The sequence below is a fragment of the Rhinoderma darwinii genome, chromosome 2 (genome assembly GCF_050947455.1).
Source record: "Rhinoderma darwinii isolate aRhiDar2 chromosome 2, aRhiDar2.hap1, whole genome shotgun sequence".
Lineage (NCBI taxonomy): Eukaryota > Metazoa > Chordata > Amphibia > Anura > Rhinodermatidae > Rhinoderma > Rhinoderma darwinii.
This window is the reverse complement of record NC_134688.1, coordinates 91,168,010-91,240,098: the sequence shown is the minus strand read 5'-3', so window position 1 is coordinate 91,240,098 and position 72,089 is coordinate 91,168,010. Positions and strand designations below refer to the sequence as shown.

General features: G+C 44.0%; 1 pseudogene; it reads left to right on the top strand.

Moving 5' to 3' along the window:
• Positions 1-12,242: 12,242 nt before the first annotated feature.
• Positions 12,243-48,557, top strand: LOC142741726 (uncharacterized; annotated as a pseudogene).
• The last annotated feature ends 23,532 nt before the right edge of the window (positions 48,558-72,089 follow it).

Here is a 72,089-nt window from a genome sequence, read left to right as displayed (position 1 = left end):
CCTACAGCAGAAAAACATTTGTTAGCTTCCCCTTTTACCACACAGCTGTGGGAAAAAAAAAACTAACCTAATATTCTTTGACTGACCTCCATCTTCCTGGAAGGGGGTATAAGTGATGGTAGTGCCTTATCAGGGTGTTGCCGGCACATCTTGAGCATTGAAAGCGACCAGGCTTTACAAAGTACTAACTTCTATAGTTTGCTATCCGATACATTGTATAACATTCTATATGTTAAACACTCTGTTCTGGTCATCAACCAAGGCTTTTTGCGGAGCAGATTTTGTTTTTAACTTTTTGAATACCCATCTTGCTCTTGGCAGATGACAAAACATGTTTCTGCTAGAGGTCCGCTTTTAAATTGTAAATTCAGGTGTACAGCTCCAGCTAAACGTAGGTTGTGTGATAAGCCAAATCCCAGGGTACAAGGATTATAGAAGAAAAGCAAAGATTTTACCCTACACCACCCTGTAATTTACTTAGCGGAGCACCGACCCCGAAAGGGGCAACCTCACAATTAGGGATGCACGGTGCATCGAAACTTCAATACTGTTTCGATACTGTGCATCCCTAAACTGTTCGATACCGCTATTTCCTGTATTTCGATACTGAGCTGCGCAGCCGCACAGCTCAGTATAGTAATACATGAATGTATGGGAGCGCGGCTGCGGCTGTGTAATTCAGCCACAGCCCCGCTCCTGAGTCATGATAAGTGCGTGGGGTCAGGATGATGTGATTCGGCCGGCGCTGCACTAATGATCTGCGGCACTGGAGACAGAACATGTCGGGCGCACTACAAAACACCCCCATGTTCTGTCCTCAGTGCCTGAACTGCCGCTCATTAGTGCAGCGCCGGCCGCATCACCTCATGCTGACCGCGCGCGCACTTCCTGTCAGGAGCGGGGCAATGGCTGTATTACACAGCCGCAGCCCCGCTCTATAACGGCGGAGATCAGAGAAACCGCTCATCTCCGCCGCTATTCTCCTGAATGCTGCGATCACAGCTGACTGCAGCATTCAGGAGAAAATGAGCAGGGGGATGCCCCTGGATCGTGTCACAGGGAATTCCTGTGACGCGATCGAGGGCCATACCATATATGGGCAGACATCTCAGGGTCTATTGACGGACCCCAGGGCTGTTTTACCATATTTCATGTTGTTAGGACATACCCAAGTATGTCCTAACAACTGCCTGTGTGCTATCCGTCCACAGGCTAATGTACTGGCACATATCTGATATATGTCAGTACATTACATTAAAGTTTAAAAATAAAGTAAAAACAAAGTATTGTTAAAATTAAAAAAAAATACACATTCACCTTTTTTACAATAAACATTAAAATAAGTCTCAAACATAAAATATACACATTCAGTAATGGCGCGCACAACTATTTTTTTGCATCATTTATGATGTGTACGCTGTAAAAAAATGAAATAAACACTGCTTTCTATGACTTATTAATGTGAGTGCGATGAATTTACCCTCCATGTTCCTCACATTAATAGTAATTAACCCCATCATGTACCTCGCACATTAACCCATTATGACTGAGAAACATGATGGGATTAATTACTATTAATGTGAGGCGCGTTCAAAATTCATCACACGTCGCGCCTCACATCAGAAAAGAGAAGAATTTTTTTTATTACTGTTGGCAAAAGTATCGAAATTGGTATCGAAATCGCAATACTAAACGAAGTATCGGTATCGAAGTCCAAATTCTGGTATCGTGACATCCCTACTCACAATACTGTTGCTTCACAAACCCTAATAAACCCTAACAACATAAAAACCCACCACCATAAATAATAAAGTGAAACAAAGTGACTATATCAACAGGCCGCCACGTCCCCGCTCGTTTCCATCACCTATTGTTAATGACTTCCTCAGGGAACACACAAAAAAAGCGTATATGGATAATATATACAATGAGGTAGCGTGGCGGGTATGGCATGTTGCACGTTAGGATGCTACAAGTGTGGAGAAAGTGATAGGGTGGTGTAGGGTAAGACCTTGCCTAATCTGCTATAATTATGAGTGGTTGTCTTTCAGCAGGATAATGTGCCTGCCACATTGCAAATATTGTTCAGGAATGGTTTGAGGAACATGACCAGGAGTTCAAGGTGTTGACTTAGCCTCCAAATTTCCCAGATTTCAATCCGATCGAGCATCTGTGGGATATGCTGGAAAGTTGTCCCGTCCATGAAGGTCCCACCTCGCAACTTACAGGACTGAAAGTATCCGCTGCTAACGTCTTGTGACAAGATACCACAGGTCACCTTAAGAGGTATTGTGGAGTCCATGCCTCGACGGGTCAGAGCTGTTGTGGCGGCACGAGGGAAGACCTGCACAATATTAGGCAGGTGGTTTTAATCCCTTAAGTCTGGATTCCCACGGGTCCGATACGCCGCGTAAAAGTACGCAGCATATCCAACCTTGAACCTGCAGCAAATTCCGTATAAAAAACTGGACTAAATTTTGGTGCAGTTTTTCGTGCAGAAACCAGCGCTTTGAGAAAAACAAAAGTCTATACTTACCCCAGGCTGTTGTCATGGCAATGGGTCCCTCGGTTATCTGTGCAGTCCGGCCTCCTGGGATGACGCTCCAGCCCCTGTGACTGCAGCAGCCTGTGATTTGAAACGTCATCCCAGGATGCCGGCCTAGACAGATAACAGTAGAAAGTTTCGCTATGACAACTGCCTGGCTGCAAGTATTAACTTTACACAAAAAAAAAAAGGGTTTTATTTTTTTTTTCTTATTTGCAATTTTCGCAAGTAGGAGCCCAGCATAAGGACTTTTTTGGCCTGCAGGATGCATGACTTTAGGTTTTTTATCATCGTCCTGTTCCAAGAGTTAGAACTTTTTTCGTCTACATACCAGTATGAGGGCATGTGATTTTCACGGGCTAAGTTGTATTCTTTTAATAACACCATTTTGGGGTAGATATAATGTATTATGTAACATTTATTTTTATTTTTTAAGGGGGATTAGAAAAAAAAAAGTACTTGTGCCACTTTGTTTTTTGAATTTTGGTTTTAAGTCGTTCACTGTGCAATATAAATGATATGTTAACTTTATTCTGCGGGTCGGTACAATTGCGGTGATTCCAAATATTTAGAATTTTTTTGTGTCTTACTACTTTTGCACAATAAAAGCTGTGCGATATCTCTTGAGGTATGTGTTGACTTTTCATGGTACCATTTTGGGGTGCGTACGAATTTATTATTTTCGGTGGGATAAGCAAGCCGCAAATTTTTTTATTTATTTTTCTGATATTGTGTTTTGTTTTTTCTTTATTTGTTTTGACATAATAAGGCTGTGTCCTTTCCATTCCGCTGAGGGGTTCCGTCTGAGGTTTCCGTCGGGTTAACCCCTCAGTGGAAAGCAAACGGAAGCCTCATCTTCTGTTTCCCTCACCATTGAACTCAATGGTGACGGAAACTTATCTAATGGTTTCCATTTGTCACCGTTGTGACAGGTTTCCGTCGTTTTTGACGGAATCAATAGCGCAGTCGACTGTGTTATTGATTCCATCAAAACAACGGAACCCTGTCACGACGGTGACAAACGGAAACCTTTAGCAATGTTTCCGTCATCATTGATATCAAGGGTGAGGGAAACGGAAGCTTAGGTTTCCGTTTGCCTTTCCGTTGAGGGGTTAACCCGACGGAAACCTCAGACGGAACCCCTCAGCGGAAGGGAAACAGTGATGTGAACAGGCCTTAAAGCATTTTTATTGAGGAAAGAATTGGATTTTGTGTTCTATGTTTTTTTCTTTTTTATAATATTTTTAAAAAGGTGTGCTAAAGTGGCAGACCTGGCGCCTAAGAAGGCCCCTGACTTCCATAGCAACTCATCGGCACCCTGCAATCGTATCGCGGTGGGGCCGGTGGGTTGGCAGGGAACCCCTTTCCTCTCTAAAGAATGGGAGAATGGTTCGTAAAAGCAAAAAATAGGACGTCCTATCTTTTGCAGGGGCTTTCTACGGCCCGGACACCTTCCCGTAAATATATCGGAAGTTGTCCGTGGACAATAGAAGTGAGTGGGCCCGTAAGTATGGACCGTAATTACGGACAAATTCTACCATTATGTGCATGGGGCCTTAGAATAGATTCACCCACGTCAGATTTGTTTCAGAAATTTCTGCGACTGTTCCATTCATCTGAATGGGGCTTGCAGAAATCCGTGCACCAGAGATTTTTGTGTCGCAAAAATCTCTGCAACAAGTCTGTGGTGAATATACCAATATGATGATATTCTCATTTTAAAGCACTGCCTCACATAGGCACACAGGATACCCAGGGGATTGTAAGGTCTGTCATTCCATTCACTTTTGACTTTTACTTCATATTGTTGCCACAATGATCTCCATGTAAATAAAAGAAAAGAAATAATGATCGCAGTACATAGAGTATAGTATATATTTTCTAGAAACATTGCTGACAAAATTGTATTACAAGTAAGCAACCACAAGAGGGCGACGGTGTTGAGGGAAACAGAAGACAAGAAGATGGGACTTTGCCAGTTCACACCATGTTTCGAAGGCTGCGTGTTTTTCTTTAGTTTTTCTGCCAGACATTTAAATAAAGTATGCAATTGCATGTCATTAACATTTTTAATTTCGTGATGATGTTCCAGTTTTATAGCTTATTACTTATATATTACTATACTATTCAGCCCAAAAAACAAAGAAAGCGATGCAAAACACAATTGAAATGTATCAAATCTAAAACGTATATATGTTATTGAAAATACTAAAATAGAACATATAAAAAGGTCCACAGACACACTAAAAGAAAGACGAACATCAAATAAACTCCTGCACATGGAGTAATCAACAATGTATGCATGAGTCAGAAAATGGAGTGTAACATACAAAAACAAACCGTATCCAGACAACACATGTGCAAATTGGTATATACTTACATGTACAGCAATAGTCTGTATAAGGGGAAAATTCTGAGAAGAAAATAACCATACTGACCCATAAATTGCTGGAGTGATTGATGGACGTCCACCCGCGCACTTGCCTTCCTCTGGGAGTGGCGTCATACTAATACATTCTGCCTTTTAAGGATAGAACTAGCCAATTGAATTTGTAGGGAGACAGGTGTATGTCTTCAGTTATTAATAAGCGCACACTTACCGGTATAATTATCAGACGCACGAACGCAGCGCCATGTCCACCCACCAACCGGAAGTTGTGAGAGCAACACAACATGTGCACGGGGCACGTGAGCGCATGTTGACGTGGTCACGTGCGCCTTTACCATTGTGGGCTGCAAACATCAACCCGGAGGCGGAGAGGACATTACCCACTGCGCTTGCGTCACTGGAGGCGCATGTAGTAGTAAGAAGACACGAAGGATACAACACATAGAACACAGGCGAGTTTACAACCATGTAATTAGAAGACATTTATAATCAAATTCAAATTACTATGATATTCAAGGTAGTAATACATCCTAAATCAAATAATAATAAGAACAGAACCAAAAAGAGGGAGGAAGGAAAGAGGGAAGGGAAAGATACTATTGTTTATTGAATGGGGCTTTTAAAAATCATGCGTTTTTTTAATTCCACGTGCTCTGTAGGGTTTTTTTTTTTTTTTTTGTTTTGTTTTTTTAAGTTGCAGCATCACTTATCCATCACAGTTTTGTGGCATTTATGTAGCTTTTTTTTATTTTAATTATTCTATTATATATTTTCAAAAGTTTGTTTGAAGCCCGATTTTTCATTGGTTTAAAATGGATCACGTCATCTGTAAGCCATAACAACCAATCAGATCGCTGCATGGATTTTTAATACCTGCTTTGGAAATCATAAAATCTTACCTGATTGGCTGGTTGTAGGGATGTAACAACCAGAGTGATGTCTCACTGCTGCTGACATCATAATTTGTCTCCTGGTACATTATTCAGAGACCAGACACACATCTAATACACCGCCTGCTGCCACCAGACTCCACATCCAGGAGAGGACGCACAATATTACTCACAAGACCGTATTCCATCTCCTGCTACAAGGAGAAGCCATCTCTGCTGTGTTTTCCTGGGACATGATCAGAACAACTTCCTACATGTAACATGGGAGACATCACAGTCATACCTCCCAACCTCACCGCTGTCCCGCCATCCCGGGCGGTCTGCAAAATGTCCCGCTGGACGCTGCAGCTGTATCAAAACAGCTGATCGCTGCTGACAGGCGCCCTGCATGCCAGACGTCTGCAGCAGTGATCAGAAGAAGGCAGGAGTCTTACGGCGGTGTTTTGACTGGGATCGATGCCTGCCCGGGAGAGGACCAGTCCAGTCACCTGACCTGTCATCTGACCTCACCGGTCAGGTGACTGGACTGACACCAGTGAGAACGCCGCTGCAAGACTCCTGCCTTCTTCTGACGGTGAGTGACATCAAATTAGAGCGGAGAGTGGCAGCAGTAGGGCCGGCTAACTCTACCGCTCTCCGCTCTGGCGGCATTGTGGCACAAAGTATAAGAGGGTTGTGTGGCACTAAGTATAAGGGGGAGGGGGGTTGTGTGGCACTATGATTAAGGGGGAGGGGGTTGTGTGACACTATGTATATGGGGGAGTGGGGTTGTGTGGCACTATGTACAAAGGGGGAGGGGGGTTGTGTGGCACTATGTACTAGATGCAAGGGGGTTGTGTGACAACATTATGTACAAAAGGGGGGCTGTGTGCGGCGCTATCTACAGGGGAGCTGTGTGCGGCGCTATCTACAGGGGGGCTGCGTGCGGAGCTATCTACAGAGGGGGCTGTGTGCGGCACTATCTACAGGGGGGCTGTGTGCGGAGCTATCTACAGGGAGGCTGTATGTGGAGATATCTACAGGGGGGCTGTGTGTGGAGCTATCTACAGGAGGCTGTGTGTGGAGCTATCTACAGGGGGGCTGTGTGTGGCACTATCTACAGGGGGGCTGTGTGTGGCGCTATCTACAGGGGGGCTGTGTGTGTAGCTATCTACAGGGGGGCTGTGTGTGGAGCTATCTATAGGGGGGCTGTGTGTGGAGCTATCTGCAGGGGGGCTGTGTCTGGAGCTATCTACAAGGGGGCTGTGTGTGGCGCTATCTACAGGGAGGCTGTGTGTGGCGCTATCTACAGGGGGCTGTGTGTGGAGCTATCTACAGGGGCGCTGTGTTTGGCGCTATCTACAGGGGGCTGTGTGTGGCACTATCTACAGGGGGCTGTGTGTGGCGCTATCTACAGGGGGCTGTGTGTGGAGCTATCTACAGGGGGGCTGTGTGTGGAGCTATCTACAGGGGGGCTGTGTGTGGAGCTATCTACAGGGGGGCTGTGTGTGGAGCTATCTACAAGGGGGCTGTGTGTAGAACTATCTACAAGGGGCTGTGTGTGGAGCTATCTACAAGGGGCTGTGTGTGGAGCTATCTACAAGGGGCTGTGTGTGGAGCTATCTACAGGGGGGCTGTGTGTGGAGCTATCTACAGGGGGGCTGTGTGTGGAGCTATCTACAGGGGGGCTATGTCTGGAGCTATCTACAGGGGGGCTGTGTGTGGCGCTATCTACAGGGGGCTGTGTGTGGCACTATCTACAGGGGGGCTGTGTTTGGAGCGATCTACAGGGGGGCTGTGTGTGGAGCGATCTACAAGGGAGCTCATGTGGATGATTTTTTCATTGACCGGTAGCAGAGTTACACAACTGGGAAAAAAATGGGGGCTGTGTGCGGCGCTATCTACAGGGGGGCTGTGTGTGGCGCTATCTACAGTGGGGCTGTGTGCGGCGCTACCTACAGGGGACTGTGTGCGGTGCTATCTACAGGGGGCTGCGTGCGGCGCTATCTACAGGGGGTGCTGCGTGAGGCGCTATCTACAGGGGGGCTGTGTGCGCCGCTATCTACAGGGAGGCTGTATGTGGAGATATCTACAGGGGGGGCTGTGTGTGGAGCTATCTACAGGGGGGGCTGTGTGTGGAGCTATCTACAGGGGGGGCTGTGTGTGGCACTATCTACAGGGGGGCTGTGTGTGGCGCTATCTACAGGGGGGCTGTGTGTGGAGCTATCTACAGGGGGCTGTGTGTGGAGCTATCTACAAGGGGGCTGTGTGTGGAGCTATCTACAGGGGGGTGGTGTGTGGCGCTATCTACAGGGGGGCTGTGTGTGGAGCTATTTACAAGGGGGCTGTGTGTGGAGCTATCTACAGGGGGGCTGTGTGTGGAGCTATCTACAAGGGGGCAGTGTGTGGAGCTATCTACTGGGGGGCTGTGTTTGGAGCGATCTGCAGGGGGGCTCATGTGGATGATTTTTTTTCATTGACCGGTAGCAGAGTTACACAACTGGAAAAAAAAAAACCCCCATCATGTAACTCTGCTACCTGTCAATTGAAAAGTCATCCACCACAGGGTCTCCCTCTTGACTTTCATCGTTCTCAGCCTTTTGGTTTGTCCTGCAGCTGCTGCCGTGATGAGAAAATGTTATACCCAAGATAGGAAAAGTAACACAAAGACGATATAACCTGATCCATAATATCTGTGATATCCAGACAGTCTAGAGATCCACAGTGAGAATAAGCTCTTGTTATTTGAAGAAGGATCTGGCAGTAATTTGATGTGTTTATGCGGGATATTGGGCGTGGTTAGGGGCGTGGCTTAAAATGTCCCTCTTTTCCGAATTCAAAAGTTGGGAGGTATGATCACAGTCCTTCTACTACAATGGATAAAGGTTAGTGTATATACAGTGAAGGAAATAAGTATTTGATCCCTTGCTGATTTTGTAAGTTTTCCCACTGTCAAAGACATGAACAGTCTAGAATTTTTAGGCTAGGTTAATTTTACCAGTGGGAGATAGATTATATTTAAAAAAAAAACAGAAAATCACATTGTCAAAATATATATATTTATTTGCATTGTGCACAGAGAAATAAGTATTTGATCCCTTTGGCAAACAAGACTTAATACTTGGTGGCAAAACCCTTGTTGGCAAGCATGACAGTCAGACGTTTTTTGTAGTTGATGATGAGGTTTGCACACATGTTAGATGGAATTTTGGCCCACTCCTCTTTGCAGATCATCTGTAAATCATTAAGATTTCGAGGCTGTCGCTTGGCAACTCGGATCTTCAGCTCCCTACATAAGTTTTCGATGGGATTAAGGTCTGGAGACAGGCTAGGCCACTCCATGACCTTAATGTGCTTCTTTTTGAGCCACTCCTTTGTTGCCTTGGCTGTATGTTTTGGGTCATTGTCGTGCTGGAAGACCCAGCCACGAGCCATTTTTAATGTCCTGGTGGAGGGAAGGAGGTTGTCACTCAGGATTTGACAGTACATGGCTCCATCCATTCTCCCATTGATGCGGTGAAGTAGTCCTGTGCCCTTAGCAGATAAATACACCCAAAACATAATGTTTCCACCTCCATGCTTGACAGTGGGGACGGTGTTCTTTGGGTCATAGGCAGCATTTCTCTTCCTCCAAACACGGCGAGTTGAGTTAATGCCAAAGAGCTCAATTTTAGTCTCCTCTGACCACAGCACCTTCTCCCAATCACTCTCAGAATCATCCAGATGTTCATTTGCAAACTTCAGACGGGCCTGTACATGTGCCTTCTTGAGCAGGGGGACCTTGCGGGCACTGCAGGATTTTAATCCATTACGGCGTAATGTGTTACCAATTGTTTTCTTGGTGACTGTGGTCCCAGCTGCCTTGAGATCATTAACAAGTTCCCCCCGTGTAGTTTTCTGCTGAGCTCTCACCTTCCTCAGGATCAAGGATACCCCACGAGTTGAGATTTTGCATGGAGCCCCAGATCGATGTCGATTGACAGTCATTTTGTATGTCTCCATTTTCTTACTATTGCACCAACAGTTGTCTCCTTCTCACCCAGCATCTTACTTATGGTTTTGTAGCCCATTCCAGCCTTGTGCAGGTCTATGATCTTGTCCCTGACATACTTAGAAAGCTCTTTGGTCTTGCCCATGTTGTAGAGGTTAGAGTCAGACTGATTCATTGAGTCTGTGGACAGGAGTCTTTTATACAGGTGACCATTTAAGACAGCTGTCTTTAATGCAGGCACCAAGTTGATTTGGAGCGTGTAACTGGTCTGGAGGAGGCTGAACTCTTAATGGTTGGTAGGGGGTCAAATACTTATTTCTCTGTGCACAATGCAAATAAATATATATAATTTTGACTATGTGATTTTCTTTTTTTTTTTTTTATATAATCTATCTCTCACTGGTAAAATTAACCTAGCCTAAAAATTCTAGACTGTTCATGTCTTTGACAGTGGGCAAACTTACAAAATCAGCAAGGGATCAAATACTTATTTCCTTCACTGTATAGGCAGGTTGTGTATTTTGGTATATTTGCCAACAACCCCGTTTTGTGGGAGACAGTCCAGCAAGCCGGGTTAGGAAAGGTGGTGTCTATGCAAATTTGTGTTTTCAGGCAGAAAGGGGGTGAGTCATCAATGCTTTGCTACTATGGATTTGGGTTGATTGTTAATGATAAATAGTACGGGGGAGGGGTATGAGTGAGATTATAACCTATTTGTTCATCCACACACTAACACTCTGTGCAGTAACAGGACGTCTCTGTAATGGAAATGTCTCCAGATTTATTAGGGACACAATCCATTGTAACATTCATTTTTATATCCATGTTACAGACAATTGTTTTGGTTATTGATATAAATTAGACTTTCAATGTTAGTGTTTACTGAAAATGACAATGTTATATATGTCTGATAATGAGAGCCACTGTAGTTTATATGATGAGAATGTGTTGTGCTGGTTATTATGGTGATAGCAGGCATCTTGGGGCTTATGTCAGAAGAATGCATTGTGCTGGTTGCTATGGTGATAGCAGCCATCTTGTGCCTTATATGAGAACAATGTGTTGTGCAGGTTGCAATGGCAGACATCTTAGAACTTATGGGAGAAGATTGAACCTCATTTAACACAACTGTCTAATAGAAAAACTGGATTTGTTGACCATAGTAACCAATCACAGTGCAGCTTTCCTTATCCAGCGCACTGGAAAAAAAAAATGAAAGCTGAGGTTTGATTCGTTGCTATGGGCCACAGGATATGTTTTTCTATTAAACAGTCTTGATAAATGCGGCTCAATGTGCTGTGCTTGTTGCTATGGTGACGGCAGCCATCTTGTTAAAGTCAAAGGCAGTTGGTGTGAGCAGCCTGATACTGGATATAACTATATAAAATTTGTTTGAAGCCCGATCAGGGAATAGCTCTTTTTGATTGGACATTGAACAAAGTTTGCCTCCTTTTGCGATTTTTGATTGGATTAAAAATAGCTTTTACTGAAAATCACTTTTACTGAAATTTACTTTTCACTGCCATTCACTTTACAATTTGCATTGAAGTACACACTTGCCTGATCGTGATTTTTGATTGGTTGAAAAACAAACCAACACGATTTTTGATTGGTTGTAAAACAAACCAGTAGTGATTTTTGATTGGATTGGACATTTCACAAAGTTGCCTCCTTTTGCAGATTTTGATTGGTTTAAAAGTCACTTTGATTGGTTGAAAAACAAACCACTAGCGATTTGTGGTTGCATTGGACATCGAACAAAGTTTGCCTCCTTTTGCCACTTTTACTGAAATTGACTTTTCACTGACCATGGCTCCCAAAAGAAAATCTCCTGAACAAAGAGAAGGTCGACACTTCGAGCAGCAGAAACGTCAGAAATTACCAATGCTCGGCTTGAAGATCAAAGAATGCGACAAGCGACCGCAAGAGCTGAAGAAACACCTCAAGCGACTGATCGTTGGTTCGAGCACAAGGAGCAAGAAATATTGTTTCTCGACGAACATCTTGGGATTGCATGAACAAAGCTGCTATGCAATACGACCCAACAATTGAATATGATCTGCACGACTTGGTCAATATTGGAAACATGGACATGACCCATAAACATTGTGAAGCCCAGAAATGGGAGTCAGAGCCACCTGGCATGTGCTGCTCTGCTGGCAAGGTTCAACTACCCCCACTTACTGCACCACCAGAACCACTCAAGTCACTGATGGCTGCGAACACTCCCCAAACTAAGCACTTTCTGGGAAATTTGAGGCGCTACAACTCTTGCTTTCAGATGACTTTGTTTGGTGTGAATGAAATTCGAGGGAGAGGCTTCATGCCCACCTTCAAAATTCAGGGACAAGTTTGCCATCGACTTGGATCGCTCCTGCCATTGCCCAATGAACCACCAAAGTTTCTGCAGATTTATTTCATGAGCGATGAAAAGCTTAAAGTTCAGCAATGACAGAGCAACGTCCCTGGAACTCATCCCTGGAACTGCAGCAGATGCTTCACGAACATGACTGTTATGTCGAGATATTCAAGAGCTCTTTGGAAATGATGACTTCGGATAACTACAAAGTGGTCATCAAGGCTGACCGAAGGCCAAGAGGAGAGCATGAGCGGTGATACAACGCATCAACTCTCAATGAAGTTGCTGTCGTCATCGTTGGGGAATTTGAAAATCGGGATATTGTGCTGCAGAAGCGTGATAATCAACTGCAGAGAGTTTCTGAAACCCATCGATCATATGACGCCCTTCAGTACCCACTAATCTTTTGGCAAGGCGAAGACGGATACGATATTCAAATCTTCCAAACAAATCCAAGTACCGGAAATGTTACCGCTGGGAAAAAAGTTTTGTGCATGGCCTTCTACGCCTATCGAATTATGATGCGGGCGAGCCATTCAAATCACCTCTTGATGTGCCAAATTCTTTTCCATCAGTTTTTGGTTGATATGTATGCCAAAATCGAAACGGAGTGAGTTTGCTTCGTCCGTTTTAATCAGAAGGCACTTCGCACTGAAAGCTATATCCACCTTCAAGATGCTGTCGTCAACGATGGAAACACGAGCAATGCAATGTTGGTCAGATGGTTATCTTGCCTTTTAGCTTCACAGGGAGCCCTCGACATATGCACGAATACACTCAAGACTCCATGACATATGTGTGAAAATACGGAAGGCCTGACCTGTTTATTACTTTTACGTGCAACCCAACATGGAAAGAAATTTGCCAAGAGCTCTTGCCAGAACAATCGGCGACTGATAGACACGATCTGGTAGCCCAAGTCTTTCAAAAAAAGGTTATCAAGTTCATGAATGTCCTCACGAAGGGCAAGGTATTTGGAGAAACTCAATGCTTCATGTGTACAATCGAATGGCAAAAACGAGGTTTGCCTCACGCACATATACTGATCTGGCTGAAGGAGAAGATCCGACCAAATCAGATCGATTCTGTCATTAGTGCAGAGATCCCAAATGCACAAGAAGATCAAAAGCTATTCGACATCATCATGAAGAACATGGTCCATGGACCATGTGGAATACTGAATCCAAGCTCCCCATGCATGAAAGATGGCTTCTGTACAAAGAGATTCCCAAGACAGCTGATCCATGAAACTCAGTCTGGAGATGATGGTTATCCACTTTATCGCAGAAGAAAAGTGGGAGAAGGCGGGTTCACTGCATTGATGAAGATGAAGATTGGCAATAGTTACCAGCACATCGAGGTCGAAAATAGACGTATTGTACCCTACTCGCCATTTCTTTCCAAGACCTTTCAATCTTACGTCAATGTTGAATATTGCAACTCAGTTAAGGCGATCAAGTACATCTGCAAATATGTCAACAAAGGATCGGATCAAGCAGCATTTGGCTTGGAAAGACAAGAAAGAACAACTTATCAAATCAATCGCCAAGAAAGACAAGAAAGTACAATTGATGAAATCGATCGCTTCCAAACTGGACGTTGTTACGTCTATGGCCGGAGGTCGTCGTTCTGACTTACCCCTTGACAATCTCAGCCATGGACGTCTCTCTTCTCGGCATTCACTCCCTCCAGGGAGATGCCGACACTCTCTTCTGGGTCCTCGGACTTTGTTCCGCAGGGCGCGTGCACGGCCTTAAAGGTCCAGTACGTGTCCAGCTGCCTAACATCAATTATCAGCCCAAATGGCTGCTGGACTATAATAAGGGGCCATGCCCACTGGTTGCTTGCCGGAGCGTTGTTGTATACCCTAGTTAGTCTTGCTAAAGGTCTCCCAGTGTTTTCCATGTTCCCAGTGTTACCCGTTCCTGCTGCTTATACCCTATATCCCGTGCTATCGTTACCTGCTGTGAAAGTCAAGTCGTGTCTTCCCACTGCATCCGCGGCATCACCTGCTGTGAAAGTCAAGTCGTGCTCCTGCCACTGTCTACCTTGCCTCAGGTACCCGTTCAGAACTATAGACATTGTTTTGTACCTTGTTGGCCAGCTGCTATAGGCTCTCCCACTCCTAAGCCTGCCATCCTGAGTGGTGGAAGATGGAGTCAGTCTCACAGACATAGAAGCAGATGCAGACTGATTACCTATGGGCGTTGACACAGAAGCTGTGTCTGGCAGATCCTTTACAGTACCCCCCCTTTTATGAGGGGCCACCGGACCCTTTCTAGATGGACCTGGTTTATTGGGGAAACGAAGGTGGAACCTCCTGACCAATATCCCAGCGTGAACATCCCGGGCGGGTACCCAAGTCCTCTCCTCAGGCCCGTATCCTCTCCAATGGACCAGGTACTGGAGGGAGCCTTGGACCATCCTGCTGTTCACAATCTTGGCCACCTCGAATTCTACCCCCTCAGGGGTGAGAACAGGGACCGGAGGTTTCCTCGAGGGAGCCAAGGACGGGGAGCAGCGTTTAAGGAGGGAGGCATGAAACACGTTGTGTACTCGAAAAGACGGGGGCAACTCCAGTCGGAAGGAGACAGGGTTGAGGACTTCAATGACCTTGTACGGCCCTATAAACCGGGGAGCAAACTTCTTGGACGGGACTTTAAGGCGCAAATCTTTTGACGATAGCCACACCAGATCCCCGACCACAAACAAGGGGTTAGCAGAACGTCTTCTATCTACCTGAGTCTTTTGTATGCTCTGGGACGCCTCTAGGTTCTTCTGAACCTGGGCCCAGACTGTGCGTAGTTCCTGATCAACGACCTCTACCTCGGGATTGTTGGAACTACCAGGTGAAACGGAGGAGAACCGTGGATTAAACCCAAAATTACAGAAAAAGGGGGAAACCCCTGACGAGTTACTGACCCGGTTATTAAGGGAAAATTCGGCGAGGGGAATGAATGAGACCCAATCATATTGACAGTCAGAGATAAAACACCTTAAATATTGTTCTAGAGACTGATTAGTCCTCTCAGTTTGGCCATTAGTTTCAGGATGGAAGGCAGAGGAAAAGGACAGATCAATCTCCAACTTTTTACAGAAGGCTCTCCAAAACAATGAAACAAATTGTACCCCTCTGTCAGAAACAATATTGACAGGGACCCCATGGAGACGCAGGATGTGTATGACAAACAAGGTAGCTAACGTCTTAGCATTGGGTAGTTTCTTGAGGGGCACAAAGTGGCACATCTTACTGAAGCGGTTTACTACAACCCACACCACCGACTTGCCTTGAGATGGAGGCAAATCGATGATAAAATCCATGGAGATATGGGTCCAAGGTCTCTGGGGAATGGGCAAAGAACATAGTAAGCCCGCTGGTCGGGACCTGGGAGTCTTGGACATAGCACAAACTTCACAAGCGGCAACGTAGGCCTTAACGTCTTTAGGCAACCCAGGCCACCAATAGTTTCTGCCAATGTGGTGCTTGCTACCCAGGATGCCTGGATGACCAGATAGTGCGGAGTCATGATTTTCCCTAAGTACCCTTAGCCGGAATTGCAGGGGAACAAACAGCTTGTTCTCAGAAAGGTTCCCGGGAGCTGAACCTTGATCAGCCGCAATTTCAGAGACTAAATCAGAATCAATAGAGCAAATGATTATACCTGGAGGCAAAACACAAGCAGGATCTTCCTCCGAAGGAGGGCTGGCCATGAAGCTACGCGACAGTGCATCAGCCTTAATATTTTTAGACCCAGCCCTACCCTTAGGGAGCTTAGCTCCTGGTACCAAATCAATTGCGCAATCGTATTCTCTATGAGGAGGTAACACTTCGGAGGCCTCTTTAGAGAAAACATCAGTGAAGTCCTGAACAAACTCAGGTAGAGTGTTCACCTCCTCAGGGGGAGAAATAGAATTAACAGAAAAACATGACGTCATGCATTCATTACCCCATTTGGTAAGATCCCCAGTATTCCAGTCAAACGTGGGATTATGCAACTGCAACCAGGGAAGGCCTAAAACCAAATCGGACGATAATCCCTGCATCACCAGTACAGAGCACTGCTCCAAATGCATGGAGCCAACAAGGAGTTCAAAAACAGGGGTATGCTGTGTAAAATAACCATTAGCAAGAGGAGTGGAGTCGATACCCACTACCGGGACAGGTTTAGGCAAATCAATCAATGGCATAGCTAGAGACATAGCAAATTCCACAGACATAATATTAGCAGAAGACCCTGAATCCACGAAGGCACTGCCGGTAGCAGACCTACCACCAAAAGAGACCTGAAAGGGAAGCAAGATTTTATTACGTTTCATATTTACGGGAAATACCTGTGCGCCCAAGTGACCTCCCCGATGCCACAGCAGTTGAGTTTGCCAGCAGATTACTCAATCTGGGGAATGGAGATGTTCAAGTTGACAATGGGACGGATCTGATCAGCTTCCATGATGATTTCGCAAATTTTCCCAATTCGGTGGAAGAGCTTACAATCAGTGTCTTTCCCAACATCGCCTTCAACTACAGAGATCATAAATGGTTATGTCAACGGGCAATACTGGCTACAAAGAAGGATTCTGTCAACGTCATCAATCAGCAAATTAAAATGACTCTGCCAGGTCAAGAAAAGTTGTACAAGTCCACCGACACAGTTATTGACCCCGATCAGGCGATGTACTATCCGACAGAATTTCTCAACTCTCTCGAGCCGGCTGGCTTACCTGCTCATCTATTGATGTTGAAGGTTGGTTCACCTATCATGCTGTTGAGAAACATTGACGCTCCGAAACTTTGCAACAGGACGAGGCTGTGTGTCAAGAAGTTGATGGATCACGTCATCGAGGCCACCATACTAACAGGATGTGCCAAGGGGGAAGTTGTCTTTATTCCTCACATTCCCCTCGCTCCAAATGATGTTCCTTTCGAGTTCAAGCGGCAACAGTTCCCAGTACGCCTAGCCTTCACAATGACAATTAAGAAGGCTCAAGGTCAATCCCTGAAAGTGGCAGGAATACACCTTCAAAGTCCCTGTTATTCCCATGGGCAACTATATGTTGCTTGCTCCAGAGTTGGCACTGGAAAGAATCTGTACATCTTGGCACAGGATCAAACGACAAAAAACATTGTTTACAAGAAAGCGTTGGAATAGAAACATGCAGTCCTAAATCAACACTATATAAATCTGTAATGAATATATTGCTACATTTCTTTTCTTTTATGCTTCCAATAACATTATTTACACTCTCTAGCAATTCAATTCATATTGAGAGGTAGCAATTAAATTTATACTGTGAGGTATTTAAATAGTGAGCTTTTCCTCTATCTATACCGTAAGTCAACCTCCCGAGCAACGCCGGGTATAAAAGCTAGTAGATTTAGATGGAGGGAAACTGTAGCATAAACAATTACCCCTGCCTATCTGGTATCATTATATGACGTTATTCAGTGCAGTAGTGTTGCTGCTTCGTGCCACCTCAAAACTCATTACAGGTATGAGTTTTGGTCTCATGTTTTCATTGTTGAGATATTTTTGGTAGGATGTAAGAATTTTACTGAAAAAATAAAACCATACTAATTATCATAATGGGGTTTTCAGATTATGCAGTCTTTATACCCTGGGTTGGTCATGTAGACATTCCGTGTGCCATTGAATGTTGCTACCTTTGAACATGTCCATAATACAGCATGAGATAAATTTGGAGGCACATGAATGAATGTACAGTATGGTCCATAGAAGACCATGGGTGTTGTATAAAAGGGAATATACTATTAGAAAATGATTTTTTTGTTGTTTTATTTTATGTGATTACACATAAAATAAACGTTGATATTCAAGATTTTATATTGGCAACTAGAGCCGTTACAATATGCTAAGACTTTTGCTAAATTTTCAGCATTTCTCTGTAGACTGGGACAATATGAGCAGAGTCCTCCCATTATTATTAGAGGGGGGGTGAGTTAAGGGCCTTTTACACCGGCCGGTGCAGTGAGCGTCGATCAACGATGCGCTCATTTGCTCCGGTCACACGGATCAATGGATGGAGACGAGCGGTCGTCACTCCAATCGCTCGTCCCCATACGTTATCATGTCGGCAGTGCTGCCGACAACGATAATATTTAACTTTTTTAAAACGATACGACCAGCAGATGATCAGCGTTTGCTCGATCATCTGCTGATCTTTCCCCTGTTTACACAGGGCAATTATCGGCAACTACACCGATAATTGTCCTGTGTAAAACCCCCTATAATGACCATTCGATTGTACTGCTGGAGGCCTAGATAAAGTAGGATAGCAACACTATACAAACAGATAAGGCTCTGTATGCATCTCCCTTGCCATTCTCTGGCTTCTGGGCCAGGGGACTTCACTACATCACTTCCTTCCTGAATACACTAATAATCTGTGGCATTTCAGCAGCTATCAAGCGCACACCGTGCTGCACTGTCTATACTGACAACAAAGGATGGAAGTGTTTGCCTCCACTATGGCCGCCAAAGTTTTTAAAAATAAATACATACAACATTAAAAAAAATAAACACATTCTCTTCTTTAGACTTACATTTAATTAACAAAACTAAAATACATGACACGTTCCCCTTTAAGGATCCATACAATATAGATCTGGAATACAGCAGTGTGAATGAGGACTAAATTTCTAAAGATAAGTGATCGAAAATGGATCAGAGCCTTTTCTAATAGAGCCAATCCTTTGGCCCATTTACACATAGATATTGGCGCTATGATTGGTCAGTTTTGGTATTAAAACAGCTTTGTGTAAACCCAGGATATCATAACGTGATATTCTCAATGTGACTTTGTAGTATTGGTGGAATACTTGCTGAGCTTCATGATGTCATATGCTGAGTACAAGTTTTATTCTTTAAACCCACTTTATTTTTTCTGTCTTACCTTTACTCTGAAGTTAGAATTTACAGTTCGTGCATGATGGAAATGCAGTCCGGAGGTTGTGAATTTCCATCATTAGTAAGCCAGTGTTTGTTGTAAGACAAAAGATCTGTGTACTCTTAATAACCACTGTGGAAAGTGTGCGCAGGTCTAGTTTTCCAATAGTCTGACTCCAGCACTGTCGATTTAATTTTTTTAATTTTTTTTTGTTTGTTTTAATGCAAGGAAATCAAAATTGTTTGTTGTGGTCGAGACAGGTGGGTTTGAGCTGGTTGATGTGCGCAAACCATCATCTCTACGTAGCACTTCTTAAAGATTTCCCCCCTACGCATTTACTTTCTCACGCATTTACTGAACACCAACAAAGGCTGTTTTGCCTTTTACAGTAATTACTAAATAAAGGACCACAGTATATTTTAAGCACAAGTCACCCCGGAAACCTTTAAAGGAACAAGATGCAAAGTTTTAATGTCCAAAGACACATTGCGGTGGGGACTGGGACCTGGACTGACACAGGTTTTATCCACGCTGGGTAAAAATGAAAAGCAATGATCAGTAAATGGTCTCATAACGTTGTCCATATGAACTTAAAAAACAAAGCAGTATTGAGAACAAAGTGAAACAGGGTGGCCCAGCCTATCAAAGTAATTAAACTGCATATGTTATGTTCCTATCAATATGGGCTAGTGGTATGACCATAAAATTTTTCCTGGTACATCAGGTATCTCCTCTAAGCTGCGGTAGATTTTCTGTAACCTTAAAGTGAATGTTCACCTTTTAGCCCTTTCAGGACCGAGCTCATTTTGGCATTCAGGACCAGCCACATTTTTTCAAATCTGATATGTGTCAATTTACGTGGTAATAACTCTGGCATGCTTTTGCTTATTCAAGCGATTCTGAGATTGTTTTCTCATGACATATTGTACTTTATGTTATTGGAAAAAATTTGGTCACAAAATTCATTGCTTATTTGTGAAAAACACCAAAATTTTGAGAAAATGTGCAAAAATTATGATTTTTCTAATTTGAAATGTATCTGCTTGTAAAACAGTTAGTAATACCACACAAAATAGTTACTATTTCACATATCCAATATGTCTACTTTATATTTGCATCATTTTTTGAACATTATTTTATTTTTCTAGGACGTTACAAGGCTTAGAACTTTAGCAGTAATTTCTCACATTTTCAAGAAAATTTTAAAAGGCTATTTTTCAAGGACCAGTTCAATTCAGAAGTGGCTTTGAGGGCCTTATGTACTTGATACACCCCATAAATCACCCCATATTAAAAACTGCACCCCTCAAAGTATTCAAAACAGCATTCAGAAAGTTGTTTTTTTAACCCTTTAGGCGCTTCACAGGAATTAAAGCAAAGTAGAGGGGAAATGTACAAATTGTATTTTTCTTGCTGAAATTCATTTGTAATACATTTTCCTCTGTAACACAGAAGGTTTTACCAGAGAAATTCAACTCAATATTTATTGCCCTGATTCTGCAGTTTTTAGAAATATCCCACATGTGGCCCTTGTGTGATAATGGACTGAAACACCGGCCTCAGAAGCAAAGGAGCACCTAGAGCATTTTGGGGCCTCCTTTTTTTAGAATATATTTTAGGCACCATGTCAGGTTTGAAGAGGTCTTGTGGGGCCAAAACAGCGGAAATCCCACAAAAGTGACACGGTTTTGGAAACTACACACCTCAAGGAGTTTATCTAGGGGTATAGTGGGCATATTGACCCCACAGGTCTTTTGCTATATTTATTGGAGTTTGTCTGTGAAAGTGAATATCTACTTTTTTTCTGAAAAAATATTAAAAAACTTAATATTTGCAAGGAATAAAGAATAAAAAGCACCCCAAAACTTGTAAAGCTACTTTTACCGAATACGGCAATACCCCATATGTGGTACTAAACTGCTGTTTGAACCCACGGCAGAGCTCAGAAGGGAAGGAGCACCATTGGGATTTTGGAGCGCAGATTTTGCTGGATTGGTTTTCAGTGCCATGTCGCGTTTGCAACACCCTGGAGGGACCAAAACAGTGGAAACCCCCCAAAAGTGACCCCATTTTGGAGACTACACCCCTGAAGGAATTTTTCTAGGGGTATAGTTAGCATTTTGACCCCACAGTTTTTTTGCTAAATTTAGTGGAATTAGACCGTGAAAATGAAAATCTACTTTTTTCTGAAAAAACATAGAAATGTTTAATTTTTACAATGAATAAAGGAGAAAAAGCACCCCAACATTTGTAAAGCAATTTGTCCTGATTACAGCAATACCCCATATGTGGCAATAAACTGCTGTTTGGACCCACGGCAGGACTCAGAAGGGAAGGAACATTATTTGGCTTTTGGAGCTCAAATTTAGCCGGAATGGTTTTCGGGTGTCATGTCGCATTTACAAAGCCCCTGAGGTACCAAAACAGTGGAAACACCCCAAAACTGACCCCATTTGGGAAACTACACCCCTTAACTCCTTCCCGCTCCTGGACGTACTATTAGGTCATGGCAGCTGTATCGTTCGCGCTCCATGACCTAATAGTACGTCTCGGGAGTAACGGCCGTTTCGGCTGTCCTCCCGACACATACAGGAGCTGTGACAGCTGCTGTTTTGTACAGCAGCTGCCGCAGCTCCTACAGCGGGGACCAATCGCTGTGTCCCCGCTGATTAACCCCTTAAAAGCCGCGTTCTATAGAGATCGCGGCTTTTTAGGAGTTAAGCTGCCATCGCCGGCCTGCTACACGATAGCGGCCGGCGATGGTGACTATGGCAACCGGACACCAAACAATGGCGTCCGGCTATGCCATAGACGGAAGCCTAGTGGGTCCTGACAACGTCAGGACCCACTATGCTTGCTGTCAGTGAGTAGCTGACAGTTCTAATACACTGCACTATGCATGTAGTGCAGTGTATTAGAATAGCGACCAGGGCCTCCTGCCCTCAAGTCCCCTAGTGGGACAAAGTAATGAAGTAAAAAAAAAAAGTTAAAAAAAGATGTGTAAAAATAAGAAAATAAAAGTTTTAATAGTATTAAAAGTAAAAATCCGTAACGGCCTGAACTACAAAATTATTTTGTTATTTATCCCGCACGGTGAACGCTGTAAAAGAAAATAATAATAAACCGTACCACAATCACAATTGTTTGGTCACTTCACCTCCCAAAAAATTGAATAAAAAGAGATCAAAAAGTCGCATGTACCGAAAAATGGTACTGATCGAAACTACAGTTAGTTACGCAAAAAATAAGTCCTCTTACGGCTTTATTGATTAAAAAATAAAAAAGTTCTGGCTCTTAGAATAAGGTAACACAATAAGTGAATGATTTTTTACAAAACGTATTTTATTGTGCAAACACCATAAGACATAAAAAAAAAACTATAAACATCTGGTATCGCCGTAATCGTATCGCCCCGCAGAATAAAGTGAATATGTCATTTATAGCGCACGGTGAAAAATAGAATAAAAAAACAATAGTAGAATTGCTGTTTTTTAGTCACCACGCAACCTAAAAATAGAATAAAAACTGATCAAAAAGCCGCATGCACCCCAAGAAAACTACAATGGATTCCTCAAGGGGTCTAGTTTCCAAATTGGGGTCACTTTTGGGGGGTTTCCAATGTTTTGGCACCACAAGACCTCTTCAAACCGGACATGGTGCCTAATAAAAAAGAGGCCTCAAAATCCTCTACTTGCTCCTTTGCTTCGGAGGCCGGTGCTTCAGTCCATTACCGCACTAGAGCCACATGTGGGATATTTCTCTAAACTGCAGAATCTGAGCAATATGTATTACGTTGCGTTTCTCTGATAAATCCGTTTGTGTTATAAAAAAAATGGTATAAAGCGGATTTTCTGACAAAAAAAATAATGTAAATTTCACCTCTACTTTGCTCTAAATTTCTGTGAAACACCTAAAGGGTTCATAAACTTTCTAAATGCTGTTGTGAATACTTTGAGGGGTCTAGTTTCTAAAATGGGGTGTTTGATAGGGGTTTCTAATATATGGGCCCCTCAAAGAAACTTCAGAACTGAACTGTAACATAAAAAAATAAATAAATTAGGCAATACTTCGCTTCTTACATTATGCTGATAATGAGCCGTGCCCACCCCAAGATTACCCCAGTTTTGACCGTTTGTATAAACGGAGACCCCTATTAGACCGTTTCAGTGCCCAGTTTTCCCAAGCATACACCCCCGAGAAGTGTATTTCTATTGATGAGTCCCTGGTACATTTTAAAGGGAGGGTTCAATTCCGCGAGTAGCTGCCGGGTAAGAGGGCAAGGTATGGCGTGAAGATGTATAAGCTGTGCGAGAGTGCATCAGGGTATACCTACAGGTTTAGGATATATGAAGGAAAGGCCACCTCCAAACCAGACTGCATCCTGGACTACAATAGGTACATGGGAGGGGTGGACTTGTCAGATCAAGTCCTGAAGCCCTACAGCGCCATGCGGTGTGGTATAAGAAGCTGGCCGGGCACATCATACAGATGGCTTTGTACAATGCGTACGTGCTACGTCGATGTGCAGGCCAGATGGGAACTTTCCTGGAATTTCAAGAGGTGATTATCAAGAACCGAATCTTTAGGGAGCAAGAAGGGGGGGCACCCAGTACTTCTGGAAGCGGGGCCACACACATCGTACCAGAGCGGCAACACTTTCCAGGAGAAGTTCCCCAAACTGGCAAGAAGGGAAAAAGTCAAAAGAGGTGCAAAGTCTGCTATAGGAGGGCGATAAGGGATGACACAATATATCAATGTGACACGTGTCCCGAATAACCAGAGCTCTGTATGAAAGAGTGTTTTAAAATTTATCATACATCCCTTGGTTTATAATTTACCCCAATTTTACTTACCCTGATGCACTCCGCACAGCTTATCCCCCCTCGTCTTTCCCCTCTGAGCCCTGCTGTGTGCCTAGGCAGCTGATAACAGCCACATGTAGGGTATTGCCGTACCCAGGAGAACCCACATTACAGTTTATGGGGTGTAGGTCTCCGGTCAAAATGCTCACTACACCTCTAGATGAATGCCTTAAGGGTGAAGTTTTTAAAACGGGGTCACTTCTTGCGGGTTTCAACTGTACTGGTACCTCAGGTGCTTCTGCATACATGACTTCGCACTAGAAAATCCCCAGTAGGCCAAATGGTGGTCCTTTCCTTCTGAGCCCTCCCATGGGCCCAAACGGCAGTTTATCACCACAAATGGGGTATTGCGGCACTCAGAACAAATTGCGCAACAGAATGGGGTGTTTTGTTTCTTGTGAAAATAAGAAATTTTCAGCCAAAACTACATATTATTTGAAAAAAATAATTTTGTTTTCATTCCCAGCCCAATTCAAATAAGTTCTGTGAAAAAACTATGGGGTCAAAATGGTCACAACACCCATAAATGAATTCCTTGAGGGGTGTAGTTTCAAAAATGGGGTCATTTGTGGTTGGTTTATCACCACAAATGGGGTATTGCCGCACTCAGGACAAATTGGGTAACAAAATGGAGTATTTTATTTCTTGTGAAAATAAGAATTTTTGAGCTAAAATGACATATTATAGGAAAAAATATATTTTTTTTTTAATTCCCAGCCCAATTCAAATAAGTTCTGTGAAGAAACTATGGGGTCTATATGGTCACATTACCCATAAATGAATTCCTTGAGGGGTATAGTTTCCAAAATGGGGTCACTTCTGGCAGGTTTCCATTGCTTTGATACCTCTGGGGCTCTGCAAATGTGACATGGCACCCGAAAACCAAACCAGCAAAATCTGTACTCCAAAGAACACACAGCGCTCCTTCCCTTCTGAGCCCTCCCATGGGCCCAAACGGCAGTTTATCACCACAAATGGGGTATTGCCATACTAAGGACAAATTGGGCAACAAAATGGGGTATTTGGTTCCCTGTGAAAATAAGAAATTTTGATCACAAATGACATTTTATTGGAAAAAATGAATTTTTTTTTCATTTCACAGCCCAATTCAAATACGTGCTGTGAAAAAAATGTGTGGTCAAAATGGTAACAACAACCATAAATGAATTCCTTGAGGGGTGTAGTTTCCAAAATGGGGTCACTATTGGGGGATTCCTACTGTTTTGGCACCTCAACACCTTTTCAAACCTGGCATGCTGCCTAAAATATATTCTAATAAAAAAGAGGCCTCAAAATGCACTAGGTGCTTCTTTGCTTCTGGGGCTTGTGTTTTAGTCCACGAGCGCACTAGAGCCACATGTGGGACATTTCTAAAAACTGCAGAATCTGGACAATACATATTTAGTAGTATTTCTCTGGTAAATAAAATTGAAATTCAGCAAGAAAAATGAAATTTGCAAATTTCACCTCCACTTTGCTTTAATTCCTGTGAAATGCCTGAAGGGTTAAAAAACTTTCTAAATGCTGTTTTGAATACTTTGAGGGGTCTAGTTTATAAACTGGGGTGTTTTATCAGGGTTTATAATACATAGGCCCCTCAAAGCCACTTCAGAACTCAAGAGGTACCTTAAAAAAAAGGCTTTTGAAATTTTCTTAAAAATATGAGAAATTGCTGTTTATGTTCTAAGCCTTGTAACGTCCAAGAAAAATAAAAGAATGTTCAAAAAACGATGCCAATCTAAAGTAGACATATGGAAAATGTGAACTAGTAACTATTTTGGGTGGTATAACTGTCTGTTTTACAAGCAGATGCATTTAAATTCTGAAAAATGCTATTTTTTCAAAATTTTCTCTAAATTTTGCAATTTTTCACCAATAAACACTAAATATATCGACCAAATTTTACCACGAACATGAAGCCCAATGTGTCACAAGAAAACAATCTCAGAATTGCTTGGATAGGTTTAAGCATCCCGACGTTATTACCACATAAAGTGAAATATGTCAGATTTGAAAAATGGGCTCTGAGCCTTAAGGCCCAAACTAGGCTGCGTCCTTAAGGTGTTAAGGAATCTATCTAAGGGTATAGTGAGCATGTAGACCCCACAGGTCTTTTGCAGAATTTATTAGAATTAGGCCGTGAAAATGAATATCAACATTTTTTCCTCAAAAATGTTGCATTTTTTCATTTTCACAAAGGATAAAGGAGAAAAAGCACCCCAAGATTTGTAAAGCAATTTCTTCCAAGTACGGCTATACCCCACGTGGTCATAAATGCTTTTTCAGTAGAAATTAATTAACCCTTTCAGGAGTGATCCATTTTTTGCTTTTACATTTTAGTTTTTCCCTTCCTGCTTTCCAAGAGCCATAACTTTTTTATTTTTCCATCAATAAAGTAGTGTGAGGGCTTATTTTTTTGCGGGAGGAGTTTTAGTTTCTAGTGTCACCATTTAAAGGACCATTTAACCCCTTCCCGCCATTTCACGTACAGTTACGTCATGGGAGATTGCCTTTTCCCGCATCTCTACGTAAATGTACGTGAAGGAGATGAAGCTGGCTCAGGAGCTGAGCCAGCGACATCACCGCCGGGTGACAGCTGTATGTTAAAGCTGGCACCCTGAGGTATCGGCCAGGACCGGAGCTAGCCTCCGATCCGACCGATTAACCCCTCACATGCTGCATTCAATAGAGATCGCAGCATGTGAGGAGTGTAATGGCAGGAAGGAGGTGAAGGGAAAGTGAGCCCTAATCTACCCACCGCCCTGTCCCTGCCTACTTGCAACGACCCGCCCTAGGCGACGGGGTACAACTGGGCGGCGGTCCCTACGCTGTCTAAGTGCACGGGAGAACAAACAGGGAACACGCAAGGGAAGGGGTAGTAGCCACGGAACGCCGCGAGGAAACGGAGCGGTGAATGAGTAGTCAGGACCAGGATGAAGTGGAGTATACCAAAGTGAGCACGGAGAAGGAAGCAAGCCAGGGGCAAAGCAAAGCAGGTTAAGCGGAACTGCAGCAAGGCAGAAGCACGGCAGAAGCAGGCTGGAGCAAGCAGCAGTGAGGCCAGGAATCCAGAAGAATTACAAGCACTGAGGAAGAGAACACGGCAGGTAATAAAGGACAGGGGGCGGAGCTAACTCCGACTGACCAGGCCGCGATAGGCTCTCCCACTCCTGAGCCTGCCACCCTGGTTGGTGGGAGATGGTGTCAGTCGAACAGGTCTGGCCTCAGGTGTGGATTGATTAATCCCAGGAGTATACCTAGACGTAGTACCTGGCAGATCCCTAACAGTACTCCCCCTTTTATGAGGGGCCACCGGACCCTTACTAAGAGGACCCGGTTTAGTAGGGAAGAGAAGGTGGAACCTCCTGATCAATACCCCAGCGTGAACATCACGGGCAGGTACCCAAGTCCTCTCCTCCGGCCCGTATCCTCTCCAATGGACCAGGTACTGGAGGGAGCCCTGGACCATCCTACTGTCCATAATCTTGGCCACCTCGAATTCCACCCCCTCAGCGGTGAGAACGGGAACAGGAGGTTTCCTCGAGGGGGACCAGGATGGGGAGCAGCGTTTAAGGAGGGAGGCATGGAAGACGTCATGTATGCGAAAGGATGGGGGCAGCTCCAGACGGAAGGATACAGGGTTGAGGACTTCAATGATCTTATAAGGTCCAATAAATCGGGGAGCAAACTTCCTGGACGGGACCTTAAGGCGCAAGTTCCTGGACGACAACCAGACCAAATCCCCGACGATAAACCGGGGGTTAGCAGAACGTCTACTATCCGCCTGAATCTTTTGTGCGCTCTGGGACGCCTCTAGGTTCTTCTGAACCTGGGCCCAGACAGTGCACAGTTCCCGATGAACATCCTCTACCTCAGGATTATTGGAACAACCAGGGGAAACGGAGGAGAACCTTGAATTAAACCCGAAATTACAGAAAAACGGGGAGACCCCTGACGAGTTACTGACCCAGTTATTCAGGGAAAATTCAGCAAGGGGAAGGAATGAGACCCAATCGAATTGACAGTCAGAGATGAAACACCTTAAATATTGTTCCAGGGATTGGTTAGTCTTTTCCGTTTGGCCATTAGTTTCGGGATGGAAGGCGGAGGAGAAGGACAGATCAATCTCCAACTTTTTACAAAAAGCTCTCCAAAATAAGGAAACAAATTGTACCCCTCTGTCAGAAACGATATTGACTGGGGCCCCATGGAGACGCAGGATGTGTTTCACAAACAAAGAAGCTAACGTCTTGGCGTTAGGTAGCTTCTTAAGGGGCACAAAGTGGCACATCTTGCTGAAGCGGTCTACTACCACCCACACCACCGCCTTGCCCTGAGATGGAGGCAAATCGGTGATAAAATCCATGGAGATACGGGTCCAAGGTCTCTGGGGAATTGGCAAGGAACGTAGTAGGCCCGCAGGTCGGGACCTAGGGGTTTTGGACCTAGCGCAAACCTCACAAGCGGCGACGTAAGCCCTAACGTCTTTAGGCAACCCAGGCCACCAATAGTTTCTTGTAATGAGGTGTTTGGTGCCCAAGATGCCAGGATGACCAGATAGAGTGGAGTCATGGTTTTCCCTGAGTACCCTTAGCCGGTATTGCAGGGGAACAAACAGTTTGTCCCCAGGGACGTTCCCGGGAGCTGCACCCTGATCAGCCCCGATATCAGAAGCTAAATCAGAATCCGTGGCAGAAACGATTATACCAGGGGGTAAAATACAAGCAGGATCCTTCTCAGAAGGAGGATTGGCCATGAAACTACGTGACAGAGCATCAGCCTTAATATTCTTGGACCCAGCCCTATAGGTAACCAAGAAATTAAATCTGGTAAAGAATAGTGCCCACCGAGCTTGTCTAGGATTAAGCCTCCGGACCGATTCTAGGAAAACCAGATTCTTGTGATCCGTAAGGACCGTTACCTGGTGTCTGGCCCCCTCCAGGAAGTGCCGCCACTCTTCAAAAGCCCATTTAATGGCTAGAAGTTTGCGGTTGCCAATATCATAGTTACTCTCCGTGGGCGAAAACTTCCTAGAGAAGTAAGCACAGGGGCGGAGATGGGTGAGGGAGCTGGTACCCTGGGACAAGACGGCCCCCACTCCCACCTCGGATGCGTCAACCTCCACAATAAATGGCTCCTCTTGGTTGGGCTGAATCAGCACGGGGGCCTAGATAAAGCACTTCTTGAGGGTCTCAAAGGCCTGGACGGCCTCAGGGGGCCAATGGAGGACATCAGCACCCTTGCGAGTAAGGTCCGTAAGAGGCTTAGCGACGACCGAGAAGTTGGCAATAAATCTCCTGTAATAGTTGGCGAACCCTAAAAAACACTGTAACGCCTTAAGGGAGGCAGGTTGGACCCATTCCGCCACAGCCTGAACCTTGGCAGGGTCCATGCGGAATTCATGAGGAGTGAGGATTTGCCCTAAAAATGGTATCTCCTGTACCCCAAAGACACATTTTTCAGTCTTAGTAAACAGATTATTCTCCCGAAGGACCTGGAGCACCTTCCTGACATGCTCCATGTGGGAGGACCAGTCCTTGGAAAACACCAGTATGTCATCAAGGTACACAACAAGAATATTACCCAGGTACTCTCTCAGGATTTCATTAATAAAATTCTGGAAGACAGCAGGGGCATTACACAAACCAAAGGGCATGACCAGGTATTCTAAATGACCCTCGGGTGTGTTGAACGCAGTTTTCCACTCATCCCCCTCTTTGATGCGGATAAGGTTATATGCCCCCCCGTAGATCGAACTTAGAAAACCATTGGGCTCCCTGAACCTGATTAAAAAGATCCGGAATCAAAGGAAGTGGGTACTGGTTCCTTACGGTGACCTTATTCAGGTTACGATAATCAATGCACGGCCTAAGACCACCATCCTTCTTCCCCACGAAGAAGAAGCCAGCACCTACAGGAGAAGTCGAGGGGCGAATGAAACCCTTGGCCAGGCATTCTTGGATATACACCCTCATAGCTTCACGTTCAGGACATGAAAGATTAAATATCCTACCCTTAGGAAGCTTGGCACCAGGCACCAAATCGATGGCGCAATCGTAATCTCTATGGGGGGGCAACACCTCGGAGGCCTCCTTAGAAAACACATCGGCGAAGTCCTGAACAAACTCAGGAAGCGTGTTTACCTCCTCCCGGGGAGAAATAGAGTTAACAGAAAGACATGACATAAGACATTCACTACCCCATTTGGTGAGATCCCCAGTATTCCAATCAAACGTGGGATTATGCAACTGCAACCAGGGAAGACCTAATACCAGATCAGACGATAATCCCTGCATCACCAGTACAGAGCACTGCTCCAAATGCATGGAGCCAACCAGGAGTTCAAAAACAGGAGTATGCTGAGTAAAATAACCATTAGCAAGGGGAGTTGAGTCGATACCTACTACAGGGATAGGATAAGGTAAATCAATAAAAGGCATCTTTAGAGACATAGCAAATTCCACAGACATGATATTAGCAGATGAGCCAGAATCCACGAAAGCACTGCCCGTGGCAGACCGGCCAGCAAACGAGACCTGAAAGGGAAGCAAAATTTTATTGCGTTTCACATTAACGGGAAATACCTGTGCGCCCAAGTGACCTCCCCGATGATCACTTAGGCGCGGAAGTTTTCCGGCTTCTTATTCTTGCGCCTGGGACAGGTGTTCAGTAGATGCTTGTCGTCCCCACAGTAGAAGCAGAGACCATTCATTCTGCGAAACTCCTTACGTTGTCGAGGGGACATGGAGGCCCCGAGTTGCATAGGTACCTCCGAGTCCTCCGTGGAGGGGCGAGGAGACGGGACCTCGGGGGGGATCGCAGAAAAGTCAGAGGGGAGCACATTGAAGCGTTCAAGCTGACGTTCCCTGAGACGTCGGTCAATTCGTACTGCTAGGGCCATAACCTGGTCAAGGGAGTCAGAAGAGGGGTAGCTAACCAGCAGATCCTTCAGGGCGTCAGATAATCCTAACCTAAACTGGCACCTTAGGGCCGGATCGTTCCACCGAGAAGCTACGCACCACTTTCTAAAATCAGAACAGTATTCCTCAACCGGTCTCCTACCCTGACGTAAGGTCACCAGCTGACTCTCGGCTAAAGCAGTCCTGTCAGTCTCGTCGTAAATGAGTCCGAGGGCAGAGAAAAAACGATCAACAGAGGAAAGTTCAGGGGCGTCAGGAGCCAAGGAGAAGGCCCACTCTTGGGGCCCTTCCTGGAGTCGGGATATGATGATACCCACCCGCTGGTTCTCGGAACCTGAGAAGTGGGGTTTTAGGCGGAAATACAGTCTGCAACTCTCCCGGAAGGAGAGAAACGTCTTACGGTCCCCTGAGAACCGGTCAGGTAACTTGAGGTCGGGTTCTAGAGGTGAGGTGAGGGGCACCACTAAGGCAGCGTCACCCTGGTTGACCCTCTGGGCCAGGGCCTGGACCTGTAGGGAGAGGCCCTGCATCTGCTGGGTCAGGGTCTCAAGGGGGTCCATGATAGCGTCAGCGTAGGAGAAATGGTAGACTAGGTAGGGGCTTGTAATTATGTAATGGCAGGAAGGAGGTGAAGGGAAAGTGAGCCCTAATCTACCCACCGCCCTGTCCCTGCCTACTTGCAACGACCCGCCCTAGGCGACGGGGTACAACTGGGCGGCGGTCCCTACGCTGTCTAAGTGCACGTGAGAACAAACAGGGAACACGCAAGGGAAGGGGCAGTAGCCACGGAACGCCGCGAGGAAACGGAGCGGTGAATGAGTAGTCAGGACCAGGATGAAGTGGAGTATACCAAAGTGAGCACGGAGAAGGAAGCAAGCCAGGGGCAAAGCAAAGCAGGTTAAGCGGAACTGCAGCACGGCAGAAGCACGGCAGAAGCAGGCTGGAGCAAGCAGCAGTGAGGCCAGGAATCCAGAAGAATTACAAGCACTGAGGAAGAGAACCCGGCAGGTAATAAAGGACAGGGGGCGGAGCTAACTCCGACTGACCAGGCCGCGATAGGCTCTCCCACTCCTGAGCCTGCCACCCTGGTTGGTGGGAGATGGTGTCAGTCGAACAGGTCTGGCCTCAGGTGTGGATTGATTAATCCCAGGAGTATACCTAGACGTAGTACCTGGCAGATCCCTAACAAGGAGTTTATAGCCATCGGCACCCCAGCAACGTGATCGCTGGGTTGCCGGTGGCTGCAAAGGCGATCGGAGGGCTAATATTTACCTCCCGGTCCGCCAATAACGGAATCCTCCTATGCCCCGTCGTCGGCGGGGCCCAGGAGGCTTCCGGTACCATCGGCAAGATGGCGCCGGCTCAGCTTCCGGCTCAGAAGCTGAGCCGGCGTCATCAGCAGTGGGTGTCCGCTGTATGTTACAGCGGACACCCCGATCTATCGCCAGGAACCGGAGCTAGCTCCGATTCCTGGCATTAACCCCTTCAATGCAGCGATTCAATGCAATCGCTGCATCAAAGTGGTTTGTATGCAATCGACTGCTACTATGGCAACAGGATGCCTAACAATGGCTTCCTATCTGCCATTACGTTAGCCGATTAGGCCCCGCCCGGAGGCGGAGCCTGATCGGCTTGCTGTCAGTGAACAACTGACAGTTCTAATACATTGCACTACATAGGTAGTGCAATGTATTAGAACATCAAACAAACAGTTGGACCTTCAAGTACCCTAGTGGGATTAAAGAAAAGTGTAAAAAAAAGTGTAAAAAAAGTAAAAATAAAAGTTGTAAAAAATACAATAATAGTTTCAAATAATAACACAAAACACAATCGCCCTTTTTCCCTTATCAAGTCATTTATTATTGAAAAAAATAATAAAGCCATACATATTTGGTATCGCTGCGACCGTAACGACCTGAACTATAAAAATATTATGTTATTTATCCTGCGCAATGAACGCTGTAAAAAAAATAACTACAAAATACTGACATAAGTGCTATTTTTTGGTCACTTTGTCTTCCAAAAATTGAAATAAAAAGTGATCAAAAAGTCGCATGTACCTAAAAATGGTACCTATAAAAACTATAACTCGTCTCGCTAAAAACAAGCCCTCATATAGCTCCGTCGACGAAAAATTTAAAACCGTTATGGCTCTTACAACTTGGCGACAGAAAAAATCCATTCTCTTTACAAAAGTTATTTTATTGTGCAAAAAGTTGTAACACATAAAAAGTGCTATAAATTAGGTATCACCGGAATCGGACTAACCCGCAGAATAAAGGTAACATGTAATTTATAACACATGGTGAACGCTGTATAAGAAGAACTAAAATATGCCAGAATTGCTGTTTTTTGGTCACCTTGCCTCCCAAAAAAAAAGGATAACAAGTGATCAAAAAGTCGCATGTACCCCAAAATGGTACCAATAAAAACTATAGCTCGTCACACAAAAAAAAACAGCCCTCATACCACTACGTCTATGAAAAAATAAAATTAGTCAAGGCACCAATAAGCCAGGAAATAAAAATATGCAGTTGTGCCGGCCCGAGGGGAACGTTTCTTCTGTTTCAAGTGGCGATTTATCAAGGCCCCTAAAATTAGGGAACCAGGAAGGGGAGGGCCAAACATATCTGCAGGAAGTGAGGGCGCCCGTATTATACCAGGACAACACTTTCCCAGCAAAATTCCCCAAACTTCAAAGGTGCGGAGTGCGGACCAAAAGGGGAATAAGTAAAGACCATTTATTAGTGCGACACCGGCCTGTGCAGAAAGGATTGTGTCACAGCGTAACACACATCTATGGATTATTTTATTGTTTTTTTTTACCCCACTATACCACCTGACTATGCCCCTTATATACTCCGCCCGCCTTACATGTACCCCCACATTATAAACGGAAACACCAGTAAGACTCCAAACAAAACTACTACAAGCAAAATCCACGCTCCAAAAGCCAAATGGCGCTACCTCCCTTCTGAACGATACAGTGTGCCCAAACAGCAGTTTACTTCCACATATATGGCATCGCCATACCCGGGAGAACCCTTTTAACAATTTTTGGGGTGTGTGTCTCCAGTGGCACAAGCTGGGCGCCACATATTGGCATATCTATTGAAAAACCATTTTCACTCTGCAACATCGAGTGCACAACAATTTATGACCACAAATGGGGTATTGCCGTACTCCAGAGAAGTTGCTTTACAAATGTTGGGGTTATTTTATTCCTTTATTTGTTGAGAAAATGAAAAATGTTGAGCTAAAGCTACTTCTTATTGGAAAAAAAAGGATTTTTTTTATCTTCACTGCCCAATTCTAATAAAATCTATGAAATCCCTGTGGGTTCAAAATGCTCACTACACCCCTAGATGGATTCTTCAAGGGGTGTAGTTTCCTAAATGGAGTCACTTTTTTGGTGTTTTCACTGTTTTGGTCCCTTAGGGGCTTTGCAAATGCGACGTGGTCTCCGCAAACCATTCCTGCTAAATTTGAGCTCCAAAAGCCAAATGGCGCTCTTTCCCTTCTAAGCTCCGCCGTGTGTCCAAACAGCCGTTTATGACCACATGCGGGGTATTGTTTAACTCGGGAGAAATTGCTTTACAAAAGTAGTGGTGCATTTTCTCCTTTTAGTCCTTGTGGAAATTAGAAAAAATTAGCTAAACCTACATTTTCTTTGAAAGAATGTAGATTTTCATTTTCACGGCCTACTTCCAATAATTTCTGCAAAAAACCTGCGGCGTCAAAATGCTCACTATAGCCCTAGATAATTTCCTCAAGGGGTATAGTTTCCAAAATGGTGTCACTTTTGGGGGATTTCCACTGTTTTGGTGCCGCAAGAGCCTTTCAAACCAGACATGGTGCCTAAAATATTTTCTAATAAAAAGGAGGCCCCAAAATCCTCTAGGTGCTCCTTTGTTTCTGAGGCCTGTGCTTCAGTCAATGAGTGCACTAGGGTGACATGTGGGGTATTTCTAAAAACTGCAGAATCTGGGCAATAGATATTAAGTTGCATTTCTCTGGTAAAACTTTCTGTGTTACAAAAAAAATAGATGAAAAATGAATTTCTGCAAAAAAAAAAAGAAATTTGAACATTTCACATCTACTTTGCCTTAATTCCTGTGAAACATCTAAAGGGTTAAGAAACTTTCTAAATGCTGTTTTGAATACTTTGAGGGGTGAAGTTTTTAAAATGGGGTGACTTATCGAGGGTTTCTAATATATAAGGCCCTAAAATCCACTTCACAACTGAACTGGCCCCTGTAAAAATAGCCTTTTGAAATTTTCTTGAAAATGTGAGAAATTGCTGCTAAAGTTCTAAGCCTTGTGATGTCATAGAAAAATAAAAGGATGTTCAAAAAACGATGCCAATCTAAAGTAGACATGTGGGTGATGTTAATTATCAACAATTTTGTGTGGTATTACTACTATCTGTCTTACAAGCTGATACATATCAATTTTGAAAAATGCAAATTTTTGCAATTTTTCGCTAAATTTTGGTGTTTTTCACAATTAAATACTTAATGTATCGAGCAAATTTTGCCAGTAACATAAAGTCCAATGTGTCACGAGAAAACAATCTCAGAACCGCTTGGATAGGTAAAAGCATTCCGGAGTTATTACCACATAAAGTGAAACATGTCAGATTTGAAAAAATTGGCTGTGTCCTGAAGGCCAAAACAGGCTGTGTCTTGAAGGGGTTAATGTACTAGGAAACTGAAAATAAAATTCTTTGCAGGCTGAAATTGGAAAAAGCTGTGATTCCTCCATTGTTTTTTGGGTTTCGTTTGTACGGCTTTCACCAAGCGGTAAAAACAACAACTTAATTTTTTTCTGAGACTTAATACGATTAAGGTGATATCAAATTGATACAGTTTTTTTTATATCTTACTACTTTTACAAAGTAAAAACTGTTTGTTAAAAAAACAAAACGTTTTGTTTCACCACATTCCGGGAGGCATCAGTTTTTTTTTATTTTTTGGTCGATTAAGCGGTGTGAGGGCTTATGTTTTGCGGGACGAGCTGTAGTTTTTATTGGTACCATTTTTTTTTACATACAAGTTTTTGATCACTTTTTATGATTTTTTTAAAATGCTAAGGTGACCAAAAAAACCTGCGATTTTGGCATTTTAAATTCTTTCTTTTTTACGGCGTTCCCAGTGCGAGTTAAATAATAGTATATTGTAATAGTTCGGACTTTTACGTATGCAGCAATACCAATTTTGTTAATTTTTTACATTACTTTAGAGGAAACATGAGAAAGAGGGATTTTTTGGACTTTAAATATATTATATATTTTTTTCACTAATAATAACTTTTTGAACTTTTTTTTACACATTTTATTAGTCCCTTTAGGGGACTGGAATGAGCGATCATTAGGTTCCTCAGAAAGGGAATGCCTGCAGGCAAACGGAACCCTATTTCCTGACCACCCAATTAATAGTAGAAATAAATTAGAATTATAACCTTTATTGAGCTACGTGTAGCAAAGACAAACTATACACACAAATTTTAAAATTACACTGCCGCAGACGAAGTCAGTATATCAGCTGGAAGAAACCAGCAGAGTGTCTGAAAATTGCGATGTATGCCGAGTAACAGCAGACAGTCTGTGCAAGGGCAACAAGTGCCTCTAATTATATATAGACAGAGATCTGGCTGAGGCAGGGATTTAAAAATTAATAAAGCCCCCCCGACATGTTTCGCTAACTCGTAGCGTCCTCAGGGGTACACGGGGCTAATGGCGGCGCCGCGAGAAATCTGCTCCTCTTATGGGAGTGTAGCATGACGTGAGGTGGGTGTGTGGGTGGCCGCCAATCAGGCGAGGCCAAACATCGGAAGCATCAGGGGAGAGTGAGCATCCAATGAGAGGCAACGTACAAGGCAGCCAATGGCAGCCTGTGAATTGCGCAGTAGTATAAACACAAATGCCGAAATAGTTTAAAGACGGCACGTCTGCGCAGTAGAGCGGCTGAGGGACTTAGGGCAGGGCAGGACAGGGCTAGATGATAGCGGGGCACAGAAGAACAGCGCATGCGCAATAGGGGCAAGGCCGGACTTAATGCAGGGAACAGCTGACAGCCACAATAGAAACCCCACGTAAAAAGTGGGGTATGCCCCATCCAACTGCGATTTGTCTGTGCACAAATCCATGCAGAGATCCATTGTAGCGTTACATGCAAAGTCAGGTGCCCAAGTGTCCCCTACAATAAAAGTGTAAAATACATGCTGCCCTTAGAAAAGCCAACCAACAGCAGCGGCTCATCCACACACACACCTCGGGAATGGTATTGCACAACAGTAATAAATGATAAAGAAATAAATTATAAAGAATGTCATGGCATTAACATCCACCCTCAGTCACAGATTGTAATAGAGCAGAAAGAGAGCCGCCAAGCTCATAATATGTATAGTTTGGTCATCCAAGATCAGTGGATCAGAATAGATAAACCTGATAGGTTGTTGAAGTGCTGAAGAAGCACTGGTCTATTCTCACTGCTGACCCTCCCCCCCAAACTCTTTCCCGACATCTCCTTCCCACTCACCATGTTTGCTTTCTCAACCAATCAATGAGGTGTAACTTTTTTTTTCACTTTTATTTTACTGTAAGTGAAGCATAAAGTCATTTGTACATTTTACAAGCAGTATAGTTCTATGTGCGGTCCTTATTTCGCGGATCCGTGATATGCAGCCGTATAAATGGCAACGGATGTGTGCTTGAGGCCTTAGGCCTCATGTCCACTTCAGTTTTTTTCGTCAGGGTGCTATACGTTGTTTGAACTGATAGCACCCTGACAAATTAATTTCAATTGGTCCATGCAAACTTCCGTTGTTTTAACGGAACCGTGTCGCCGTTCCCTCAAAAATAGGGCAGGTCCTACTCCTCCCCGTTTTTGACGGAACAGTCTCAACCTTTGCATTGGTTTGGTCCGTGAAACAACGGACTGCACACGGAAGCCATCCGTGTGAGGTCCGTGATTCATGGAACCGTCATTAGCAGCAGTACAACGGCCGACGGACACACACCTCCACACACACACACACACCTCCACACACACACACCTCCACACACACACACACCTCCACACACACACACACCTCCACACACACACACCTCCACACACACACACACACCTCCACACACACACACACACACACACCCACACACACCCACACACACACACACACACACCTCCACACACACACACACACACACATACCCACACACCCACACACCTCCACACACACACACACACACACACACACACACACACACACCTACACACACACACACACACACATACACCTCCACACCTCCACACACACACACACACACACACACACATACCTCCCCCTACTTGCACATACACATTTGTACTTATCAGTCCGGAGCTCCGTGGAGGGATCTTCATGTTGTCAGCGGTCACAGGTTGCAGGCAGGAGGAGAGCTGTGTGTAAGACCGCTCCTCCCCAGCCCTCTCTTCCTCCATCCTCCCTGTCTGTCTGCTAGCTGGGGCTGAACACTTGAATGGTGTTCTCCTCACAGGTAGAGTGTATGGACGGCTGCATTATATGACGTCACATGTGACATATAATGCAGCCGCCCGGAGCACACACGCTCTGCCTCTGCAGGAGAACATCGTGCATTACATTACACAGCTCCCGCTCCTGTCCCATGCGCTGCCCATGGCACTAAATGTCTGTTTTTTGCGGGACGGGTTGTAGTTTTTACTGGTACTATTTATTCTATATTTTGGGAGGGTTGATGACCAAAAAATAGTGATTCTGACATTGTTTTTAATTATTTTTTTTTCACCGTGTAGGGAAAATAATGTTATAGTTTTATAGTTTGGGTCGTTATGAACGCGTTATGAACGCGGTGATACCAAATATGTGTACTTTTTTTTAACATTTGAATTTTTTTCCTATAATAAATGACTTATTATAGGAAAAAAAAGCATTTTTTGTTTTTGTAACTTATAACTTATTTTTACACTTTTATAAAACATTTTTATTACTTTTTTTTTTACTTGAAGACCTACAGCACTGATGGCTGCTGTAACACATTACACTACCTAGGTAGTGTAACGTATTATAAACTCTTCAGTGTGACGCTGACAGTCACACTGACAGGAAGCATGAGGAATGAGGATCAGCCTTCGGCTGGTTCTCATAGGCTGCCGTGCATGGCAGACCCGGAGCTGTTGTATGGCCTCCGGTTTTGCCATGCAACCGACTGCAGCACCCGCAATCGGTCCCCGGGAAATTTTGTTGTAGCAACAAAGTTTCCAGTTTGTTATAGTAACAAACTTTCCAGTTCGTTGCTACAACAAACTTTCCCTGCGATCACATGATCGGGACCTAAACCAGTCAGGTCCCGATCATGTCTCCGGGACCAGAGGCAGGGGTTAACAGCACGATCCGGGTGTCAGCGCTACTCTGAGACACCTGGATCGCGCTTTTAACACCCACCGTGAATTCACATTGCCGCTACACAGAGACCAGCAAGTGCCGACGTGAATTTACTGTGGGCGGTCGGGAAGCGGTTAACACCAGGCAATTTTTGGTAGGGATGAATCCAGGGGTGGTGGGCAGAAATAAAGTGAATCATTTTACTTTGTGGGCATGCTTCTCGCTACTCCCTTAAATATGTACGCAATGTATAAATTCAAGGGCAGCGTACACTCGCTGTTTCAGTCAAAGAAAAGTGTAAGCTACCACTATACAAAGACCAAAAGAGCTGCCATATAGTATCGTCTCGTTGTAGACTATACAAGTGAAAACTACACGGGTCAGATACAGGCAGAATAAACGATAATTAAATCCAGCGAGTCACATCTGATGTTTTCCCTGTTTTTGGGTCGTTTTCATTCTTTTCTATCCGATCGAGCACACTATGATGACCCCCTGACAACTGCAGTTTGCTGCCCAGACATATTTCGACCCTTGCTTTTAGAGCCCATCCCCACCCTCTATAGCAACACACATTTAGACCCAAGACCAGACCCCTAAATTAGGTCAGACCCCAGAACAGACTCGTTACTTTACTTCAGACCCCAGAACAGACCTTTACATTAATTCTGACCCCAGATTGGACCCTTAATAATTCAGACCCCAGACCAGACCCCTAAATAAGGTCAGACCCCAAGACAAGACCCCTTACATTACTTCAGACCCCAGAACAGACCTTTACGTTAATTTAAACCGCAGACCGTTAGTTATTCAGACCCCCTACATTACGTCAGACCCTAGAACAGACTCTTACATTAATTTAGAACTCTAAATTACTTCAGACACCAGACCCCTAAATAAATTCAGACCCCTAATTAAATTCAGACCCATTCATTAATTTAGATCCCAGACCCCTACCTCAGTCCAGACCGCAGACCAAACCCCCTAAATTACCTTAGATCCCAGACCAGACGCCTGCATTACTTCAGACCCCCTAAACAGACACCTTAATTAATTTATATTCCAGACTCCTAAATTAATTTAGACTGCAGGCCAGACCCCTAACTTAATTCAGAACCCAGAAGAGACCTCTTAATTAATTTAGACACTAGACCCCTAAATTAATATAGAACACAGACCCTTTAATTAATTGATAACTCAGACCCCTAAATTAATTCAGGCTCCAGGCCAGATCCCTACATTACTGCAGACCCTAGACTAGACCCATACATTGCTTCAGATCCCTACATTACTTCAGACCCCAATCCACACCACTACATTACTTCAGACCCTAATCCAGACCCTTACATTACTTGAGACCCCTAAATTAATTTCAGACCCAGACATCTTAAATAATTAGACCATAGCCCTCTATATACTGACCTCTCCTCGCTCCTGGCTCCTGAGCTCTGGGAGCCACCACACACAGGGTCCTGACACTGGCAACTTGAGTGGGGAGAAGTATCACAGTCTGTTTTCTATTGGATTAATCCAATAGATAATGGCAGATTAAAAAAATGTATAATTTGGTGCTGTTGTTCCAGCACAGAAATAGAGTTAAAGACTGTGGACACCTTTTCCCTTAATATTTTTTATTGTTCATCTGATTGGTAAATTAAGAAATGTTCTAAATAGTGTTTATTAAAATGTTGTACCATATTACTGCTGTAGAGTCTGTGTAACTCCATCATCTAGCTGGTTGTCCTCCTATTTCTGACATAAATCCGACAGCACACTGCTCCTTTTGGGGGCTGATGTAATCTGCTCTCTCTTCTCTTCACCTTCCTTCACTCAGTTTTGGAGATAGCAGCAGGGAGAAGGTTGTATGCAGCATATCAGAGGGTGGAGAGAGGAAAAGCATTCATGTGTTCAGGGAGTGCAGATCACACAGGCTGTCTGTATCAAAGTGTAGATAGGGAGAAAAACACAAAGGGGGAGGGAGGGGAGAAAAACACAGTGAGAGGGAGGGGGAATCACACAGGCTATCAGTGTAGAGAAAAAGCTGTGCTAGTACATGAGAGCCAGTGAAGGCAGCAGCATCCTGGATTTACAGACCTCACATCCAGCATATATTACTGTAAGGGACTCGCGCACATGAGAAAGTCTAAAACTAGGAGAAGGTTGCAAACTGCATATCAGGGGGACTGAAAATGCATGAAGGAATAAAGATTGCAGCCTTAGGGTATGTTCACACGGCAGCGTCCGTAACGGCTGAAATGACGGGGCTGTTTTCAGGAGAAAACAGCCCCGTAATTTCAGCCGTAACGGCATGTGCAGGCGCTTGAACGCCGCGTCCATTACGGACGTAACTGGAGCTGGTTTTCCATGGAGTCCATGGAAAACGGCTCCATTTACGCCTGAAGAAGTGACATGACACTTCTTTGGCGCGGGCGTCTATTTACGCGCCGTCTTTTGATAGCGACGCATAAATATACGCCTCGTGTGAACAGACAAACGTCAGCCCATTGCTTTCAATGGACAGATGTTTGCCAACGCTTTCAAGCCGTAATTTCGGACGTAATTCCAGGCGTAAAAAGCCCGAATTACGTCCGTAATTTGGCCGTGTGAACATACCCTGAAACTGTGCAACTTGTCTTGCTCTAGGTAACCACTAACATGTAAAAAAAATAAAATTCCCCTGTCAAAGGTATCCATAGCCTTTAAATTAAAAAATTCTCGCTGCCTACATACACCACAACAGGCCGATGATTACTATATTACTGTATGCTATCAGTTTGCATCATTGTCGACAGCACATCCCCTTTTTACATGGGGAGATGTGATGCCAACAATGATTTTATAGGCTGTATAAACTATGTGATCAGCCAAGAAACTAGCATTTTTTTTTCCAGCTGATCGCTGCCCTGTTAACATGGGGAATAATGGGGAACAATCGTTCATAAAAACGCTCAATCAGTCAATTATTGGCCTGTATAGATGGCCATTAACTCTATTTCTATGCAGTAGATTTGGAGCTATGTAACAGAAAAATGATACTGGCGGTATAAGATATATTAAGAAATTAATCAGCACAGAATTTTGGACATATAAACATATGAAAATAGCTTTAAAAAAAGTGTTTGAGGGTGAAGATTTACTTTAAAAACTGACACCTTACGATGGCCATAGGAAAACTGATGAAATAGTAGGGACAAAAATCAGGCTAGCTCTAGTAAAAAATTAAAGGGATTGTCCAGGGTTAGAAAAACGTGTCTGCGTTCTTCTAAATACAATACCACACCGTCAGTGGCGGATTAAGTAGACCATAGGCCCTGGGCTGTTATCCAAACTTGGGCCCCCCTTCTCCACCGCCGCCCTGTAACTATTGTTAACACTTCCTTTTTGTCCAGACATTAACAAATGGGTGTTACTACTCCCCTTGTCAAAAGGCTGTGTCCCCACATACTGACAGTCTCCAACCATCGCTGACAGTATTGCACACGTGTAGGGACACATTCTCCTGACAAGGGGAATAGTAACACTTATTTGTCTATCAGTCCTGGACTGCACAAAGACTTTGTGAAATACAAGGATTTCCTATAATAAACATGTCAGTAGAGATGACAGATTGTCTATAAATCTAGTGACTCACAGGTGACGACGTAGTTTTTTTCCTCTTTTCTTCTCCATCCAGTCCAGACTTCATGACGACTTTTCCCGGCCATGACCCATTTCTGCAGAATTTGCCACTCAGATGTCTTTGGCTCCTCACTTTTCCAACATTTCCACACCTATAAACAAAGATAATATTATCATGGTGCCACACACTGTGCCCCTTAAATATAATAGCACCAAACACAGCGCCCCTGAATAAAATAGTACAAACACTGTGCCCCTAAATATTATAGCACCATAGACTGCGCCCCTGAATATAATTGTGTCAAACACTGTAGATAGCACCACACACAGCCCCCTGTAAATAGCGCTACACAGTCCTCCCCCTCTGTAAATAGCGTCACATAGCCCTCCCCCTCTTGTATATAGTGCTACACAGCAATCCCCCTTAGATATAGTGATACACAGCGCTCCCTTCTATATAGTGCTATACAACAATCTCCCCTTGTATATAGTGCTACACAGCGTCTCCCCCCTTGGACCTGCAGCTCTTGTAATTGCTCAGTATAATGTCCCCCATAGCTGCCCCCACAGTATATTGCCACCCATAGCTGCCCCCACAGTATAATGCCCTTCATAGCTGCCTCTACACAGTATAATTTTCCCCTTAGCTGACCCTACACAGTATAATGTCCCCATAGCTGCAACACAGTATAATGCCTCCATATCTGCAACACAGTATAATGCCTCCATATCTGCGACACAGTATAATGCCCCCATAGCTGCAACACAGTATAATGCCTCCATAGCTGCGACATAGTATAATACCCCATAGCTGCAACACAGTATAATGCCTCCATAGCTGCGACATAGTATAATGCCCCCATAGCTGCGACACAGTATAATGCCCCCATAGCTGCTACACAGTATAATGCCCCCATAGCTGCAACACAGTATAATGCCTCCATAGCTGCGACATAGTATAATGCCCCCATAGCTGCGACACAGTATAATGCCCCCATAGCTGCTACACAGTATAATGCCCCCATAGCTGCTACACAGTATAATGCCTCCATAGCTGCTACACAGTATAATGCCTCCATAGCTGTGACACAGTATAATGCCTCCATAGCTGCGACACAGTATAATGCCTCCATAGCTGCGACACAGTATAATGCCCCATAGCTGCTACACAGTATAATGCCTCCATAGCTGCTACACAGTATAATGCCTCCATAGCTGTGACACAGTATAATGCCCCCATAGCTGCGACATAGTATAATGTCTCATAGCTGCAACACAGTATAATGCCTCCATAGCTGCAACACAGTATAATGCCTCCATAGCTGCGACACAGTATAATTCCCCATAGCTGCTACACAGTATAATGCCTCCATAGCTGCTACACAGTATAATGCCTCCATAGCTGCGACACAGTATAATGCCTCCATAGCTGCTACACAGTATAATGCCTCCATAGCTGCGACACAGTATAATGCCCCCATAGCTGCTACACAGTATAATGTCTCCATAGCTGCGACACAGTATAATGCCCCATAGCTGCTACACAGTATAATGCCTCCATAGCTGTGACACAGTATAATGCCTCCATAGCTGCGACACAGTATAATGCCTCCATAGCTGCGACACAGTATAATGCCCCATAGCTGCTACACAGTATAATGCCTCCATAGCTGCTACACAGTATAATGCCTCCATAGCTGTGACACAGTATAATGCCTCCATAGCTGCTACACAGTATAATGCCTCCATAGCTGCGACACAGTATAATGCCCCCATAGCTGCTACACAGTATAATGCCCCATAGCTGCTACACAGTATAATGCCCCCATAGCTGCTACACAGTATAATGCCTCCATAGCTGCTACACAGTATAATGCCTCCATAGCTGTGACACAGTATAATGCCTCCATAGCTGCGACAAAGTATAATGCCTCCATAGCTGCGACACAGTATAATGCCCCATAGCTGCTGCACAGTATAATGCCTCCATAGCTGCTACACAGTATAATGCCTCCATAGCTGTGACACAGTATAATGCCTCCATAGCTGCGACACAGTATAATGCCTCCATAGCTGCTACACAGTATAATTCCCCCATAGCTGCAACACAGTATAATGCCTCCATAACTGCCACACAGTATAATGCCTCCATAACTGCCTCTACACAGTATAATGTCCCTCATAGCTGCCTCCACACAGTATAATGCCCCCATAGCTGTGACACAGTATAATGCCCCATAGCTGTGACACAGTATAATGCCCCATAGATGTGACACAGTATAATGCCTCCATATGTGCGTACCTAATAAATAAAAAAACATAATTACTTACCTATCCCGGTTCCCATGATGGTGGGGGATGCTTCTCCTCCTCTGCAGTCCCGTGAGTGACTCCGTGCAGACAGGCGCGATGACGTCACTACATCGCGCCTGCCTGCACTGAGCCGCTCACAGCAGAGTGAATGCTGGAGCGAGACTCCAGCATTCAACCCAACTGAATCTGCGTCCTGCGGACGCAGATTCAGTTGGAATTGGGCAGCGCTGCATAGTTTTTTAAGATTGTGTGCAGTTTCGGGTGGCGATGGGCCCCCTGGGAGCCTCGGGCCCCCGGGCGTCCGCCCGAAACGCCCATATTATAATCCGCCATTGCACACCGTTCCTCATCTCAGCCTTATTCACTTTAATGAAGCTGAGCTGTATTACCATAGACAGCCCATAGACAGGTGTGGAGCTGTTTTCAGAAGAAAGTAACCGTGTTTTTCTAACCCTGGACAAACCCTTTAATTTTTTACTCTAGATGGCCTGAATTTTGTCCCTTATTTTGCTTCAGTTTAAATTCAGAAATGTTCTGATCCCTTTTAGGCTTCATCAAACTTACGTATTTTGGCTTTGTATTCTGTCCATATAGAGTAGGTGCTGAATATGGGGCCTATGTTATTCTATAGAGGCGTTCACAGCTCTGTTTACATGGGCGTTTTTTCTGCATGCACTGCATTTTTTTCAATAAACCGCATTTCCCCTCGGATGTCGTATAATGCAGTACATTACGCTATTGAAGCACTAATTTCGTGCTTCTAGGAGGAAATTCAGTGCATTATGCAGCACTCGGAAGTGTACTGACTTCAATAAGTGCATAACTCACTTCCGTATAACGAAACTAAATTCACATGCAAAGATATATGATTCATATGGTTTCCGAGCTATTTACAGTGATTGACTGGCCCAGAACCAAAAATATCTTAGTTACTAAAGTCAAGGACAATTATTCAAATGAGCTATTATTGCAGGGTATGACTGGCAAGGTGTAGAAATAGCAGGCGTGGCAATTGCTTTTATTATCCGTACTGTACGTACTTCACTCATTACGCTTTAGCACATGATTCCATTTTACAATTCTACTCCTACATGTGCATTCAATATCGAAATGTTATATAATATAAATTAGAACTGTACCATCATTATAAAACCTTTGAGTTGTTTTTCCATCTATAGCTCTTGGTAATCTGAATTGCATTAGAAGAGCAGGGTGAGGATCAAATCTTTACAGTAGGTTCTCTAGGCCCGGAAAAAGTTTTTCAAGAAGTGCAAATTTTTCCCGCTGGGGCATTCAAACCAAAATAATTTGGCAATGCCAATACATTAAATGTAACAACAATTAAAATTGTACAGATATACCATTTATTCATGGAGATTCCAAATATATATTTATGGATATGACAGTCAATATACTGTAGATCAGGGGTCTCAAACTCGGCCGGGTAAGTGGGCCGCATATAGAAAAAATGGGAAGTTGACGGGCCGCATTACTTTCAAATACAAAATTATTGTTAATCAATTAGTTATTTGAACTACTATAACACTATATTACTATAAAAATAATACTACATTACTATAATAATACCGCTAGGTTTAAAATTTGAGATATTTCTCCACGTGCTTATTTCAACAATCCAGCTTTCCAGTTTAAGTGTCGCTAAATGCAGTCCGGCGGCTCAGTTAGCACACATGTCAAGATTGGGCAGCCCCTTTTTAGATAGTGCCGCAGTGCCCTCGGTGGATGCTGCCGCAGTGCCCTCGGTGGATGCTGCCGCAGTGCCCTCGGTGGATGCTGCTGCAGTTCCCTCTGTGTATGCTGCCGCAGTGCCCTCTGTGGATGCTGCCACAATGCCCTCTATGGATGCTGACACAGTGCAGATGCTACCACAGTGATGTCAGGGGCTTGCCCAGAGCTGGAGTCCTGGAGAAGAGCCGCTTCTGGCACTCTGCCTGGGATTCCAGCTCTGCTCCTGACATCACTGTCCATATATGGACAGAGATGCCAGGGGCAACCCCAGAGCTGGAGTCCCAGGCAGAGCGCTAGTAGGCTCTTCCTGGGACTCCAGCTGTGCTCCTGACATCACTGGGACTCCTCCTCTGGGGAAGCCCCTGACATCATTGTCGATGTATGGACAGCGATGTCAGAGGCTTCCCCAGAGTCCCAGAGCAGAGCCTATAGTAGCGCTCTGCCCGGGACTCCGCTCTGGGGAAGACCCTGACACACTCTCCATATATGGGCGGTGATGTCAGGGAATTCCACAGAGTCCCGGAGCAGAGCCGATACTAGCGCTCTGCCCGGGACTCCGGCTCTGGGGAAGCCCCAGACATCGCTATTGATATGTGGACAGCGATGTCAGGGTATTCCAGAGTCTAGGAGGAGAGCCGATACTAGTGTCCCGCGGGCCACAGATGACAGCCCCAGGGGCCGCATGCGGCCCGCGGCCCGCGTGCTTGAGACCCCTGCTGTAGATTATCCAAACTTTGTCTATACCCCATTAATGCCATAAACATTGCCATACAGTGCCATGACGGATAGTGCAATTTATTGCACTGATAAATAGCGGATACAGTGTCCAGAAAACAATGCAAGATGTCTATGAATAGTGCCATATATTACCCTAAAAAATAGTTCCATACATTGCTCTAATAATTAGTATTTAACACTCCCCCATACCCATAACAGAACCACTTCCTGCCACATGTCACATCATTTAAACATAGGTCCTTATTGTCGATTATAACACCCCGTGCTGCTGTCATTTAGTTGAAAGTAGTAAGGAAATTGCATTGGGGTTCACCCAACAACCAGTTCTGATTCAATTGTAATTTTAACAACTGGATCGGTTGAACCATTCCAGGGCCCCATTCATTGCAGTTCCCTGCAGAGCGAGTGGCTGGGAGATTTGCTGTGCAGGGAATAACTGAGAAGGTAGAACTGTGGCCTCGTCAATCTCAAGATCTGTGGGAGTCTAGGCAGTTGGACCCCCACGATCACAAACTGACGGCGCATCCTAGCACTATGCCGTCACTTTATGTGATGGGAATAACCCTTTAATGTCATGTGAACTCATAGTTAAATTCTTCACACATATTACGACATAGTGGCGGGTCCCCCTGTCAGGACTCCACAGCGGAGAACTGCTAACAAGCAATGGCTCCCCCTCTGGTGACTTGGTCCAGCGATGTATTACATGTACTCCAATTCATTTGATAATGTAATATTGCTGTCCCCTGCAGTGGCCGTTGAATGGCAGATGTATGCCGGATCCATCTTTCTGCAGCGATATCAGCTATTCGCTGGGGATTTCAGATTCGGAACCTTTGACAATAATCTAATCGAGAAGCTGGATTTATTTGAAAAAGGAGTTGTAGTGAGATAACCACATTAAACTTACTGTGTAAGAGGCAACAAGTTGTAACAAAAAAAAATCACATGTTTTTGTCATTGTCATAACCGTAATTAAGTATAATATTTCACTTGTATATTTCATTGAGAATATATATAGTTCATTAGGCTCTCTAAACAAAGGAACATCAAATGTTAGGATCCCTATTAGTTGAGAGGACCTAAAAACTTACCACTCAAATTATTTATTCTAGATGTATACATTGATGCTTGTATATGTATAAATATGTACTAGGTGGAACTGCCCTATTATATTTTTGGTTATTCATGCGTTTTCTCATCCATCAGAAGTCCTCCTAGTGGTTACCCACCCTGCAGATATCCTGCCAGTAAACCACTATGGTAATTGCATGAACATACTTGACTAGGTCAGGCATGTGTTGATCACTTATCTCTATTCCTCAATTTTTCAAGTTAATTTTTGTTTCCTCTGTTGTATTTGGATATTTATCTGCAAAGATTACATGAGTTCAAGAGGATGTGGGAACAGGAAAGATATGAGTAGGACATTGAAGGACAATGTTACTTAACCTAAAATTTACTTTATGTAATTGCCACCATATTTTAATATACAAGGATTACAAGTATTGTTTGCTTAGTTTTCTAAAACACAATATTTTTTTCCCTAACACAAGTCTGCGTCATACCTGTGCAATATTCTAGGGGATGTCTTGTTTGGTCAATCTGTTTTTGTTTAGCAGATCTCAAGTTGTTCTACTCCTAGGACCCTCAGAGATCAACTACAATTTGTGGTGGAACCTGGCAGCTAGTGATTAATTCCCCTGCAGTGCCCCCACAGGGAAAATGCATTAAACAGTGCCCATTGAAATCACTGGGCTGTCTATGTAATGTATGGAAACACTGGGTGCTCCAAACATGCTCAATGGAGCCACACGGCGGTCCTGATAATTGATAGAGTTCTGAAAGGGGGACTCTCGTCTAATAACTCAGAATATAAAGTTCTGATCATAAAAGGTTACAATGTAGTTCTTTGGGGCACCTTGTGACCACCACAATTCTTAATATTAATTGCTTAGCAGTTTTATCTAGACATGATATTGCACTTTATGTATGGAGCTGTTACCTGGTCACTGTATGTTGGTGTTATTTGTTTTTTTGTAAATTATCTTTTTATTGAAATACAAAAAAGCATATGAAATCCTCTCCCAAACAGAGAAAACAGATAAGTATGCATATATCAGTCGACTCGCAGGTCAAAACAAAGCTGTGGATTAATATCATCCCAACTTAATACATACAGTTATAAAGTCATCTGAATATGCATCATAGAAAATATATAAGGAGCAATTCAAGTCCAATACCTCAAACAAAGGTGTCACGTTTGGTTTGTGGACCCACTGGGGCGTACCTCCTTGGTGGTTTGGCAGCTGGCCAACAGGGAGCAGGTAACAATCTATAGTTCGTATAGGGTACCTGTGGCAGCTCGGACAGTAGCAAGGCAGGCTCGGCTGGGACTAGGCAGCAGGTAGACGTCAGGCGTGGAGTAGCAGTACAGGCGTGGAATACAGCACAGCATGACTACATCTCAGCATGGCACTTGACCAGGATAGGACAGGATACAGGTACGGGGAACACTGGGAACTGAAAAACACTAGGAGACCATTTGCATAGACAAACTTTGGATATGACAAACAACGCTCAGGCATTGCAGGGAGGGGCACAGCCCTTCTTATAGTCCAGGGTGCTCTGGGAGCAATCAGCTCAATCTCTCACCTGCGTGTGCTTTGGCTTCTTAAATCTGGACTGAGCTCGCGAGCGCACCCTGGTGGTCACTGTGGAACAGGACGGCCGTATGTGCAGACACCTCTGGAGAGAAGGGTGTCGACTGTATGGAAGGAGTTCGTGGTCAGCGACCATGGACATTACAAAAGGTGTATCAAAACACACGGTACAATAAGAACACATATATAACATGGACAAACAAAATGGCAGCAAGGTAGGGATATAAAATAAAGGCGTGAGTAGAATTATCCTAAAAAGGCAGATACCTGAGCTGTAAATAAATGAAATCTGAAATGTTACTGCTCAAATTCACATGAGATATAGGTGTCCAATCAACAATTAGAATGTAAAAATCTTTCCATTATCCTGGCAAACAACATGCTAGGGTTAGGTTATCCTATGAGTATTAATAGACTTACTCATGGCTATTGAGTAATTATCATTATCAATTTCCATAAATATGGAGGGGAAGGGGAGACAAGGTCATTAAGCTAGTTGGAGGAGTTGCGGATGTAGTCCAACTACGGCCCCCAAATAGACAAATAGGAGGATCTAGAGTTGTGTTCCCATGCCGCCAATTACTCCATGCGACATAATTGGTGCATTTTAGACATCTACATATCAGTAGTCGGGGAGGTAGTATCATAGGAATTAACAGTTTTGCTGCAGAAATCATAAAGGTAGGTAAACTTTTAGTCGATGGTGTGAAATTCGATTGTGGACACCACAATAGGACTAAGCCCACACTCCGTGTATAAGAAGTGGAGCGAATTGTATTTATCAACTGCTCAATTGCCTCCCAGAATGGTTTAATGAGGGGACAGAATCACCAAATATGGGATAAACTTCCAGTGTCTACACTACATCTCCAGCAGTTATCACAGGGTACCAAAACAATCGAATGCAGGTATTCAGGGGTTCTATTCCATCTGACCAGAGTCTTATATGAGTTTTCTTTGACACGCACACATCTGGAAAATCCATGAGAGTGCGTCAGATTAAAGGCCATTCCTGACGCTGTAAAACTAGTACTTAGTTCTCTCTCCCAATTCAAAATAAACCCTGGGCGGTCAACGGATTGCTTCAACAAAAAAACAGAATATATTCTGGACAGAATTTGTTTTGGTGAAGATGGTAAGAGGAGATAATTCTCTAGCCATGTGGGGTCACCTTTAGCAGTGGAATGATGTTTCAGAAATTTCTGACATGTGGTGTGGAAATCAAAAGTATGAAGGTTGGAGGGTAATGACATGCCAATATCTTCACATAAATCAGATAGGTTAAGAGTCTGGTTGGAACCTAGGAGCCTGAACACCCGCAGCGGAGATTGTTTCAGCCAATATGTAGGGACATCTAACAGGGAATTGTCTAAATAAGATGGTAAGACACTCAAAGGGGCTAGGGGGGACAAGACACCTCTCTCTAAATTCAAGGCCTTCGTCTTATAAAAAACTCTTAGGAGACCTTTAGTCAGATCACTTGGGAGGATAGATCTCACACTCAATGGAGTCTTCACCTATGAAAAAAACCATGGCTGCTTTCCCTTCAATCATCTCTCAATATCGATATACGGAGGGGTTAAAGTAGTATCTGCAAGCTAAGTCCACCTAGAAAGTTGAATAGTCCTATAGTACGTACATAGGTCCGGCAAACCATAGCCACCTTTTCCTCTCTTCTGGATCAATTTTGTAATGGCCAACCTCGAGTGTTTCCCATTCCATAGAAATTGGATAGAGACCTGAACTTAGTGAAGAAAACCCGGGGTACATCTAGAGGAAGTGTCTGAAGAACATATAGAATCTGGGGCAGTACATAAGTGGAGAGCAGTTTCTCCTTACCGATCCAAGACACAAAAGGGATATTAAGCTTCAGCAAGTAGTTTTTTTTATTTTTTATATAAGGGCACATAATTCAGTTTATAGGGTAACTTGGGGTCAGAGGGAATCATATTTCCCAAATAATTTGTAGCCCGAGAAGTGCATTTGAAGGGCGAGCCAGCCATGATAGTACTGAGCTTATCTGGAGGCACCGCGATACTGAGAGCCTCAGATTTATCAAAGTTAATCTTAAAATTTGAGATGTATCCAGATTGTTCAAAAATACTCAAGATATGTGGGAATGCAACAATCGGATTTGTACTAAAAAGTAAAAGGTCATCCGCAAAGGCAGCAGTGGAATGGGTATACAGACCTGCTTTGAGACCCATAATTTGAGGGGTGCTTCTAAATTTTAGTAATAAGGTCTCCATCAGCAGCACAAATACTGTAGGTGAAAATGGGCAACCCTGTCTGGTGCCATTAAATATTTTGAATAAATCGGACAGAGAGCCGTTTACTCTAACCCTAGCTGAAGGGGAGGAGTACAAGGAAAAAATAGCTGATATAAATGGAAGGGGAAAATTAAACCTAATGAGGACTTCTCTCATGAATCGCCAGCTCACCCTATCAAAAGCCTTCTCGGCGTCAGTACCCAGAAGGACCATTGGGATCTTCCTAGGTCATGCATAGTATATAGCATGTATGACTCAAGTGGTGTTGTGTTTCCCCTCCCTGTGGGGAACAAATCCCACTTGTTTCTCCCAAATCAAAGCCGGAAGATAAGTGCTAATTTGTTGGGCTAGCAACTTCGCCCACCACTTCAGGTCGGCATTTAATAAAGAAATGGACCTATAACTCCCACATGTCTCTAAGTCTTTACCGTCCTTGGGAATTATAGTGATATGTGCCTTCAAAGCCTGCACAGGTAGGGTAGCACCATTTAATAGTGCATTACACAATTGTAAGAAATGTGGCGATAATACATCTTTGAATTTCTTATAAAATTATTTAGGTAGCCCATCTGGTCCTGGGCTCTTCCCTCACAGTATGGAAGAGGGGACCTTGTCAATCTCTGACAGAGAAAAGGGTTGAAGCAAAGTCTCCTTATCTTTCTCAGACAGTGAGGGTATTCCCATGGAGTCATGAAAAGTACTAATTGGGTCGGCTTCTGATTGAGGGGGGTCAGAGCGGGAAAAGCCCAGAAAATTATATAGCGAGGAATAGAAATCTCGAAATTCTTTGGCAATTTGAGGGCTGTTGGTAACCCTGTGTCCCTTTTCTGTTTTCAGAGCTGTAACAAAAGACTTATCAGTTTGCTGTTTATTGAGGCGAGATACAATGTTTGAGCCTTTATCTCCGTGTGCGTAAAACTTATATTTCAGGGATTGTAGGTATTTGCCCGCTTTAATATTCAAATCATTCCCTAGTGTATTAACTAATTGAGAATGCTTATGTAATTTTTCCAGTGTCGCTATTTGAGCCAGAAGAGAGTTCAGAAGTGTTGTCCTACGTTTCTTAACCTGAGTGCCTAAGGCAATAAACTCCCCCCTGTATATAGGCTTTATGAGCCTCCCATAAAATGGGACGTGAAATGTGGTTATCATCATTAATGCGAAAGTACTCTAGGTTATTTTTTATACTGTCCCTAAGTGTGACTTCTTCTAACAAGGTAGTGTTGAGTCTCCACGACCAGACCTTAGAAGGCAGATTTTGCAATGACAAGGCAACCGATACAGGTGCATGATCTGAAATAGTGACATTCTCTATTCTTGCAGAGGAAACAGCTTTCAGATATCTATCGGACACGAAAAGGTAAGCTAACCTCTGATACGAGCCATGGGAAAATGAATAATAGAAATAGTCTCACTCAGTAGGTTTCCGCAGCCTCCACACATCCAACAGCCTCAAATGGGATAATGCAATCTTAATTTTGCAAATAGCCCTAGTAGAGACGTGCATAAGGTTCGTGGTGCTATCTAGGAGAGGGTCCAATGCGACATTTATGTCACCCCCAACCACCAAAAGGCCGACAGAAAAGGAACCAAGCAGTGCCTCAGATAGCCATTGAGCTTGTCGCGTATTAGGAGCATACAAATTGGCAAAAGTAACGGTTTCATTCATAATCGTCCCCTTCACAAATAAGTATCTACCTTCCAGATCAGCCAAAGTAGTGTCACAATGAAAAGGGAGGTTATTTGTCACAGCAATGGAAACACTCCTAGAAGCTGAGGAGTAAGGACAGTGGAACAGTGCTAAAAAGGAGAGTTAGGGAGAGATGGTACAGATGTAGCCATCTTTAAAGAGGCTCTGTCACCAGATTATAAATACCCTATCTCCTAGATAATCTGATCGGTGCTGTAATCTAGATAACAGCAGTGGTTTTTATTTTGAAAAACAATCATTTTTGAGCAAGTTATGAGCAATTTTCGATTTATGCTAATTCGTTTCTTAATAGACAACTGTGCCTGTTTTTACTTTTTACCAACTGGGCGTTGTACAGAGGAGAGTATGACGCTGACCAATCAGTGACCAATCAGCGTCATACACATCTCATTGTTCCAGCCCAGCATGATCCACAGGACAGTGTGATTGTGCAGTGAAAGAAGCTGGGCTGGAACAATGAGGAGTGTATGACGCTGATTGGTCACTGATTGGTCAGCGTCATACACTTCTCTTCACAATGCCCAGTTGGTAAAAAGTAAAAACACGCCCAGTTGTCTATTAAGAAACGAATTAGCATAAATCTAAAATTGATCATAACTTGCTAAAAAATGATCGTTTTTCAAAATAAAAACCACTGCTGTTATCTACATTAAAGCGCCAATCAGATTATGTAGGAGATAGGGCACTTATAATCTGGTGACAGAGCCTCTTTATCTTGACTCTGATAACTTGCTGCAGCGTGATACCACACAACAAAAGCCATTGAAAAGTCATTGAAAAAAGTCAAGATAAGAGATCTACCCACTGTTTCTTTAATGCGTTAAAAGTCAAGATAAAGTCATCTACATTTGTATGTGCGTGCTCCTGAAATGGGTTTCCTGCAGGAAAGCCACATCAGATTTTTCCTTCCATAATGCATGAAATACTTGGCACCTCTTCTCCGGCGTATTCATCCCCCTAACATTAAATGTTGTAAACTCAGGCGAAGCCATGAAAAAGCCTGTTTAGGATTACACACAATATTCCGAACATCCCTCTTGTACGCCATTTACAAACAGAGTGAAAACAAAAACTATATACAAACATGGTTGAGAAAGGCTCTAGAGGAAAGAGCTGAAACGTTGCCTGAGGGTAATAAAGCACCCATTTTTTCACTTTTTCTACGGAGTGCTGCCTGTTTTTTGTCTATACCTATACACGACAACGGTCTGTTCTCCCAGGGCTTAAAACAACACTCTGCCTGTGCTGCTGGGCTTTGGATTACTTATATACAAACATGATTATAGATATCTTAGGCCCCATGCACACGACCGTAAAAAAACTCAGTTTTTGCGGACTGCAATTGCGGCCCACAAAAACGAACCCATTCACTTCCATTGAACGAGGACACCTTTCCGTATCGCTACGGATGGGTGTGCGTGCCATAAAAATGTTCAGAAAAAGATGGAACATGTTCGTTCTTTTGCATTTTGCGGGCCGTGCTCCCATACTTTGCATGGGAGAACGGCCTGAAAATGTGGGTGGCAGTCGGCGGCCGGCCGTGCCCGCAATTGCAGGCTGTGATTACGGGCATGGGGCCTTAGTGAAGTAGTGATCACAAATTAAGGATAAAACGCTTAAAGCAAAGTGCTATAAAGGATATCTCCCAATAAACCCGGAATGGGGAGAGACCAAAATGTAACCATCGTCAATCGAGCAAATCGGTAGGTAGTAAAAGGAGGGGGGGGGGGGGGGGGGAGTACGTAGGTACTACTGCCAATTTATGAGAAAACTCGCTGGGCTCTCATGGCAGTGTAGCTGTAATGTCGGGGTAGGGAGACAGACAGGTGAGCCCTAATCTACCCGCCTCTCAGTCCCTGCCTACTTGCAACGACCCGCCCTAGGCGACGGGGTACAACTGGGCGACGGTCCCTACACTCAATAGGTGCACGACAGACAAACAGACAAGGGTACAAAGAAGCCGGGGAAATGGGGAAGTTGCCCACGGGAACACCGTGAGCAACAAGCGAGGTGAACGAGCCTAGTCAAACCAGGAGATGAGCGAGGTACAAAAACGCAGAGCAGAAGAGTGGTCAGTAAAGCCAAGGTCAATAACAAGCAGAGGGTCAGTAGTTCAAGAAGCTGCCGCAGGGCCAGGAAACCAGCAGAGAAGAATCACAAGCAAAGGAGGAACAGGAAAGGCAGGTATAAATAGACAGAGGGCGGGAGCTAGCTCCGTCTGGCCAGGCTGTGATAGGCTCTCCCACTCCTAAGCCTGCCATCCTGAGTGGTGGAAGATGGAGTCAGTCTCACAGACATAGAAGCAGGTGCAGACTGATTACCTATGGGCGTTGACACAGAAGCTGTGTCTGGCAGATCCTTTACAGTACCCCCCCTTTTATGAGGGGCCACCGGACCCTTTCTAGGTGGACCTGGTTTATTGGGGAAACGAAGGTGGAACCTCCTGACCAATACCCCAGCGTGAACATCCCGGGCGGGTACCCAAGTCCTCTCCTCAGGCCCGTATCCTCTCCAATGGACGATAGCCACACCAGATCCCCGACCATAAACAAGGGGTTAGCAGAACGTCTTCTATCTGCCTGAGTTTTTTGTATGCTCTGGGACGCCTCTAGGTTCTTCTGAACCTGGGCCCAGACTGTGCACAGACTGTGCACAGTTCCCGATGAACGACCTCTACCTCGGGATTGTTGGAACTACCAGGTGAAACGGAGGAGAACCGTGGATTAAACCCAAAATTATAGAAAAAGGGGGAGACCCCTGACGAGTTACTGACCCGGTTATTAAGGGAAAATTCGGCGAGGGGAATGAATGAGACCCAATCATATTGACAGTCAGAGAAAAAACACCTTAAATATTGTTCTAGAGACTGATTAGTCCTCTCAGTTTGGCCATTAGTTTCAGGATGGAAGGCAGAGGAGAAGGACAGATCAATCTCCAACTTTTTACAGAAGGCTCTCCAAAACAATTAAACAAATTGTACCCCTCTGTCAGAAACAATATTGACAGGGACCCCATGGAGACGCAGGATGTGTTTGACAAACAAGGTAGCTAACGTCTTAGCATTGGGTAGTTTCTTGAGGGGCACAAAGTGGCACATCTTACTGAAGCGGTCTACTACAACCCACACCACCGACTTGCCTTGAGATGGAGGCAAATCGGTGATAAAATCCATGGAGATATGGGTCCAAGGTCTCTGGGGAATGGGCAAAGAACATAGTAAGCCCGCTGGTCGGGACCTGGGAGTCTTGGACCTAGCACAAACTTCACAAGCGGCGACGTAGGCCTTAACGTCTTTAGGCAACCCAGGCCGCCAATAGTTTCTGGCAATGAGGTGCTTGGTACCCAGGATGCCTGGATGACCAGATAGTGCGGAGTCATGATTTTCCCTAAGTACCCTTAGCCGGAATTGCAGGGGAACAAACAGCTTGTTCTCAGGAAGGTTCCCAGGAGCTGAACCTTGATCAGCCGCAATTTCAGAGACTAAATCAGAATCAAGAGGAAATGATTATACCTGGAGGCAAAACACAAGCAGGATCTTCCTCCGAAGGAGGGCTGGCCATGAAGCTACGCGACAGTGCATCAGCCTTAATATTTTTAGACCCAGCCCTACCCTTAGGGAGCTTAGCTCCTGGTACCAAATCAATTGCGCAATCGTATTCTCTATGAGGAGGTAACACTTCGGAGGCCTCTTTAGAGAAAACATCGTCGAAGTCCTGAACAAACTCAGGTAGAGTGTTCACCTCCTCAGGGGGAGAAATAGAATTAACAGAAAAACATGACGTCATGCATTCATTACCCCATTTGGTAAGATCCCCAGTATTCCAGTCAAACGTGGGATTATGCAACTGCAACCAGGGAAGGCCTAAAACCAAATCGGACGATAATCCCTGCATCACCAGTACAGAGCACTGCTCCAAATGCATGGAGCCAACAAGCAGTTCAAAAACAGGGGTATGCTGTGTAAAATAACCATTAGCAAGAGGAGTGGAGTCGATACCCACTACAGGGACAGGTTTAGGCAAATCAATCAATGGCACAGCTAGAGACATAGCAAATTCCACAGACATAATATTAGCAGAAGACCCTGAATCCACGAAGGCACTGCCGGTGGCAGACCTACCACCAAAAGAGACCTGAAAGGGAAGCAAGATTTTATTACGTTTCATATTTACGGGAAATACCTGTGCGCCCAAGTGACCTCCCCGATGATCACTTAGGCGCGGAAGTTCCTCCGACTGCTTATTCTTACGCCTAGGACATTTGTTCACTTGATGCTTGTCATCCCCACAGTAGAAGCAGAGACCATTCTTCCTGCGGAACTCTCTACGTTGTTGGGGGGACACGGAGGCCCCGAGTTGCATAGGTACCTCCGAGTCTTCCGTGGAAGAACGAAGCAACGGAACCTCGGGAGGCATCATGGGGGAGTCAGACGAGAAAACACAAAAACGTTCAAGTCGTCATTCCCTGAGACGTCGGTCAAGTCATACCTCTAAAGCCATAACCTGATCTAGGGAGTCAGAAGAGGGATAGCTAACTAGCAGGTCTTTCAGGGCGTTCGACAGACCCAATCTAAACTGGCACCTTAAGGCAGGGTCATTCCGCCGAGAAGCTACACACCACTTCCTAAAGTTAGAACAATACTCCTCAACAGGTCTCTCACCCTGACGTAAGGTCACCAGCTGACTCTCGGCAAAGGCAGTCTTGTCAATCTCGTCATAAATGAGCCCGAGAGCAGAAAAGAAAAGATCAACGGAGGAAAGTTCAGGGGCGTCAGGAGCCAAGGAGAAGGCCCATTCTTGGGGCCCGTCCTGGAGCCGGGACATAATTATACCCACCCGCTGGCTCTCAGAACCAGAGGAGTGGGGCTTTAAGCGAAAATAGAGCCTACAACTCTCCCGAAAGGAGAAAAAAGTATTCCGGTCCCCTGAGAACCGGTCAGGCAACTTGAGGTGGGGTTCAAGAGGTGAGGTGAGGGGCACTACCAGGGTACCATCAGGCTGGTTGTCCCTCTGAGCCAGCGCCTGGACCTGTAGGGAGAGGCCCTGCATTTTCTGAGCCAGGGTCTCAAGGGGGTCCATAGTAGTGTCAGGGACCAGGGTAGACTAGGTATATGGGCTTGTGATTACGTAATGTCGGGGTAGGGAGACAGACAGGTGAGCCCTAATCTACCCACCTCTCAGTCCCTGCCTACTTGCAACGACCTGCCCTAGGCGACGGGGTACAACTGGGCGACGGTCCCTACACTCAATAGGTGCACGACAGACAAACAGACAAGGGTACAAAGAAGCCGGGGAAATGGGGAAGTTGCCCACGGGAACACCGTGAGCAACAAGCGAAGTGAACGAGCTGAGTAAAACCAAGAGATGAGCAAGTTACAAAAACGCAGAGCAGAAGAGTGGTCAGTAAAGCCAAGGTCAATAACAAGCAGAGGGTCAGTAGTTCAAGAAGCTGCAGCAGGGCCAGGAAACCAGCAGAGAAGAATCACAAGCAAAGGAGGTACAGGAAAGGCAGCTATAAATAGACAGAGGGCGGGAGCTAGCTCCGTCTGGCCAGGCTTTGATAGGCTCTCCCACTCCTAAGCCTGCCATCCTGAGTGGTGGAAGATGGAGTCAGTCTCACAGACATAGAAGCAGGTGCAGACTGATTACCTATGGGCGTTGACACAGAAGCTGTGTCTGGCAGATCCTTTACAGTAGCATCATATGCGGTAAAGGGAAAATAAATCAGATGTAGCGATGTAGTAAAGTATATTGAAAGAATAAAGAGGGGGGTGGAGATAGGAGAGGTGAGGGGGGAGCTAAAAGAGAGACCCCAATAGACAGGTTCAAAAAGAAACAAGGTATTGTAGAAGCAGTTCCCCTTTAAGGTCTTCAGTTGGCCCTGATTCCGCACAGAGTGCCCTGGCAATAGGCGCCACAGCTCCGGAATCATCACAGCAGGGGTCAGCACAGCCAACAAACGACCAGCCGGGCAGATGGAGAACTGCGGCAGGTCGCGTGCGATCCTTTTCATGCCCTCTTCCGGGCATATGGAGTGTCACGGCAGGGTTTTACTTTCCAACACATATGTATAGCGCTTATAATTAGACATTATATTGTATGGTTATTTGTACAATGACTGTACACCATATAGAGGCAGCCAACAGAGGGTAACTGCCCAGGGCATCATCTAACATAAGGTTGACCACTATTGTAGGTCATCCATTAGGCTGATCTGAGTGTAGAATGCATTCATAGAGAACAATGCAGATATCCCTCCTATAGAACAGCATTATAGAGATAATATATATTTTTTTTAAATACCCCTCCTCCTGTAAAGTGAAAATGATATAATAGAACATAGTCTGAGGGGATTGTTAACCTTATTTGTTGGGTGAAGATCTTTCAGAAGACAATTACAGTATTATGTCTATGCCTGCAGATAACATTACCGGTAATCGCTCCACAGAAATACTATGAAGTACAGTATTAGCTTCTTTTAGAGGACTTATGAGCTTTCTGTTCCCCCATTACCAGAATGTTGTTTTTGTAAGAAACAATATAATTTACAGCATTTAAAAATACTAGGGATAAACCTTTGTATTAGAGAAGAGTGTGTTTCTTAAGGCCCTTTTACATGGGCAAGTTATTGGGCAAAAGAGCGTTCATAAGGAACGCTCCTTTCCGATTTATTGCCCTATGTAAACAGGGCAATGATCACCCACTGAACGAGCAAACGCTTGTTCATCGGCTGATGGTATAATTTATGCTGCAGAAAATATTATCGTTGTCATCAGCACATCTCCCTGTGTAAACAGGGAGATGTGCTACCAACATGATGGAAATGCATGGGGACGAGCGATCATAGTGACGTTGCTCATTGACACGGCCCAGGTCGGGACCCTTACTCTTTGTCTCTTCCCCCCGACTTGTCCTTCTTAAAATCCGAGCCCGTTCCTCCTAATAACCTTTAAAAGCAGCGGAGAAAAGTATTATAAAAAATGATGTATACTCAGTAATTTATTAAAAATATTAAACATTAATCTTGGAAGTCGTGACCATTGTCGTGTATTTTACGCAATGGATGTATCATCTTGTATAGACAAAATACATGTGATATATTTTGTGATGTAAATCTATTATGGTGCTATTTTTTTTGTTTTTTTTGCCGTCACTTGGTTACGTAACTCACAGGCTCCTGGCAGACCATGAAATCTGTGGGAAAAGAGAGACCTAAGAGCAGTCCTGAGGCTTTTCAGCTTGGCATCTCCTTTGGTGATTTCTAGCATTCCTGTAATAGTCCCACGAGACCCTGCATCCACAGAACATAATATACATAGAGATTTTATAGTCTATTGCGTACTTTATATTTATATGACTGGATTCAGATAATTGTCATGACACGATATGCACTAGGAAAAAGTAGAATAGATGTTTTCTCCTATATATTTTCGATCAAGGCACCTTATGTGCTACTGCTTTCTGCTTTCATGACAAACTTTTTTTTCATTAGGTGTAGCACAGAATGTCCAGCATTAATGATATGTATACTCTGGAGGGCAGAGTGCACAAGGTCAGTACTTTCCCTGGGAATAATATTTTTGACCTATCCAGTATAAAAATAGGGAACAACTGATGACCTGCTATGGTGATAAATGTTCATACTGAATTGTTTGCATCTGCAGGGCATATTATAGACTATTTGATTGTCCAGAAATCTGTTAATACACAGACAATCAAGGTGGCTCCTATTATATATTCCTTACTGGAGTACACTGAGTCCTTAGTCTCTTAAATGCAGGGCCAGCTTTAAGCTGGGGGAAATTGGGCAATTGCCTAGGGTGGTGGTACAGGGGAAATTTGGGAATGGGTTCATATGGGTTGAAAAGAAAACAGCACCAGAGATGCTCCAACTTCCTAATGTAGGGTTTAAAAGGGTTTTCCGGGATTTGATATTGATGACCTATCCTTAGGATAGGTCATCAATATCAGATTGGTGGGGGTTCAACTCCCGACACCAGCTGATTGAAGGGGCCCTTTCATTGTTTACCAGGCATTACTTGCCAGTTATTGTTTACCAGCACCTGAGGCTTCTGTCTTATTTACCAGGCATAGCTCCCCACATTTGGTAGTGGCTGTCCCTGTTACTGCAGCTCGCTGCTTGAATAGGCCTGAGGTGCAAGAACTGCAATACCAGGCACAGCCACTACCAAATGTACGGAGCTATGCCTGGTAAACAATACAGAAGCCACAGTTCTCGCCGCAGAGCCGCTGCCCCTTCAATCATCCAATCAGTTAGGGTGTCAGGAATCAGACACCACCATCTGATATAAGTCCTGAATAAACTCCTTTTTTGTTACGGACTCGGTTTGGATTTAGGTATGGAATTCATGCCTAATTCCGCACAGGATTCACAATCTGTGAGCATGGCCTTAAGATATTTTTGATGCAGATACAACTGAAAAGACTAAAATCACGAGTTGTGATAGATTGAAAAAAAACTCTGATCTTAGCAAATTATTTTATTATTTTAAGTTTTATTCCTTAACCCCTTGCGTACCTTCGCCGTAATAGTACGTCGCTGGCCGCATATGCCAGCGTACCTTCGCCGTACTATTACGTCGAAGGATCAAACTGTCACTATGTGAAATCACAAAGTGATAGCGACATGGCGGCAGCTGTCAGTGATAGCTGACCGCCTCTGTTGCCGGGCTGGGGACAGATCTGCATGCCCCGATGTCGGCGATTGCTGTGATTGGTCAGTATTTAGAGACTGACCAATGACAGCTATCTATGACGTAGGAAACCGGAGAAAGCTCCTGTCAGCGTCTCTGATCTCCTCATTTCTGTGAGAACTGTGAGGAGATCGGAGAGTGACAGAAATACAGTCGAAAAACAGTGAAAAAACATCGTTTTTAGTGCCCATCTGCCCTTTATAGTGCCCATCTGCCCTTTATAGTGCCCATCTGCCCTTTATAGTGCCCATCATCCCTCAGAATATAACTAATAATATTCTTTAGTGCCCATTAGGGCCCAGCAGCCCTCTCCAGTGCCCACCACCCATCTTTAGTTCCCACCAGCCATTTTAGTGCCCACCAGCAATCTTTGGTGCCCACCAGCCCCCTTTGCTGCTCATTATAGTGCCCATCAGTCCTCCCTAGTAACAATCAAACCTATATAATACTTTTATTTAGTGCCCATCAGTATATCAGCCCTCTTTACTGCCCTATCCTTTAGTTCTTCATAAAAAAAATATAAAAAAAAAAATAAAAAAAATACAAAAAAAGTTTTAGTAATTTAGTAGTAATTTTGTGTGCTACTTTTGCACGTCACAGTTTCCTTGCCAATACTGTTCAGGAATTTAGTTTTGCACGTCAGGGTTAGTGCAGTGTTATTACACACCCATAATGTCTCGTCTATTTAGCGTGGAGGAGGCATATGCCATTTTATGTTCAGATACAGATACAGAAAGCGCCAGTGAGGGTGGATCTGAGTTTGTGTTATCCTCCTCCAGTGATGATGAGGAACCCCCTCAGAAACGAAGCAGGGCTAGTGATCCGAATGAGCCCAGCACAAGTGACCCCAGCACCAGTGACCCCATATGGCTACCGCCTACCTCTTACACACCTGAAATTCCTGCGTTTACCTCTGCCCCTGGCATAAAAATAAATCCAACTGACTTTCAGGAAATAGATTTTTTTAAATGTTTTTTTTCGGATACTTTAGTTGACCTAATGGTTGTGCAAACAAATTTATATGCACAACAATTCTTAGGCAAAAATCCGACATCCCATTATGCCAGAACCCAAGCTTGGCACCCAACCAATGCAAATGAAATTGCAACCTTCTGGGGGCTCTTGCTCCACATGGGCCTTGTAAAAAAGCCAACCATCAAATCGTATTGGTCCACAGATATTTTGTACGATACACCTGTATTCCGTGCTGTGATGCCGCGAAAACGTTTTGAGGCCCTTTTAAAGTTTTTGCACTTCGCTGACAATGAGCAGTGCCCCCCCCCCCCGGATCATCCAAATTTTGATAGGCTGTTCAAAATTAGGCCCATCATCACATATTTTAATTTGGTTTTTCAGAAGTTTATGTTCCTGAAAAAAACAGCCATTGATGAATCTTTAGTCCATTTCAAAGGACGGCTTCATTTCCGACAATACTTGCCAAACAAAAGAGCCAGATATGGCATAAAAATATATAAACTGTCCGAGAGCCAGTCTGGATACACACACTCCTTTCGTGTGTACGAGGGGAAAGACAAACAGATTAGTCCCCCAGAGTGCCCCCCAGTTCTTGGCACAAACGGTAAAATAGTGTGGGACCTGCTGCATCCTCTGATGGATAAGGGGTACCACCTATACCTCGACAACTCCTATACCAGCGTTCCGCTTTTTAAGTGCCTTGTTGAAAGGAAAACAATGGCCTGTGGCACTGCTCGCAGGAATCTAAAATACCTCCCAAAGCCTTTTCTTGCTGAGAAACTGTCAGTTGGCGAAACCAGGGCACGTTATGATGAAAATGTGCTCCTGGTAAAATTCAGGGACAAAAAAGAGGTCCTCATGCTCTCCACAATGCATGGCAACACCACAAGCCCAGTTTCAGTGCGTGGAACAAGCACCACTGTTTCAAAGCCTGTATGCATACAGGCCTACAACAAGCATATGGGAGGGGTGGATTTGGGAGATCAACTAATGAAGCCATACTGTGCCATGCGAAAGACGAAAGTATGGTACAAAAATCTGTACGTATATTTAATTGAAATGGCCCTCCTCAATTCTTTTATTTTGTACCGAAGTGCTGGCAATCGTTCTAGGTACCTCGAGTACCTTGAAAAAGTAATTAAAAAATTAATTTTTAAAGACCAAGAGGAAGGAGCGAGTAGCAGGGCTTCAGGAAGTGAGGCAAATAGAATTGTCCCTGGCCAGCACTTCCCCAGTGAAGTCCCCCCAACGGAAAAAAAGAGCCATCCACAAAAACGATATCGCGTGTGCGCGAAGAGGGGTATCCGAAAGGATACAATATATCAATGCAGCACTTGCCCCTCCAAACCAGGGCTTTGCATGAAAGAATGTTTCAGAATTTACCATTCTTCAGTGGACTACTAATTTTTTTCATGCCATTTTCAGGATGTCCATATAAACTTCATCTTAAATTTTATGTCACCTTCATTTAAAAATTGTCCACTTGTGCACCAATTGGATATATAAAACAAAACAAAAAATCATTATACCCCTAGATGAATACCACCATGGTGGCCCAAAATCACCCAAGCAAAAACTAGGCCTTGAAGAGCCTCATGGTACACCTTCACTTCCGGGCCTCACCGTGTGCCTCAATAAAAAAAGGTCCTATATAGGGTATCAATGAACACAGGAAAAAAAAAAGAATGAATTGTGAGTTCTTTTTTTTCTCATTGGTGCTTGATACATCCCCAAAATGTTTCATCAAACTCACGCGTTTGTAAAATAAATAAAAATTTAAATTCTACCAATTTTGTTTTAATTCCTAATCTGAAAAGTAAAATTTCTCACTATACCCCTAGATGAATACCTTGAGCGGTGTCGTTTTCTTAATTGGGTCACATCTTGTGAGTTTCCTCTATATTGGTACCTCATGGGCTCTGAAAACACAATATGATGCCTGAAAAATATTCCAGCAGAATCTGTGATCAAAAACCAAATGGTGCTCCCTCCTTTCTGACCCTTGCCATGTGCCCATATAGCAGTTTACAGCCACATATGGGGTATTGCTGTAAATCAAGAGAAAATGGGTAACAAATTGAGCAGTGCTCTTTCTCCTATTGCCCCTTGTATAAATGAAAAGTTTGGGGCTTAATCAACTTTTTATTGGAAAAAATGCAATTTTTCACTTTCACTGCCCAATGTTTATGACTTCTATGAAACATCTGTGGAGTCCAAATGCTCACTACACCCCTAAAACAAAATCCTCAATGGGTGTAGTTTCCACTGTACTAATACCTCAGGGGCTCTTCAAATGCAACATGGCGCCTGAAAACCATTCCAGCAAAATCTGCGCTCCAAAATCCAAATGGTGCTCCTTCCCTTCTGAGCAGAAGTTTATGACCACATATGGGGTATTTCCGTAATCAGGAGAAATTGCTTTACAAATGTTGGGGTGCTTTTTCTCCTTTTTTCCTTGTAAAAATGTGAAAATTCTATGTTTTTTCAGAAAAAAAGTATATTTTCATCTTCACAGACTAATTTCAATAAATGCAGCGAAAAACCTGTGGGGTCAAAATGCTAACTATACCGCTAGAAAAATTCCTTGAGGGGTATAGTTTCCAAAATGGGGTCACTTTTGGGCGGTTTCCACTGTTTAGGTCCCTCCAGGGCATTGCAAACATAACACGGCACCGAAAACCATTCCAGTAAAATCAGCACTCCAAAATCCAAATGGCGTTCCTTCCCTTCTGAGCCCTGCTGTGGGTCCAAACAACAGTTTATTACCACATATTAGGTATTGCCGTAATCGGGAGAAATTGCTTTACAAATGTTAGGGTGCTTTTTGTCATTTTCACAGACTAACTCCAATAAACATAGCAAAATACCTGTGGGGTCAAAATGCTAACTATACCCCTAGATAAATTCCCTGAGGGGTGTAGTTTAAAAAATAGGGTCACTTTTGGGTGTTTCCACTGTTTTGACACCACAAGACCTTTTCAAACCTGACATAGTGCCTAAAATATATTCTAAAAAAAGCAGGCCCCAAAATCCACTAGGTGCTCCTTTGCTTCTGAGGCCTGTGTTTCAGTCCATTATCACACTAGGGCCACATGTGGGATATTTCTAAAAACTGCAGAATCTGGGCAATAAATATTGAGATGCGTTTCTCAGGTAAAACTTTCTGTGGTACAGAAAAAAATGTATTACAAATGAATTTTGTAAAAAAAAATGAAATTTTCAAATTTCAGCTCTACTTTCCTTCAATTCCTGTAAGACGGCTAAAGGGTTGAAACACTTTCTGAATGCTGTTTTGAATACTTTGAGTGGTGCAGTTTTCAAAATGTTTTTTTTTTATGGGGGTTTCTAATATATAAGGCCCTCAAAACCCCTTCAGAACTGAACTGGCCCCTGTAAAAATAGCCTTTTGAAATTTTCTTGAAAATTTGAGAAATTGCTGCTAAAGTTCTAAGCCTTGTAACGTCGTAGAAAAATAAAAGGATGTTCAAAAAATGATGCAAACATAAAGTAGACATATGGGAAATGTGAAATAGTAACTATTTTGTGTGGTATTACTATCTGTTTTACAAGCAGATACATTTAAAATGTGAAAAATCATACTTTATTCATATTTTCTCTAAATTTTGGTGTTTTTCACAAATAAGCAATAAATTTATCGACAACATTTTTTCACTAACCTAAAGTACAATATGTCACGAGAAAACAATCTCAGAATCAATTGGATAGGTAAAAGCATTCCGGAGTTATTACCACATAAAGTGACACATGTCAGATTTGAAAAAATGGGTCTGGTCCTCAAGGCCAAAATGAGCTGGGTACTCAAGGGGTTAAAGGGGCTATCCTGGAGTTTCAAAATTTTGCAGGAGGGCAAGCGAGGGTATAAAATAATTAACTAACAGGTACTCACTATTTCAAACGTCCCCTGCTCCAGCTCTGACAACAGTTTGCCGCCACTCCGGTCCCGAAAGCTCCGTCTACAGTGAAACCTTGGCTTCAGCGCTAATACGGCCATACACGTCACGTGACCACTGAGGCCAGCAATTGGCTGCAACGGCACGTGCCATTCATCGGTCACGAGTCATTGCAGCCAGCGGCAGCTGGAGCGTTCAGGACTGGATCGCCGGGGAATGGGGTGTCAGCACTGGTTCGTGGGACGTTTTAAATGGTGAGTACTTGTTAGTTTATTATTTTGTCACATTCCCTGCCCTCATGAAAAATTAGAAAACTCCCGGATAACCCATTTTAATATATCATGCAATGCGGCCTTTCAGCTGGTAATGTTATATTTGTGTCTTTACATTACAAAATAGTGTATTTACACACAAGTTTTGGAGATCAATAGATATCTAAGTGTTGTTGCACAAGACCGAGTGCCACTCGGGCTGTTTTTCACGAGTGGCACCCAATAGTTTTCACGTACCCATTCACTTTAGTGGGTGAATCGGGTCCGTGAAAACTGACCCGACTCTCCGATTTGTGGAAAGATAGGACATGTCCTCTCTTCGAATGGATAATGGATGTGACCCGGCCGACAAAAAACGGTCGTGTGCATTAGGCATAAAGTTTTACTCTAAATTGTCCAGGAAACATACTGCAGGATCTAAATGACACTTTCATAGCTCATGAAGGGAAGGAAGATGGAACAAATGAATGAAAGAATAAAGACCATTGAGCGGCACCCCAGGTTTCATCATTAATGAGCTTTGTAAACACAACATTTCCATTGTATGCAATATTCTCCTAATCTCCCAGGAAATAATTAGGTTAATTTATTTATTTTTTTAAGGAAAAAAGGTAATGCACAAACAGTACACTGGCTGCTGTTCCAGGATGGGCACTCTGTGAACGCGTGCCATGATACAGACTGTCCAGTGATTCCAGCTTTCTGTTCTTGTCACTTCTTTATATCTTCTGCGAAATAAAGATCTTTTGTCTCTGACAAATACTCCACACAGTTAATCCTACTGCACACATTCACAGTCCCGACACATGTTTGCTTTACAGTAGAAAATAAACGACATTGCAAGCAACAAACTGCACGTGGCCCCATAATACCAGGCAGTATTCTCAGAACAATTCAGGTGAATGGAAACGTATCGTTTTTATACCACAACACTGCCGGATGCCAGATGATGATGTCTTATGTATATATGTTGTTGTTTTGTTGTGTTATTTTGCAAGTCCCTGGAGGAGGCAGTCCATGATACTCTACGGTGATCATACGGCGCTGTAATTGGTGGAAGGAGGTGGCATGTAGCGCTGACAGAGGCGGGAAAGAGGGACTGGCAGGCCTTGGAAGAGCCTAGTACTGGTAAGTGAGACCAGAAGGAGCCCATTTAAGGGGCGCCCAAGAGGGATAGAGAGGGAGAACTATGTGGAGTGCAGTGAGAACTGCTAATGAGAATCCGGAGATCAGAGTGGGCTTGCCTATTGCGGTAGATCAGTGAAAGGTCAGAGGCTGCAGCTTCTGAGTGTGGATGTCAGAGGGTGACACAAGCCTGTGCGGAACGGAGGCAGAGACTGCTACACTGTGGGAGGCAGGAGTCACTGAGCAGACGAGGAGTCATCAGACCTATCTATAGAGCAGGGACCTTGACCTCCGTCCTACCTTCTGCCTCTGTCGCTGGGCTCTGGTCACTGACTGATGAGATGGCTGGGTTTTCCCAAAACGGGCAAGCGTGTTTTGCTACGCTGTATCCAGATTTTCCATAGAAGTTAATGAAAATTAGAGAAATAGCATAGCACGGTGAGCTACGGTGTTTCCGGAACTTGGGAGCTACGGAAACAGCATCGCTCACTTCTATGGGCGTTCCAGAGACAGTGTAGCAAAGTGCACATGGCTGTTTCCAGAAAACCCGGCCATCTTGTCAGTCAGTGGTCAAAGCCCAGCGACAGCAACAGAAGGTAGACACAATCTAAAGATACAGTAGGTGCCATAATTGTTAGAGATGGAAATGTTGAGGAGTGAATTTCACAATTTTTTGCCTGACTATTACTGCTATTTGTATAGAACTTTGGATGACTGTCTTTTGTTATGTTTTTTTTTTATTGTAAGGTAAAATGTTCTTAAAGTGTATTTTCTCATAATTCATACAACTTTGTTTATTCTGTTTTCTAAAGGTTGTGTCCCACATTTTGTTCCTAACTTGTTCTGTTTGATTTCTTTGTATTGAATCCTTTCTATTCTGAGTAGATTTTTAGCAATCACCTCATAAACTTTTATTCTTGTAAAAGCGGTTTTTAAATGACACCTATCCCAGGAATCAAGGGGAACGCCTATTATTACCTAACAGTTATTGAACATGCTTTGAAAGAACACATGTTGTTCTGAGAGGCAGGTATAATAAGCCGTGTAACAGCTGTCTATGAAGTAACAAATATTGGTCAAAGTGCGGTATAGCAGATAATTACTCCAGATCTATTACTAGACATTACAGAACATTCTTTCATCTGACTAGTGACATAGAATTTTTTTTGACCAGCAAGTCACTCCTTTAGTGTCTTTTAAAAATATGACAAAATTAATAATCTGCTTTATGTCCTGTGTTATAAATGGTTTATGTTATAGGACTCTTTTGAGAAGAACGTTTGTGTTTGGGCCCCCATGACAACACTTCCTGCTACTACAACTACAGATTTCTATCACTGGGACTCAGGGCCACACGGAACCCAATCAGAATCCGGCTTTATTTTTTGGCTGTCGTCTACACTATTATATGTCACTTACTTGACAAAATGCAACTGGACTTTCTAGGAATAAGTGATTAAAGAGGCTCTGTCACCAGATTTTGCGACCCCTATCTGCTATTGCAGCAGATAGGCGCTGCAATGTAGATTACAGTAACGTTTTTATTTTTAAAAAACGAGCATTTTTGGCCAAGTTATGACCATTTTTGTAGTTATGCAAATGAGGCTTGCAAAAGTCCAAGTGGGTGTGTTTAAAAGTAAAAGTCCAAGTGGGCGTGTATTATGTGCGTACATCGGGGCGTTTTTAATACTTTTACTAGCTGGGCGCTCTGACGAGAAGTATCATCCACTTCTCTTCAGAACGCCCAGCTTCTGCCAGATCACGCTGTGACGTCACTCACAGGTCCTGCATCGTGTCAGACGAGCGAGGACACATCGGTACCAGAGGCTACAGATGATTCTGCAGCAGCATCGGCGTTAGCAGGTAAGTCGATGTAGCTACTTACCTGCAAACGCTGATGCTGCTGCAGAATCAACTGTAGCCTCTGGTGCTGATGTGTCCGACACGATGCAGGACCTGTGAGTGACGTCACAGATCTGCACTGCCAGAAGCTGGGCGTTCTGAAGAGAAGTGGATGATACTTCTCATCAGAACGCCCAGCTAGTAAAAGTATTAAAAACGCCCCGATGTACGCACATAATACACGCCCACTTGGACAAAGAAGTACCTGTCACTTCTTCAGACGTAAATGGAGCCATTTTCCATGGACTCCATGGAAAAACAGCTCCAATTACGTCCGTAATGGACGCAGCGAAAGACGCCTGCACATGACATTACGGCTGAAATTACGGTGCTGTTTTCTCCTGAAAACCGCTCCGTGATTTCAGCCGTTACGGACGTGTACGTGTGAAAATACCCTTAACTTCAAATGAGGGGCCTACCCAAACCCTGATCCAGACCATTATCCCTTCTCCACCAAATTTTAAGGCAGGCGCTCTGCATTAGAGTAGGTAGCGTTTTCCTGGCATTTGCCAAACCCAGATTCATCTATTAGACTGCCAGATAGTGAAATGTGATTCATCCTTCCAGAGAACATGTTTCCACTGCTCCAGACTTCAGTAGTGCATGCTATACACCCCTCCATCTGACACTTAGTATTGCAGATGGTGATCTTGGTTTCTCCAACATGGAAACACATTTTATGAAGCTGATGTCACTTCCAGACGCAGTTTTAAATTCTAGTGAGTCATGCAACAGAGTATAGGTGAGTTTTTTGTGACACACGCTTCAGCACTCGGCTCCCTACTCTTCAGCTCTTCAGTATAATCCATACTACTATCAATATTCCGTATTTTCATAATTCCAACACCATTATATACAGTGCATTCGGAAAGTCTTCAGACCCTT